The sequence below is a fragment of the Xenopus tropicalis genome, chromosome 2, assembly GCF_000004195.4.
Source record: "Xenopus tropicalis strain Nigerian chromosome 2, UCB_Xtro_10.0, whole genome shotgun sequence".
Classification (NCBI taxonomy): Eukaryota; Metazoa; Chordata; class Amphibia; order Anura; family Pipidae; genus Xenopus; species Xenopus tropicalis.
This window is the reverse complement of record NC_030678.2, coordinates 77,481,479-77,553,567: the sequence shown is the minus strand read 5'-3', so window position 1 is coordinate 77,553,567 and position 72,089 is coordinate 77,481,479. Positions and strand designations below refer to the sequence as shown.

The 72,089-nt window shown below is 42.6% G+C and overlaps 2 protein-coding genes across 3 annotated transcripts; both read right to left on the bottom strand.

Moving 5' to 3' along the window:
• Window positions 1-40,223: 40,223 nt before the first annotated feature.
• hmgn2 (high mobility group nucleosomal binding domain 2) lies at window positions 40,224-44,106 on the bottom strand. The gene is given in 6 exon segments (NM_001011031.2): window positions 40,224-40,917; window positions 40,999-41,094; window positions 42,274-42,330; window positions 42,434-42,463; window positions 42,548-42,592; window positions 44,062-44,106. Coding segments are annotated over 6 exon segments (279 nt in total). The 5' UTR covers window positions 44,077-44,106; the 3' UTR covers window positions 40,224-40,881.
• Window positions 44,107-53,593: 9,487 nt separating this feature from the next.
• On the bottom strand, window positions 53,594-67,443 carry dhdds (dehydrodolichyl diphosphate synthase subunit). Of its 2 annotated transcripts, none has more exons than XM_012956398.3 (9): window positions 67,215-67,365; window positions 66,797-66,871; window positions 65,162-65,278; window positions 64,937-65,079; window positions 60,366-60,482; window positions 58,553-58,654; window positions 57,899-58,013; window positions 57,698-57,805; window positions 53,594-54,937 (listed from the first exon to the last, which is right to left on the bottom strand). In XM_012956398.3, exons 2-9 carry the CDS (start codon window positions 66,857-66,859, stop codon window positions 54,704-54,706), a joined length of 999 nt encoding a protein of 332 aa, XP_012811852.1. In that variant the 5' UTR covers window positions 66,860-66,871; window positions 67,215-67,365; the 3' UTR covers window positions 53,594-54,703. The 2 variants fall into 2 exon arrangements, with proteins under 2 accessions (XP_012811852.1, NP_001107380.1); NM_001113908.1 differs by lacking the exon at window positions 67,215-67,365 and adding an exon at window positions 67,384-67,443 and having other exon boundaries at window positions 54,280-54,937.
• Window positions 67,444-72,089: the final 4,646 nt, after the last annotated feature.

Here is a 72,089-nt window from a genome sequence, read left to right as displayed (position 1 = left end):
TAACCTAGGACTCAGGGCCAAAGCCTTTCCATTGGATGAGGTACTGTAACAAGCCCCTGAAGTACCTTGAGTCAAGTATTTTTTTAACCTCATATTCTTGCTGGCCATCGACAATAACAGGAGTAGGAAAAGAATGTTCAGAATGGTTAGATATTACAGGCTTGATAATGGATACATGGGTCACATTAAGAATTTACAACCCAGGAGGAAGCTGGAGTCAGTGGGCCACTGGATTTATAATCTAGGAGCGGAAAAGGGACAATAAACTTAGAACCCAACTTTGGAGAGGGGATTTTAAAGGAGAAAGAAAGGTAAAAAGTAAGTAAGCTTTATCAGAAAGGTCTATGTAAATACAGCCATAAGCAATCACAGAAATGCTGCACTGACTTCTCTGTCAAAAGATTTCTTGTGTCTGTAATTCATGTGCCAGAGACATGCAGCTCTCTGCATTCTCCCCTCTTCTGCTCCCCCCCTTAGGAATGTGGATCTGAGCCAAGCAGCAGGAAGCTGAATCTTAGGGGCACATTTACTAATCCACGAACGCTCCGAATGCGTCCGAACGCGTTTTTTTCGTTATAAGTGTATTTAGGATCACCAATACATATGCACGTATTTCGTAAACATATTCGTGATATTTTCAATCTTCAGAAATTTTCATATCCAATCCGAATTTATCCCATTCAGGATTCGAACTCGCGTTTTCATGAATGTGCCCCATAGTCTAACAAACTGAGCATGTACACTTGGTCTCGGTCTCAGTGCAGGAGTGAGGCATTATGGGAACTTTCCTTACAGAGCTCAGCTTTTTTTCTTCCTGTTTGGCTTCTGATCATCTGAACAGGTGAAATATGGGGAGACTTAAGGGCACTTTTGAGACAACTGAAGGTATGCCTGCAGCTTGAGATTATCTCTTTATTAGCCTTTCCTTCTCCTTTAAGATGGATGTTCCTGGTGGATAACCAAACTTTGTCCCCAATTGGCATAGTTCTTTTGAGCCAAGGGGCTCTTCACCAGACTTGACTAGTGACATAAAATGCATCAAGCAAGTTTTAACTAAGTTCAAATAAATGAGAAGTTTTATCTGATATTTGGATGGTTGTTGGTTTGGTGATTGCACGCTCACAAGGAATGCCAGAATTTGAAGATGAATAGGGAACACAATCTCTGCTGGAAATCCATGGAGGTGAAAAATGTGATGAATAAAAAGCTGAGACATATCCACAGCAAATGGAAGTTTACGTAGAGGCATGAAATGTGCCATCTTGCTGAAGCAGTCAATTACCACCCATATAACTGTGTTGCCCTTGGAAGGTGGTAATTCAACAATAAAATCCATGGTGAATAAAATCCTGATGAGAGGGAACAGGAAGAGGCTGAATTAACCCACAGACAGAGCAGGAAGCAACAAGTCTTTGACATCTTCTCTCATAGAAGGCCACCAAACTAGACGATTTAATACCTCCAAAGTCTTTTCTACCCCAGGATGACCGGCTTGTTTGGGTCTGCTGTAATATAGAATGCCAAAGCTCAGGAGGAACATAAGCCATGCCAATAGGAGTGTCAGGAGGTGCAAGTACTGAGCTAATTGAAACTAGGTTTGTACGATTTTATCCGTACGTGTATGGGCATCTTAATTCTGTAATAGAATGGAGAGATGTAAGTTAGCAGCAGAAGATTAAGGTATTTACATTTGAGAAGGAATTTGAGGAAAAAGTTACATATTATGGAAGGGGGAGAGTTACATATTATGGAAGGATCCTCATGAGTGAAACTTCGATATGAAACTTTTCATTTTTTGGGGCCTGGATTATATGTTAACATATGTTAACATTTAATCTAGTATAGAAGAGTGTCCATTAAGCCTGACTGTATTCCAGAGTAGTGAGAAAGGTAATGGAATGAGGTCCTCCTCCAGAAAGTGCCACCACTCCTGGAGAGCTAACTTGATGGGCAGTAATTCACTGTTGCCATTGCCATAGTTCTGCTGAGATGGTGAGAGATTAGAAAAGAAATCAATCTATGATTAAGTGCTGGGTAAGCATAAAATGCATTTGGCTTTGTATATGGGGTTTAAGTAGTTTTTTTTTTTTTTTTAAACTGTTTTTATTGTTTGTTTTATAACAAAGTAAATTACATATAAAACATGTAAAGGAGAAAGTAAAGAAAGAGTGAATATGGGATCAGGTAGGGGGTGGGGGGGGGTTGGACTCTGGCCTAGTCATTATTAAAATGTGTTTTTCCTTTTGTTCTGCCTCTGATGCCTGGGTTTATTTTCTGGGGTTGTCCATTTTTAAGTCTAGTTGGGTTCTTGAATGTGGTCCATGGGGACCATATCTTTTTGTATGTTTCTATTTTGTGGTGGATCAGTGCAGTCAGTTTTTTCCATCGTGGATATCCACCAGATTTTGGTTATTATTTCAGGGAGTTGTGGTGGTGCAGCTTTCCATTTTTTAGCTATTCCGCATCTGGTTGTTAGGCAAATTTAAGAGCATAATTTAATTTCATTCTTGGTTAAATTTTCCGGTTTGCGAAGTAGTAGGGCGAGCTGGGGGTCTGGTTGGATTTTGTTCTGTAGTAATTGGCTTATGAGTCTAAAGATATCTTTCCAAAGTGTTGAGATTTGGGGACATGTCCACCAGGTGTGTAGTTCATCGCCTACTTCTCCGCATCCCCTGTAGCAAGTGGGGTCTGATTTGTAAATTTTGTTTAGTTTCAGAGGTGTGAGGTACCAGTCGTAGAGTAGTTTATAGGCATTTTCTTTGATTACGGTATGGTGTTGATAGATGCCTTTCTGATTTTTTTCTAGGATTGTTTGCCATTGGTCATCCTCTGCAGTCATATGTAGCCTTTGTTCCCAGCGTTCCATATATTTAGTTTTGTCTGGTATTTTGTAGTTGTTTAGTTTGGTGTAGAGCCATGTTATTTGTTGTTTATTATGTGGGTGGCGGCTTAGATGTTCAAAGATTGTATTTTGTCTGTTCGTCTACCCCAGTTTTAATTGGATGAAATGTTTAATTAATCTGTGTGTATCGGAAGAATTCCCTGTTGGGAATTACTGATTTTTGCTTTAAATCGTCCCATGTCAGAAGTCCACCTAGTGGGGTTAGGCTGCCAATGTCTATATATTGATTCGCTGTCCACCATTGGAATTCCCGAGAATCTGTACCTGGGGGGAAATCAAGGTTATTTACAATTGGGACAAAGGGAGAGGGGTCTGAGCTGATCCAAGTTTTGTGTTTTACCATTAGTTTATCCCAGAACCGCCTTCCATTTTTTAGCTATTCCACATCTGGTTGCCAAGCAAATTTGGGTACATAGTTTGAATTCAGTTTTGCTTAAGCTTTCCGGGTTACGGAAAAGTAGGGCAAGCTGGGGATCTGGCTGGATTTCTTTCTGCAGTAGTTGTCTTATGAGTCTGAAGATGTCTTTCCAAAGTACCGATAATTGGGGGCATGTCCACAAGGTGTGTAGTTCATCTCCTACTTCTCAGCATCCTCTGTAGCAGGTAGGGTTTGAGTTGTAGATTTTTGTTTAGTTTCAGTGGTGTAAGGTACCAGTCATAGAGTACTTTGTAGGCGTTTTCTTTGATTATGGTGTTAATAGATGCCTTTCTGATGTTTTCTAGGATTGAATGCCATTGGTCATCATCTGCAGTTATATGCAGCCTTTGTTCCCAGCATTCCATGTGTTTAGTTTTGTCTGGTATTTTGAGGGAGTTTAGTTTGCTGTAAAGCCATGTTATTTTTTGTTTATTGTATGGGTGGCGGATCAGATGTTCGAAGATTGTATTTTGTTTATTTTTCTTTCCCAGTTTCGATTGGATGAAATGTTTGATCTGTGTGTATCGGAAGAATTCCCTGTTGGGGATTTCTGATCTTTGCTTTAAATCGTCCCATGTTAAAAGTCCACCTACTGGGGTCAGGCTGCCAATGTCCATGCATTGATTTACAATAGTTGCGTTTCTAGTGCCACCTATCTGACAGCTGTAGGCATACAGTGCATTTTAACCATCTGGGCTAATTGGGCTGCCTTCCAATAGTTAAGTAAGGTGGGAAAATTTAGCCCCCCTTGTGATACTGATCTCATGATTACTTTTTTATTTGCTCTATGGGGTTTATTGTCCCAGAAAAACACAAGCATCTCTTTTTGTAGCTTCTCTAGATCTACTACGTTGATTGGAATAGGGAGGGTACAGAAAAGATATGGGGGCCGATTCACTAAAGGTGGATAACGCTTATCGCATGCTTTTTTGCATTAAAAAGTGCGCGATAATGAAGTACCGATTCATCAAAGTAATTTTGCATGCGTTAAGACGCATATCGCATGCGCAAAAATCACATTGTTTTAATTAGCGAATAGAAATAATACTAACGCATGATTCAAAAACACATATAAAGCATTGAACGCACAAAATATCGCTTTATTCTGTGCGAATATTTACACCTACTTAGGGTAGGCAGTACATTGCAGTTTGTGAGCGTTTGGAAACACAACATGGAGTTTGCAGTCGGATTTTTTTAAGTATGTGATCGTCCTAGAGTGATGCATCCTCCAGTTTTCAGGGAAATGGTAATTTTCAGAACAGTAGTTTTCCGAAAGTAATGGGTACATGCATAATATCAGTCATCGCCAGAACGCAAAGAACATCGCTTCTTAATTATGTCAAGTGTCCTTTTAGTGAATCGATCGTTAAGTCGCAAAAAATAAGAAGTGATAACACTTTTAACGCATGCTATAAATAGCACTCGTTTTATCAACCTATAGTGAATCGGCCCCATAGTATTTTAGGAACTATCATCATCTTCAAGGTGTGCAGTCTACCTAGCCAAGAAATGTGTTACTTCCCCCATGAGTGTATTAGAGAGATCAGGGGAAATTTCATTGGGGATCATTTGGGGGTAATTTCTATTGCACAGTTCTTTAAATTTTGGGGTCAAGTTGATACCTAGGTATTTCATAGTATCTTTACGCCATTTAAATCTGAAGTTCATCTCCAAGAGTTTTTGGTTGTGGGTTTGGAGGGACATTGCTAAGTAAGGTAAGGAGTGTGTCATCTGCAAATAGGGCTATTTTAAATGTGTCTTTCCCAATGTTTATGCCTGTGATGTTTGCATTTTATCTGATCCTCTGTGCTAGTGGTTCAATGCATAATGCGAATAGGAGGGGTGACAATGGGCACCCCTGCCTCGTCCCATTATAGATGTTGAATGGCTCTGAATAGTAACCTGATGAGCAGACTCTGGCTGTTGGTCAGTTATATAGGGCCATGATTGCATTGCTGAATTTAAAGCTACAACCTCTATTCTCCAGTGTGTTTTTTAAGAATTGCCAGTCCACCATTTTGAAAGCCTTTTCTGCATCTAAAGAGAGGAAGATACTGGGTATAGAGAAGCAATACTTCTGATATTGCCAGTGGCATCTCTGCCGGTGATGAATCCCACTTGATCTGGGTGTAGCACATAGTGGCACGATTCTGGCTAACCTGTCTGCTAAGATTTTCACGTAGATTTTAACATCGTTGTTGATTAGTGATATGGGGTGGTAGTTTTGGCAGTACATGGGGTCTTTTGGTGGTTAAGGTATAACTGTTATGTTTGCTCTCAGCATATCTGGGGGTATCTTACACTTATTTTGGAGGAGATTATTGAATAAGGATTGCATATGTGGGAGTAGTTCTTAAATTTCTTATAGTACAGCATAGTAACCCATCTGGGCCTGGGGCTTTTTTGGGTTTCGAGTTTTTGATAACTGCTGTAATTTCTTCTGTGATCTCAGCTTGTAATTTCTGGAACTCTGTTTGTGAAATTTTTGGCAGTGTACAGCTTTCTAGAAATCTTTTCAGTATTGTAAGATTTGCCGGGGTGGGAGGTGTTTTATTTCTGTGGGTGTTTTAATTGTTTGGATCATTGTTTTTTTTTTTAAGATTTTCTTTATTATAGATTTTCAAAAAACAACAATTTGCTGGAAAAAGAGGAAAGAAGGAAGAAAGAAGACAGAAGGTTGGGGCTGTGTGACAATGCCCCTGGGTGTTAGTGGGGGGGGGGTAGGGGGGTGCGGTGGGCTTCCTTGCATGTCTTGTATGTTTGTATTTATTCAGGTTCGCGCCATGGTCCGTTCAGGTGTCCCCAAATAAAGAAAGTTGTGATTAAAGCATCACGTCTCGTGTCTTTTCCTTGCTTCCTTGTTTTGCCATTATCCATCTGGTATGGCGGTTTAATGTTCCCTTTTGTTGTGTCCTGCTTGGGGAGTGTGTCAGTCCTGGTGTTCAATGAGCGTCTGCCAGCCATTTATCACAAATGAATTTGTTTGGGCATCCTCTGGCCAGGTATGTTAGTTTTTGACTGGGGAGCGTGTCATTGACCAGTTTTTTTCAAAATCCCAGGGTGGGTGGTGCCGTTGCTTTCCAGGTCATTAGGATGGCCTTTTTGGCAAAATGCAGAATTTGGAGAAGGCATAGTTCCTCATACTTGTTTAGTGACAGTCCTTCTGTGTGTCCAAGCAGACACAGGGTGGAGGAGTGAACGTTTGGGAGTCCCAGGACTGTAGCGCAGTAGGTCCATATTTCTGACCAAAATCGCTGTATCTCAGAGCATTCCCAGAATATGTGCATATAGTTACCTTGTCCTGTGTTGCATTTGGGACAAACATCTGGGTGTCCCGGGTATATCTGAGCCAGCCTGTGAGGTGTAAGGTACACCCGGTTAAGAAACTTGGTGTGTATGTATCTGTCCCTAGAGGAGATATTGGTTTCTGGTATTTGGTTTAGGATATCCTTCCAGGTACCTTCCTCTATCTGGGGGAGGTCCTGCTGCCATTTTTGGGCAAAATGTTTAAGTGGGTCAAAGTCCTCTTGGAGAAGAATGGTATAGAACCAGCTGACTGGTTTACTAAGGTCTGGGCATCTCAGGTATCGTTCTAGTGATGATACTGTTATATCCGGGGCACTGTCTGGGAATTGGGTGTTTAGTGCATGTCTGAGCTGGAGGAATCTAAACAGCATGCGGTTATGCAGTCTGTAATTGTGCAAACTGTTTGAATCTCCCAGCCGTGGTGACGTCCCCAAGATGCTTCACTCCCGCAACTGCCCAGGTGTTTACATCTGGCATGGTACAGAGATGAGGGAGGGCGTCATTACCCCATAGCATAGTAACATAGTAAGTTGGGTTGAAAAAAGACATACGTCCATCAAGTTCAACCATAATGCCTATACCTAACCTGCCTAACTACAAGTTGATCCAGAGGAAGGCAAAAAACCCCATCTGAAACCTCTCTAATTTGCCTCAGAGGGGAAAAAAGAGCTATCTCCCATAACCGTGTATTCCCTCACTTGCTAAGAATCCATCCAGCCCCTTCTTAAAGCTATATAATGTATCAGCCAGTACGACTGATTCGGGGAGGGAATTCCACAACTTCACAGCTCTCACTGTAAAAAATCCTTTCCGAATATTTAAATGGAACCTCCCTTCTTCTAAACGGAGTGGGTGCCCTCGTGTCCGTTGGAAGGACCTACTGGTAAATAAAACATTAGAGAGGTTATTATATGATCCCCTTATATATTTATACATAGTTATCATGTCACCTCTTAAGCGCCTCTTCTCCAGTGTAAACAGACCCAACTTGGCCAGTCTTTCTTCATAACTGAGGCTTTCCATACCCTTTACCAGCTTAGTTGCCCTTCTCTGGACCCTCTCTAACTCAATAATGTCCCGTTTGAGCACTGGAGACCAAAACTGAACAGCATATTCTAGATGGGGCCTTACCAGTGCTCTGTAAAGGGGAAGAATAACCCCCTCCTCCCGTGAATCTATACCCCTTTTAATACAGCTCAAAACCTTGTTTGCCCTTGCAGCTGCTGCCTGGCATTGCTTGCTACAGCCAAGTTTATTATCTACAAGGACTCCAAGATCCTTCTCCATTATGGATTTGCCTAGTGCAGTCCCATTAAGGGTATACGGGGCTTGCATATTTTTACATCCCAGGTGCATGACCTTACATTTATCCACATTAAATCTCATCTGCCACTTAGCTGCCCAGATTGCCAGTTGGTCAAGATCCTGCTGCAGGGATGTCACATCCTGGATAGAATTGACTGGTCTGCAGAGTTTTGTGTCATCTGCAAACACTGATACATTACTCATAATACCCTCCCCTAAGTCATTTATGAACAAATGAAACAAAAGTGGACCCAGTACAGAACCCTGAGGGACCCCACTGAGAACCTTACTCCAAGTAGAGAATGTGCCATTAACAACCACCCTCTGTACCCGATCCTGTAGCCAGTTTTCAATCCATGTGCAAACGACTTCACTAAGACCAATAGACCTTAGCTTAGAAAGCAGTCGTTTGTGGGGAACGGTATCAAATGCTTTGGCAAAATCCAAATAGATTATATCTACTGCATCCCCACTGTCCAGCTTCTTACTTACCTCATCATAAAAAGCAATTAAATTGGTCTGACATGACCTGTCCTTCATAAAGCCATGCTGATTACTGCTCATAATGCCATTCTCCACTACATAATTTTGAATGTGATCCCTTAACAAGCCTTCAAATAACTTGCCCACCACGGATGTCAAACTTACAGGCCTATAATTGCCAGGCTGAGATCTTACTCCCTTTTTAAATATGGGAGTGACATTCGCCTTCTTCCAATCCCTAGGTACCATACCTGATGAGAGCGAGTCTGAGAATATCAGAAACAAGGGCCACTGCAATTCTGCCCCTAGCTCTCTCAGTACCCGAGGGTGTATTCCATCTGGCCCCGGTGCCTTGTTTACATTTATCGTGTGTAACCCTTTAAGCACCATATCCTGTGCCAACCACTGTATAGTTGGAGCTGAGGCAACAGTGAAGCTATTGGGTGGGACTTGGCCCACTGGCTCCTCTACTGTATACACAGAAGAAAAGAACTGGTTAAGCACATCTGCCTTTTCTGTATCCGCTGTAACCATATTGTTATTATAACTCAATGGGGCCACACCCTCAACCTGCATCTTTTTACTATTAATATACTTAAAAAACTTTTTGGGGTTAGTCTTGGCCTCGGCCGCGATGCGCTCCTCATTTTCTATCTTTGCCTTCCGGATTGCTGTTTTACAACACTTGTTATAGTGTTTATATTCATTAAACGCAGCACTGTCCACTTGGACCATTTAGAGAGTTTACAGTATGAGTTTACCACTGTTCTCTGAAACACTGTGACCACGGTTTTCATGGGCGGTGTGAGAGGGTATATGGGAGTAGGACCCCTGTGTAGTTGGTTGGCTAACGCCTCATAGGAGGAGATCGCCCCTGCCTCTAATACTAATGCTTGGTTTTTTGGGTTGGGGTTTAGCCACCACCAGGCGAAGACAAGTTGACTAGTAGTAGTACAGTTGGAAATTGGGTAATGCTAGTCCCCCTTTGTTTTGTGGAGCCTGTAAAGTTTGCCATTTTATTCTTGGGTGTTCCCCGGCCCAAACAAATCCCCTGACAATTGTATCCAGATTCCTAAACCATTTTTTGGGTATTATTTTTGTGGAAGGCATACAGGAATTTGGGTAAGAAGATCATTTTCACATTGTTTATGCGCCCTGGTAGGGAGAGCGGTAGTGTAGCCCAGTTTTGAGTTTTGAGTTTCAGGGTCCGTATAATGGGGGTCAGGTTCAGATCTACATATTTTGAGAGATCCTTATGGATTTCTATTCCTAAGTATCTGAACCTGTCCACCCATTGTAGGGATGGGCCATGCGTGGGGTCTCTAGTCCCTTCTGGGTCAATTGGAAAGATTAGTGACTTTTCCCAGTTCACCTTTAGTCTGGAAAATTCCCCAAACTGAGCTATTTCTCTTGGATAGGGATTCTTTTGGGTCTGCCAAGTACACCAGCATGTCGTCTGCGTATAATGATAGTTTTTCTTCAAGGTTTTGCAGTTGCAGCCCCTTGATTTTGGGGTTTGCTCTAATTTGTATCGCCATGGGCTCAATGGCAAGGGCGAACAGAAGGGGCGATAGTGGGCAGCCTTGTTTGGTCCCCCTTGTAAGGCTGAGTTCCCTTGACAAACCCGAGTTCACCCTTATTCTGGCCCTTGGAGTGTCGTACAGGGCTTTTATCCATGTTATGAATTTGTCTCCCAGGGAGTATCGGGCTAGTATTTGCCATAGGTAGGGCCACTCAACCGTATCGAAGGCCTTCTCTGTGTCCAGGGACACCACTATTCTCTCCCCTGAATTCCGGGGTCTAGTAGTTAGATTTGTATATAGTCGCCTGATGTTAATATCCGTGCCTTTATTGGGCATGAAGCCTGTCTGGTCCGGGTGGATTAGATGATCTATTATCTGTTTAAGGCGTTTAGTTAGAACTTTCGCTAGGATTTTGACATCGGAATTCAGGAGAGATCGGCCTATAGGATCCACACCTCTCTGGGGGCTTGCCTTCTTTTGGAATTAGTGTAATCGTGGCCAATTTGGAGGAGTCTGGGAGTGAGGTCCCAAGGGTGATTTTATTGAATAGAGTGGTCAACTGGGGGTTTATGATGTCTCCGTGTGCCTTGTACCACTCCATGGGCAGGCTATCTGGGCCTGGTGCCTTGCCTGGGGGGAAGGATTTTATTGCCTCTGCAACTTCATCTAGGGTGATGTCTTGGTTAAGAAACCCTGTATTTTCTCTGGTGAGTTTAGGGAGTGGGACACCGTCTAGAAATTTGGTCACGGCGACCTGTACAGTTCAGAGTAGAATGTCGTAAATTCTTCCTGAATTTGGTCTAACTCATGTACCTCTGTTCCTGCCGAATTCAGTATCCTGGGTATGGCGGTTAACTGGGAGGGTTCTCTAGAGAGTATGGCAAGAAGGCGGCCACATTTTTCATACCAGGTGGCCATTCGTTTAACTTCTCCTTGTGAGTACTTTTTGGTATAGAGTATATTGACATTCCTCTGCGCTAATGAGAAGGCTTCCCCTAGGTGCTCGGTAGGGTCTCTGGTGTACTCCCTTTCCGCTACTTCTAAGGCCTCACGCGCCACCTTGAGTGTGTTATCTAGCTTCCTCCTTGCCTCTTTGATCAGGGAGATATATGTTCCCCGCGCAAAGGCTTTTCCTGCGTCCCAAACTATTGGTTCCGCCGCTGAGCCCAGGTTGGTTTCCCAGTATATTTTGAATTGCCTTGCAAACTCCTCCTGTACAAATTTATTCTGGATCCACCTAGGTGGTAGTTTCCACTGGCTCTCTCCCACTCCTCCCGGGACTCTCAGGTCCATCTGTAGTGGTGCGTGGTCTGAACAGACTCTAGTGGTGTAGGAGATTGAGTCCACTAGTTGTAGGATTGAGGCGGAGGCTAGTGCTAGGTCTATTCGTGAGAGTCAGTGGAGGCTGAGTGGCAGGAGAATTGTCGGGCATTGGGGTGTGACCATCTCCAGACCTCCGTGAGATTGGATGCCCGGAGCCAGTCCCTCAAGGTTTGGGTCAGGTACCGCGTTAAAGTCTCCCATGCATACTGTCTCCTATGGAGGCTATTTTTCCCATGATTAGTTGTAGGAGGGCTATTTCGCCTGGTGGTGGGGAGTAGACATTCACTATAATAAGGGGAACTGAGGCTATGGTAAGCTTTAGTATTAGGAATCTGCCGTATCTGTCTGATATGGTTTTTTCTATTAAGGCGAGACTAGCTTTCCTGAAGAGGATTGCAACTCCCCTTGAGTAAGTGGAGTATTCTGCATGGAGTGTAGGGTGGATCCAATGCCTCCTGAGAGCCCTGACCCTTTGGCCTAATAGGTGTGTCTCCTGCAGCAGCATCACATCTGCTCCTAATTTCTTGAGGTGATCTAGGACTATTGATCGCTTAATTTTGTCATTAAGGCCTCTGACATTCCAAGAGATTAGCCTAATCTTAGTCCCTGCCATAGTGTGTGCCTGTTTGTGTGGTGCGGTTGTGGGTTACCTGCTAGATGCTCACAGGCTGGCTGCAGATCCATGGTGCTGTTGATTGGGAAGCCCGTGGGGTGGGGGGGGTGGGATAGAAGAGAAAGAGCAAAGGCAAAGATAAGTAAAACAACATAAAACCCCCAAATTTCCCGCCTCCCGGTATCCCCTCCCGAACATGGAGATACATTATTCCCGAACTGTAGTTCTTATTGGGTGTGAAGCTTGAAAACAGTCCTACCGAGTCGGTTCTCGTAGGGTTATAAACAGTTAACTGTGAACCAGTGTCTCGTCTCAGTCCTGCTGTAGAGACACCCTCTCTTTATATATAAATAACTTGTTAATTTTAACTGGCCTCGTTAGACAGGCTTATCCGCTCTGGGTATCAGTCCCACCAATATATGTGGTGCGTTGGTGCCCCTCTACCTTTGGTAGAGATAGGAGGATTACTTGCCAGGGGTTTATTTGGGGGTGCTACACATTTTCCTGCGTGGATAGACTTAGTGTTAGTTCCCCACCCTTTACCAGCTTTGGTGCTGCTTACCCAGTCCACGTAGCTACTTAGCCTTGTGGAGAGTAGGGGGACCTTATACTCACGGCTGCGATCCCCTTGCTCAGTTGTGTGGGGATTTAGGTGGAGAGCGCGGTGGGCTTGCCCGTGCTGGTTGTTGGTTCAGGGTTCTAGGCCGTGTTTCCAACCAGTAAGTGGCCCCGTCCAGGTGCTCAAAGATCTAGGCCCTATCTCCGTCCACTACTCTCAGTTTAGCTGGAAAAATCATACTGTAGGTAATGCCCATATCGCGGAGGCGCCTCTTAATTCCCATGAATGAGCTCCGTTGTCATTGTAGGGCAGCTGAGTAGTCTGGGTATAGTGAAATTCTCGTTCCTTGGTACAGGAGGTTGCCTTTTCGCCGGGCCATTTGCAGGGCTGCATCTCTGTCCCTGTAGTTCAGCAACTTTACCAGGAAAGGGCGAGGAGGTGCGCCTGCTGGAAGCAGCCTTGTGGGTAGGGATGTAGCGAACTGTTCGCCGGCGAACTAATTCGCGCGAACATCAGGTGTTCGCGAACGCGGAAGTTCGCGAACTTTCGGCGTATGTTCGCCATTTGGGTTTGCCTTAGCTGGCGTGAAATTTTGACCTCTCACCCCAAACCAGCAGATACATGGCAGCCAATCAGGCAGCTCTCCCTCCTGGGCCACCCCCCCCCTTGGACCACTCCCTTCCATATATAAACCGAAGCCCAGCAGCCATTTTACATTCTGCCTGTGTGTGCTTGAAGAGATAGTGTAGGGAGAGAGCTGTGATTGATTTGAGGGATAGTTTAAGTAGGTTTTCTGGCTAGTAATCTACTACTGCTCTGTATTTGTGTGGGTAGAGGAGCTGTGTATTCATTTGAGGGAGAGTTTAAGTAGTTTTTCTGGCTAGTAATCTACTTTCTACCGCTCTGTATTTGTGTGGGGAGAGGACTGAGGAGCTGTGTATTTATTTTGAGGCAGAGTTTAAGTAGTTTTTCTGGCTAGTAATCTACTTTCTACTGCTCTGTATTTGTGTGGGGAGAGGACTGAGGAGCTGTGTATTTATTTTGAGGCAGAGTTTAAGTAGTTTTTCTGGCTAGTAATCTACTTTCTACTGCTCTGTATTTGTGTGGGGAGAGGACTGAGGAGCTGTGTATTTATTTTGAGGCAGAGTTTAAGTAGTTTTTCTGGCTAGTAATCTACTTTCTACTGCTCTGTATTTGTGTGGGGAGAGGACTGAGGAGCTGTGTATTTATTTTGAGGCAGAGTTTAAGTAGTTTTTCTGGCTAGTAATCTACTTTCTACTGCTCTGTATTTGTGTGGGGAGAGGACTGAGGAGCTGTGTATTTATTTTGAGGTAGAGTTTAAGTAGTTTTTCTGGCTAGTAATCTACTTTCTACTGCTCTGTATTTGTGTGGGGAGAGGACTGAGGAGCTGTGTATTTATTTTGAGGCAGAGTTTAAGTAGTTTTTCTGGCTAGTAATCTACTTTCTACTGCTCTGTATATTTTGTCTAAATAACAATTTGTCTAAATAACAATAATAATTCCGTGTCCAGAAACACAACCTGAGTGACGGTTTTCCACCAGCAATAATATATTCCGTATCCACTACTGTATACGTTGCCCTTGCAGGCCTTGTTGCCCGGTGTCTGCAACCAAGTGCCACCTAGCTGTGTGAGCTTTTTCACAATCTGTCTAAATTACAATAATAATTCCGTGTCCAGAAACACAACCTGAGTGACGGTTTTCCACCAGCAATAATATATTCCGTATCCACTACTGTATACGTTGCCCTTGCAGGCCTTGTTGCCCGGTGTCTGCAACCAAGTGCCACCTAGCTGTGTGAGCTTTTTCACAATCTGTCTAAATTACAATAATAATTCCGTGTCCAGAAACACAACCTGAGTGACGGTTTTCCACCAGCAATAATATATTCCGTATCCACTACTGTATACGTTGCCCTTGCAGGCCTTGTTGCCCGGTGTCTGCAACCAAGTGCCACCTAGCTGTGTGAGCTTTTTCACAATCTGTCTAAATTACAATAATAATTCCGTGTCCAGAAACACAACCTGAGTGACGGTTTTCCACCAGCAATAATATATTCCGTATCCACTACTGTATACGTTGCCCTTGCAGGCCTTGTTGCCCGGTGTCTGCAACCAAGTGCCACCTAGCTGTGTGAGCTTTTTCACAATCTGTCTAAATTACAATAATAATTCCGTGTCCAGAAACACAACCTGAGTGACGGTTTTCCACCAGCAATAATATATTCCGTATCCACTACTGTATACGTTGCCCTTGCAGGCCTTGTTGCCCGGTGTCTGCAACCAAGTGCCACCTAGCTGTGTGAGCTTTTTCACAATCTGTCTAAATTACAATAATAATTCCGTGTCCAGAAACACAACCTGAGTGACGGTTTTCCACCAGCAATAATATATTCCGTATCCACTACTGTATACGTTGCCCTTGCAGGCCTTGTTGCCCGGTGTCTGCAACCAAGTGCCACCTAGCTGTGTGAGCTTTTTCACAATCTGTCTAAATTACAATAATAATTCCGTGTCCAGAAACACAACCTGAGTGACGGTTTTCCACCAGCAATAATATTGTCACGGTCGGCACCCAATACCAGAGCTAGTGCCAAGCACCCTGGTCTCAGCTCGTGCTTCACCAGTAGCGTGACCGCCTTTGGCTTCGGGAGGAGCCCTCAGCTACTCGGATGCCACCTGGACTTATACGAGAGGTGCAAAGCAGGAGCTCTGGCTAGCAATGGGGCACGACTGTAAAAAGTCAGTTAGGCCAAAGATCACGGTACGAATTGGGTTAAACAAGGTCGTCGTCAGGCAGGCTGGGTCGGGGCGGGCAGCAATCAAGGGTAGTCAGACAGGCAAGGGTCAAAACCGGGTAATCAATACAGCAGGAGGAGACGAAATCGTAGTCAAAGTACAAGCCGGGGTCAGATATGGATAATCAGAATAGTCAGGAGCAAGCCGGGTCAAAACACAGGAAGGCAACAAGGCAGGATACAGAAACGAAGTGTACAAGGCTCAGAAAAGCACCAGGATCAAATCCTATCACGGACAACAAAATGTAAACAACCGTCCCTTTAAATACCTTTGAATTTCGCGCCATTGCGCGCTGACGTCATCACGCCAGCGCGCATGCGCCTTTAAATGCGGAAGCGCGCACGCGCGCGCCCACTATAAGGAAGCCGGCGCATGAAGAGGACGGCGCGGCGGGCGTCCCCGCTGACGGCGGCGGGCGTCCCCGCCGTGCCGGTAAGGCACCTTTTGTTACATTACCCCCCTCTCTAGGGGGGGGCCACTGGACCCCCAGGCTTCTCAGGAAACCTTGAATGGAATTGCTTCCTGAGGCGATCAGCCTTGATGTCATCAACTGAAACCCAGGAGTTCTCCTCAGGACCGAAGCCCTTCCACCTGGTGAGATATTGTAACCTACCTCTCACCAGGCGGGAGTCGAGGAACTCCTGGATCTCGTACTCAGGCTGACCTTCAACCAACACTGGGGGAGGAACAGGCATACCACGAGTATTAGAAGCAGGTTTTAGGAGAGAAACGTGAAAGGTATTAGTAATCTTGAAATTAGGAGGTAACTGAAGACGGACAGAAGATGAGTTAATTATTGCAATGATGGGATATGGACCAATGAACCTGGGACCCAGTTTGGGAGAGGGGACCTTCAACTTAATATTTTTGGTAGATAACCATACCAAATCCCCCACCTTGTACTGGGGAGCCTCCCTACGGGATTTGTCAGCAGCTTTTTTCTGGGCTAGGGAAGCTGCCGACAATGAATCATGAACTGACGACCATATTTCAGAACATTTTAAGACAGAGGAATTGGCAGAGGGTACCGGGGAATTAGAGCCAGAAAAAGAAAATGCTTTGGGGTGCAACCCATAAACGACAAAAAAAGGAGACCTCCCTGAGGAGGAATGGGTAGCATTATTGTAAGCAAATTCTGCCCAAGGAAGCAGTTCAGACCATGTGGACTGGTTATCGGATACATAGCACCTGAGATACTGCTCAAGGGACTGATTCACCCTTTCGGTTTGACCATTCGTTTGGGGGTGATAGGCAGAGGAAAAAGACAATTCTGTACCAACCAAAGAACAGAAAGCACGCCAAAATTTAGAAACAAACTGAACCCCCCTGTCAGAAATAATATTTTCAGGAAACCCATGAAACTTAAAAATGTGTGTGATGAATAAGTCAGCCAGGACCTTAGCAGAAGGGAGTTGTGGTAAAGACATAAAGTGAGCCATCTTACTGAACCTATCGACCACCACCCAAATCACTGTCTTACCCTGGGAAGGAGGCAATTCCACAATAAAATCCATAGAAATGTGAGACCATGGTTTCACTGGGATGGGTAAGGGATTTAAGAGACCCTGGGACAGATGATGAGATGGCTTAGAGCGTTGGCAGACTGCACAGGAATTGACAAAAGTTTTAGCGTCCTGTTTAAAGGAAGGCCACCAAACATGACGGGACAATAAAGAAACAGTTTTTGCAATACCTGGATGGCCTGCTATTTTAGAATCATGGACCTCTCTTAAAACTTGTTCCCTAAGTTTTTCAGGAACAAACCATTTACCTGATGGGGTTTCAACAGGGGCAGAAGATTGTAAAGGAGATAATAAGGAAGAGAGATCGGACTCCAAGGTTGCAACAACAATCTCCCTGGGAATGATGGGAGTACATTCACTAGAGTCGGAGGAAACAGAATTGAAACTCCTAGAGAGTGCATCTGCCTTGGTATTTTTTGAACCAGGCCTAAAAGTTAAAACAAAATTGAACCTTGAAAAAAATAAAGCCCATCTGGCTTGTCTTGGGTTCAAGCGCTTAGCGGACTCAATGTAAAGTAAATTTTTATGGTCCGTATAGACCGTCACCGGATGCTTAGCCCCCTCTAAGAGATGACGCCATTCCTCAAAGGCCAATTTGACCGCCAACAACTCCCTGTTCCCTATATCGTAATTTACCTCCGCGGGTAAAAACTTCTTGGAAAAAAAAGCACAGGGATGCAATTTGTTGGTCATCGGGTGTCTTTGAGAAAGGACTGCCCCAGCTCCTACCTCAGATGCATCTACTTCTACAATGAAAGGGAGTGCAGAATCGGGGTATTTAAGGAAAGAGGCAGAACTGAACTCTTTCTTAAGAGTTTCAAAAGCTTGAACAGCCTCAGGGGACCACATACTGGGATCAGCGCCCTTCTTAGTTAGATTCGTGATGGGGGCTACAATAAGGGAAAAATTCTTAATAAATTGACGATAATAATTGGCAAACCCAAGAAACCTTTGTACAGCACGTAAAGAAAGAGGTTGTGCCCAGTCCAGGACCGCTTTCACCTTACCAGGATCCATCTCTAGACCTTTGCTGGTAATAATAAACCCCAAAAACTGGACCGAAGAGACCTCAAAGATACATTTTTCAAGTTTCGCATACAGGTTATTCTCCCTTAGCCTTTTTAAGACTTCACAAACATGGATACGATGTTCATTGAGATTAGACGAGAAAATAAGAATATCGTCTAGGTAGACCACTACAAATACCCCTAGTAAATCACGGAAAATGTCATTGACAAATTCCTGAAAAACTGCGGGGGCGTTACAGAGCCCGAAGGGCATTACTAAATATTCGTAGTGGCCGTCTCGGGTGTTAAAAGCAGTTTTCCACTCATCCCCTTCTCTAATACGAATGAGATTGTATGCCCCTCTCAGATCGAGCCTGGTATAGATTTTAGCCCCCTTGACCTGGTCGAACAAGTCTGAAATTAGAGGAAGGGGGTAGCGGTTTTTAACTGTGACCTTATTTAAACCTCTGTAGTCAATACAAGGGCGAAGACTACCATCCTTCTTACCCACAAAGAAAAAGCCCGCACCTGCAGGGGAACTAGAGGGCCGAATAAAACCCCTTTCGAGGTTTTCCTGGATATATTCCCTCATAGACCGAGATTCAGGTAGGGAAAGAGGATATGTGCGACCCCGAGGAAGTGAGGCGCCTGAAACCAGGTCAATGGGACAGTCATACTGTCTGTGCGGAGGTAAGGTCTCGGCAGCCCTTTTGGAAAAAACATCAGCGAAAGCCGAATAGGCTGCAGGTAAACCCTCTAGTAAGGTGTTCGCAAAAACAGGAGGAATACAAACACCCCTACAACCATCACCCCATTGAGTGACCTCCCCCGTAACCCAGTTAATCAGGGGATTATGAGCCTGGAGCCAGGGTAACCCCAAAATGAGAGGAGAAGAAGCACCTTCGATGAGGAAAAAGGCTATCTCCTCACTATGAACATCATTCGTACTTAATGATAAGAAGATGGTTTTCTTATTTACCACCCCTGAGCCTAGGGGTCTTCTGTCCACCGCTAAAATTCTCATGGGAACATCTAGAGGAACCACAGGAATGCCGTGTCTGGCTGCAAACGTGGCATCTAAAAAGTTACCCTCGGCCCCAGAGTCCACAAAAGCGGACAAGTTAATAGAGCCCGAAGGCCAGGTCAGTTTGACTGGTAGCTGAACCTTGGAGGCAAATTGGGGAGAGGAAACGCCTGCACCCAAATGAAGCTCCCCTTCTTCATTTAGGCTGGGGCGTTTCCCGGCCTCTTAGTGCATTGCTTCAGAAAATGACCCTTGTCCCCGCAATATATACATAACCCAAGGGTCCGCCTGCGTGTCTTTTCCTCAGGAGAGAGATGGAATAGGCCTAGTTGCATAGGCTCCTCCTGAGGTGGAGACACAGGGGAAACCAAAGACTTGACATTGGGCACCAAGTCAGGTCCCATATAAGAAACCCCAGAAAAATTAGCATGACCCCTCTCACTCCTTCTCTCCCTCTGTCTCCTATCGATCTGGATGACTAGGGACATGAGATCATCTAGACTGGACGACAAGGGGTAATTCACCAGACTATCTTTAATAGAGTCAGATAACCCGACACGGAACTGACTGCGCAGGGCCGCATCGTTCCACTCAGTTTCTCCTGCCCACCGGCGGAACTCTGTGCAGTATACCTCTACCTCCCGCCTCCCTTGGCGCAGTTTACGAATTGCTGAATCGGCTGATGATGCACGATCTGGGTCATCGTAAAGAACTGCCATAGTATCAAAGAATACATCAAGGGAAAAACGGGCAGGATCAGAGGGAAGCAGTCTAAGGGCCCAAACTTGGGGATCCCCCACTAGAAGGGTCATAACAAATTTTACTTTTTCCACACCAGAAGGGAAAGAATGAGGGAAAAAGCTAAGATATAGTTTACATGCCTCTTTGAAGACGAAAAATTTGGACCTGTCCCCAGAGAATTTCTCAGGAAATGCAATTTTGGGCTCCTGGGGCCTATAGGTGTTACCTCCCATAGCAGATGCCCCCACAGAAGGAGAAAAACTAGGAACAGGTTGCTGCTGCGGAGATTGCGTAGTCTCCAGCTGGCGGGTTAGGTTGTGAAAACCCTGCAGGAGATAATTCTGTTTTTGCTCCTGATCCTCCAAGCGCTGTAGCAGGGTAGTAAGAAGCGCTTCAGTAGTAGCAGATGGAGTGGGAGGAGCAGCAGCGGACTCAACGTGATCTTGGTCCTCCATGGCCCGTGATAATGTCACGGTCGGCACCCAATACCAGAGCTAGTGCCAAGCACCCTGGTCTCAGCTCGTGCTTCACCAGTAGCGTGACCGCCTTTGGCTTCGGGAGGAGCCCTCAGCTACTCGGATGCCACCTGGACTTATACGAGAGGTGCAAAGCAGGAGCTCTGGCTAGCAATGGGGCACGACTGTAAAAAGTCAGTTAGGCCAAAGATCACGGTACGAATTGGGTTAAACAAGGTCGTCGTCAGGCAGGCTGGGTCGGGGCGGGCAGCAATCAAGGGTAGTCAGACAGGCAAGGGTCAAAACCGGGTAATCAATACAGCAGGAGGAGACGAAATCGTAGTCAAAGTACAAGCCGGGGTCAGATATGGATAATCAGAATAGTCAGGAGCAAGCCGGGTCAAAACACAGGAAGGCAACAAGGCAGGATACAGAAACGAAGTGTACAAGGCTCAGAAAAGCACCAGGATCAAATCCTATCACGGGCAACAAAATGTAAACAACCGTCCCTTTAAATACCTTTGAATTTCGCGCCATTGCGCGCTGACGTCATCACGCCAGCGCGCATGCGCCTTTAAATGCGGAAGCGCGCACGCGCGCGCCCACTATAAGGAAGCCGGCGCATGAAGAGGACGGCGCGGCGGGCGTCCCCGCCGTGCCGGTAAGGCACCTTTTGTTACAAATATATTCCGTATCCACTACTGTATACGTTGCCCTTGCAGGCCTTGTTGCCCGGTGTCTGCAACCAAGTGCCACCTAGCTGTGTGAGCTTTTTCACAATCTGTCTAAATTACAATAATAATTCCGTGTCCAGAAACACAACCTGAGTGACGGTTTTCCACCAGCAATAATATATTCCGTATCCACTACTGTATACGTTGCCCTTGCAGGCCTTGTTGCCCGGTGTCTGCAACCAAGTGCCACCTAGCTGTGTGAGCTTTTTCACAATCTGTCTAAATTACAATAATAATTCCGTGTCCAGAAACACAACCTGAGTGACGGTTTTCCACCAGCAATAATATATTCCGTATCCACTACTGTATACGTTGCCCTTGCAGGCCTTGTTGCCCGGTGTCTGCAACCAAGTGCCACCTAGCTGTGTGAGCTTTTTCACAATCTGTCTAAATTACAATAATAATTCCGTGTCCAGAAACACAACCTGAGTGACGGTTTTCCACCAGCAATAATATATTCCGTATCCACTACTGTATACGTTGCCCTTGCAGGCCTTGTTGCCCGGTGTCTGCAACCAAGTGCCACCTAGCTGTGTGAGCTTTTTCACAATCTGTCTAAATTACAATAATAATTCCGTGTCCAGAAACACAACCTGAGTGACGGTTTTCCACCAGCAATAATATATTCCGTATCCACTACTGTATACGTTGCCCTTGCAGGCCTTGTTGCCCAGTGTCTGCAACCAAGTGCCACCTAGCTGTGTGAGCTTTTTCACAATCTGTCTAAATAACAATAATAATTCCGTGTCCAGAAACATCACCCAAGTTGTTGTTGTTTTGTAAAAATAAAAAAAATGCCAGGCAAAGGCAGGCCGCCACGCAGAGGCACTAGGGGCCGTGCTGCTATGATATCCTGTGGCCCTAGGAAATTGCCCAGTTTTCCAAAGGCACTTACCCTGAACTCCCAAAATGCTGAAGAGGTAGTTGACTGGCTTACACAGCACACCCCATCCTCTACTGTTTCTAACTTTGCCACAACATCCTCATCCTCCTCTGCTATGGGCACCCCACGTACCACTTCCTCCACCACCGCCGCCCCTTCTTCACTGGAGTCAGAGGAGTTATTTACTCATGAGTTTGTTGAACTGAGTGATGCGCAACCATTATTGCCAGAAGAAGATGAAGTAGATGCGGACGTTACACCAGATATCATAATTCAGGCAGGCAACACAACAGAGATGGACATAAGGTGTGATGAGGTCCCCGCTGCTGCTGTCTTCTGTGAGCTGTCAGAAGAAATTGATGCATCTGAGGAGAATGATGATGAGGAGAGTGATATTTTGTGGGTGCCCACAAGAAAAGAGCAAGAGGAGGATAGTTCAGATGGAGAGACGGAGAGTCAGAGAGGCAGGAGGAGATTAAGACTTAGAAGAAGCAGGGACAGCTCCCAGGGAACAGTAGGGCAACAACATGAATCGGCACCTGTGGTCAGCCAGCCAACGCACCCGCCAACTTCTACTGTTACTGCTAGAAAGCCCACATCAAAAGGCTCAGCAGTGTGGCATTTTTTTAATGTGTGTGCCTCTGACAAAAGCGCTGTAATTTGCAATGAGTGCAGTCAGAAACTGAGTCTTGGGAAGCCCAACACCCACTTAGGTACAACTGCTATGCGAAGGCACATGAACGCCAAACACAAAGCACTATGGGAGCAACACCTCAAAGGCAGCAGCCAAACGCTAAGCCACCCTCCTTCTGCTGCAGCATCTTACTGCTCTACCTCTGCTGTCCTTGACCCGTTTCAACCACCCTCCACTCCGCCTTCCAGTTCCTGCTCATCTGCCCCCAGCCAAGTTTCTGTGAGGGCCATGTTTGAGCGTAAGAAACCAATGCCTCCGAGTCATCCCCTTGCCCGGCGTCTGACAGCTGGATTGTCTGCACTCTTAGCCCGCCAGCTTTTACCATACCAGCTGGTGGACTCTGAGGCTTTCCACCAATTTGTAGCAATTGGGACACCGCAGTGGAAGGTACCCAGCCGCAATTTTTTTTCACAGAAGGGAATACCACACCTGTACCAGCATGTGCAGAGCCAAATCACTGCATCTCTGTCATTTAGTGTTGGGGCAAAGGTCCATATGACTACTGACACATGGTCCTCCAAGCATGGTCAGGGCAGGTATGTCACCTACACTGCCCACTGGGTGAACCTGGTGATGGCTGGGAAGCAGGGAATGCGTGGTTCAACAACAGTGGAGTTGGTGTCACCGCCACGGGTTGCATGCGGGTCTGCCACCACCTCTACTCCTCCTTTGCTCTCTAACTCGTCTTCTAAGTCGTCTTCTAACTTGGCTTCTTCCTCGGCTTCTTCCTCCTTTGCTGCTGTGTCCTCCTCCACACCTGTGCACCCCCAGCTCCACATAGGCTATTCGACGTGCCAGGTACGGCGTTGTCATGCTGTCTTGGGCATGACGTGCCTGGAAAGTAGAAACCATACCGGATCTGTACTCCTGTCATCTCTGCACTCACAGGCCGATCGGTGGCTGACCCCACACCAACTGAAAATTGGAAAAGTGGTGTGTGACAACGGAAGCAATCTGTTGGCAGCACTGAGACTGGGCAATTTAACACATGTACCCTGCATGGCACATGTTTTAAATTTGATAGTCCAACGGTTTGTCTCGAAGTACCCAGGATTGCAGGACATTCTCAGGCAGTCCAGGAAGGTGTCTGGCCATTTCAGACGTTCCTACACAGCCATGGCACGCCTTGCTGACATTCAGCGGCGGCACAACTTGTCAGTCAGGCGTTTAATTTGCGACAGCCAGACTCGCTGGAATTCCACCCTAATGATGTTTGAACGTCTGCTGCAACGTCTGCTGCAGAGCTGGGGATTTTTTTCCCCCGTTACTGGGTGCTTATGCGCGACGCCTGCAGGCTGATGCGCCCTTTTGACGAGGTCACAAATATGGTTAGTCGCACTGAAGGCACCATCAGCGACCTAATACCCTTTGCTTTTTTTCTTGAGCGTGCCGTGCGACGAGTGACAGATGACGCTGTAGACCAGCGTGACCAAGAGCCTGATTTCTGGGCGGAATCACCAGAACGTTCCCAGGCACCTGCTGCAACACAGGGAGAGGTGTCAGAAGCGGAGTCAGAGGAGGAAGGTGGCTTTGTGGAGGCAGAAGACCAACAGGAGCAGGCTTCCCAGGGGGCTTGTGGTCACCTTTTGTGGAGCCCTGGTCTTGTACGTGGCTGGGGGGAGGAGACGGTGGTGGATGAGGACGTAGTCCTTGATAACGAGGAAGGGGAGATGGATACCTCTGCATCCAACCTTGTGAGAATGGGGTCTTTCATGCTGTCATGCCTGTTGAAGGACCCCCGTATCAAGAGGCTTAAGGAGAAGGACCTGTACTGGGTGGCAACGCTACTAGACCCTCCTTACAAGCATAAAGTGGCAGAAATGTTACCAACGTACCACAAGTCCGAAAGGATGCTGCATTTCCAAACCAGCCTGCAAAACATGTTGTACAATTCTTTTAAGGGTGATGTCACTCCACATTCCAGGGGCAGAGGTGCCGGTAATCCTCCCACGAGCACACCTGCAAGGACAATGCACTTTGGCCACTCTGTAACGTCAGACATGCAAAGTTTTTTCAGTCCAAGGCAGCGCCAGGACCCTTCTGGATCCACCCTCAGAGAACGCCTCGACCGGCAGGTAGCGGACTACCTGGCATTAACTGCAGATATTGACACTCTGAGGAGCGATGAACCCCTGGACTACTGGGTGCGAAGGCTTGATCTGTGGCCAGAGCTGTCACAATTTGCCATAAATCTGTTGTCTTGCCCTGCCTCAAGTGTCCTCTCAGAAAGGACCTTTAGTGCAGCAGGAGGGATTGTAACTGAGAAGAGAACTCGCCTAGGTCACAAAAGTGTTGATTACCTGACCTTTATTAAAATGAATGAGGCATGGATCTCGGAGGGTTACTGCACGCCGGAAGACTTGTTCTGACTGCCCATGCAGCTGTCCTTCTCTGCACGCCGCTTGACACCACACACAGCTGTCCTTTAGCGTCCTCCTCCACCACCGTACAAACTAGGGTGCAAATCCTACTGGCTTAATTGTAAGCCAAACTTTTTGGACAGGTAAATCCTGAATTTTTCTCTCTTCTACTCTTCTGTGCTTGTCACCCTATCTGAGTTCTTTGAAAGGGTTTGGCTGGGGCATGGTTATGATACCATCTAGCTTTGATGTTTTTAATGTCTTCTGTGCTTGTTGTCACCCTATCTTAGTTCTTTGAAAGGGTTTGGCTGGGGCATGGTTATTATACCATCTAGCTTTGATGTTTTTAATGTCTTCTGTGCTTGTCACCTTATCTGAGTTCTTTGAAAGGGTTTGGCTGGGGCATGGTTATGATACCATCTAGCTTTGATGTTTGTAATGTCTTCTGTGCTTGTTGTCACCCTATCTTAGTTCTTTGAAAGGGTTTGGCTGGGGCATGGTTATTATACCATCTAGCTTTGATGTTTTTAATGTCTTCTGTGCTTGTTGTCACCCTATCTGAGTTCTTTGAAAGGGTTTGGCTGGGGCATGGTTATTATACCATCTAGCTTTGATGTTTTTAATGTCTTCTGTGCTTGTCACCCTATCTGAGTTCTTTGAAAGGGTTTGGCTGGGGCATGGTTATGATACCATCTAGCTTTGATGTTTTTAATGTCTTCTGTGCTTGTTGTCACCCTATCTTAGTTCTTTGAAAGGGTTTGGCTGGGGCATGGTTATTATACCATCTAGCTTTGATGTTTTTAATGTCTTCTGTGCTTGTTATCACCCTATCTGAGTTCTTTGAAAGGGTTTGGCTGGGGCATGGTTATTATACCATCTAGCTTTGATGTTTTTAATGTCTTCTGTGCTTGTCACCCTATCTGAGTTCTTTGAAAGGGTTTGGCTGGGGCATGGTTATGATACCATCTAGCTTTGATGTTTTTAATGTCTTCTGTGCTTGTTGTCACCCTATCTTAGTTCTTTGAAAGGGTTTGGCTGGGGCATGGTTATTATACCATCTAGCTTTGATGTTTTTAATGTCTTCTGTGCTTGTTGTCACCCTATCTGAGTTCTTTGAAAGGGTTTGGCTGGGGCATGGTTATTATACCATCTAGCTTTGATGTTTTTAATGTCTTCTGTGCTTGTCACCCTATCTGAGTTCTTTGAAAGGGTTTGGCTGGGGCATGGTTATGATACCATCTAGCTTTGATGTTTTTAATGTCTTCTGTGCTTGTTGTCACCCTATCTTAGTTCTTTGAAAGGGTTTGGCTGGGGCATGGTTATTATACCATCTAGCTTTGATGTTTTTAATGTCTTCTGTGCTTGTTGTCACCCTATCTGAGTTCTTTGAAAGGGTTTGGCTGGGGCATGGTTATTATACCATCTAGCTTTGATGTTTTTAATGTCTTCTGTGCTTGTCACCCTATCTGAGTTCTTTGAAAGGGTTTGGCTGGGGCATGGTTATGATACCATCTAGCTTTGATGTTTTTAATGTCTTCTGTGCTTGTTGTCACCCTATCTTAGTTCTTTGAAAGGGTTTGGCTGGGGCATGGTTATTATACCATCTAGCTTTGATGTTTTTAATGTCTTCTGTGCTTGTTGTCACCCTATCTGAGTTCTTTGAAAGGGTTTGGCTGGGGCATGGTTATTATACCATCTAGCTTTGATGTTTTTAATGTCTTCTGTGCTTGTCACCCTATCTGAGTTCTTTGAAAGGGTTTGGCTGGGGCATGGTTATTATACCATCTAGCTTTGATGTTTTTAATGTCTTCTGTGCTTGTTGTCACCCTATCTTAGTTCTTTGAAAGGGTTTGCCTGGGGCATGGTTATGATACCATCTATCTAAGATATTTTTTCTGTCTTCTGTGCTTGGTACGCTATCTTCGATTTTTTAAAGGTTCTGCCTCAGGATTGGTTATGATACCATCTATCTAACATATTTTTTCTGTCCTCTGTGCTTCAGTGGCTGCAACAAAAAAACCATAATTTTTTAGGAATGTACACATTCCTGATTTTTCAGGGTTCTGCAACGGCGGCAAAATCGTATCTTTTATGGTCACCACAGGTGATCGAAAAGGTAGGACAAACCTGGGCCCACACTGCAGAATCAGTGTTTTTTGGTTCACGTTACTGTACATTGAATTACCTCTGCCTGACCATGCACGTGCGCACAAGCACGGTGACTGCTAAACACACCACTACAGAAATATTCCCACCGACGGGACGAACGTCCTGGAGGTGACAAGCAACTAGTAAAAACTAATATTCGCACACTTGACAGTATCATTAAAGCTTTTTGCGTTTTTTTTCGTTGCAGTAAACGCGGCGTTTTGTCTTTGCGTGTGAACCGGCCGTAACCTTTACACGACTTGATTGGAATGTAGATGCCGGACTTTTTAAAGCAGTTTATTACATAAGTTTAGGAATGTAGTGTGTTTTCTCCCCTTAACAGCACAAAACGCAACGCTGTGTCAACAACGTATTTTTCAGAGAAATTTTTGCCCTTGATGCCCCTCCTGCATGCCACTGTCCAGGTCGTGGCACCCTTTAAACAACTTTAAAATCAGTTTTCTGGCCAGAGATGGCTTTTCTAGGTTTTAAAGTTCGCCTTCCCATTGAAGTCTATGGGGTTCGCAAAGTTCGCGAACGTTCGCACTTTCCGGCGAAAGTTCGCGAACGGGTTCGCGAACATTTTTTTTTAGGTTCGCTACATCCCTACTTGTGGGGACTCTGTGAGCCCGTTCCACCACAGTTGCGGTGAGAATGTATCTGCTCCTAGTAAGTCCTTGAGCCATTGTTCAGCAAAGGTTTCAGGGTTTGGCCCTTCACTTCTCTCAGGCAGGCCGACTACCCTTATATTGGACCTTCTCTGCCTGTTTTCCATGTCCTCCAGCTTATCGGTGGTCTGTTTAATTAACTTCTGTATTTGGGAAAGCTAGTGTGGGACAGGGGCTGTGCGGTCCTCTAGTGTGCTAATACGCTCCTCTAGGGCCCCAGTGCGTTCCCTTATAGCCTGCACATCTTGTTTAAGAAGAGAAATTTCAACTCTCACCTCTTCTATTTTCGTTGTCAGTGTGGCTGTTATGGAGGACTGGCAGGTAGCGATGGCTGCCAGGATGTCTTGTGTGGAGGTCGGTGGGTTTTCCTGGTTGTCTGCTATGTCGGCGGGTGCTGGTTGCTCTATATGTGGCGCAGGGCTGCTGGCGCCATCTTGGTGCGCTCTGCGCACATACTGGCCCAGCCTAGCCGCCATCTCTGGGCGCACCTTTTGTGTGCTTTTCCCCATTTCCACAGTCGCGGTGGTCTACAGAGCAGGGGGCACCTCGGAGGTACAATTTACTTAGAGTGGGGTGGGTAGGATGGGCCGCACAGGATTAGAGTCAGTGGAGCTGCTGTATAGTGCGACCTAACCGCTCGGCATCCAGCTCCGCCCCCTCGTTTGGATCATTGTTGAATGTTTTTTATGTGTCTGTAGTTTTGCTAATAGGGTATCTGCTTTATTTCCTTTCCCATGGAAGAGTCAGTTTGTGTTTCGGAGGGATTTTTCTGCTTTTTCTATTAAGATGTTTGATTAAGTGTTTTTGATTAATATACCTTGGCTCGTGGGCCGCCCATACTATTTCTTCTGAGACTTTGCCATTTTGGTTGTCTGAGAAGTATTGGGGAATGCTTTGAGTTACTTCCTAGACCACTGGGTTAAAATTTAATAGGTATTCATTCAATTTTCATTCTCCTCTGGGTTTGATGGTGTTTAGTAAAAAGGCAGACATCATTACTTCATGGTTCGACCAGGAGTATGGGATAACTTTGGTGTCAGATCACCAGTTCGACCAGGAGTATGGGATAACTTTTGGTGTCAGAGTTCTATCAGGGAGATAGAGGTTAAGATAAGATCGATTCTGCTATATGAGTCATGAGGAGTGGAGTAGAATGTGTAATCTTTGCTATCCTCCATGTGTCTAAAAGGTTGTTATGAGTTTGTCTAATTGGCGAAAGAATTCTGTTTGTTTTTCATTGGGTGCGTATATTGCTGTTAGGGTTATTTCTGTTTCTATGGATGAGGACACCTACCCCTTTGGTTTTTTTGTTTTTGGCTGAGGAAATAATTTTCTATCTAAATTTTTGTGCCAGTAGTTTAGTTCTTTCTGTTGGATCAGGTGGGTGCTGGAGGAAGCAGGAGGGTGCTGGGGGTGCCCTGGGGGAAGCAGGAGGATGCTTGGGGGCCCTGGGGGAAGCAGGAGGATGCTGGGGGTGCCCTGGGGGAAGCAGGAGGATACTGGGGGGAGCTGAAGGGTGCTTGCGGGGCCCTGGGGGAAGCAGGAAGATGCTGGGGGGAGCTGAAGGATTCTTTGGGGGGGCCCTGGGGGAAGCAGGCGGATGCTTTGGGTGCCCTGGGGGGAGCAGGAGGATACTGGGGGTGAGCGGGAGGATACTTGGGGGGGCCCTGGGAGCAGAAGGATGCTGGGGGGAGCTGGAGAGTGCTGGGGGGGACTTGAGGAAGCAGAAGGATGCTGGGGGGGCGGAGGATGGTTGAGGGGCCCGGGAGGAAGCAGGAGGATGCTGGGAGGGAGCCGGAGGGTGCTGGGGGGGAGCAAAAGGATGCGAGAGGAAGCAGTAAGGAAGTAGCAGGGAGTAAGCCATAGTTTGAGTAATTTGGGGGAGTACCAGCAATGTTTTAGGGGGCCCTGGGCTGGTTAGCAATGTTTTAGGGGGTACCTGCCCTGGCACCAATGCAAAACATAACCCCTGGCCACCAATGTTTTAGGGGGGCCCTGGCTACCAATTTTTTAGGTGGCCCTGGCTACCGATGTCTGTGTGTCCTTTGTATTGATGGGAGGGTTCACTGGGGGGGACCATTGGGGGCATGGGAGGAGGGGGGGGCCCTGAAAATTTTGTTGTAAGGGGCCCCGTGATTTCTGATGGTGGCCCTGTAGAAGTGCATACGTACAATGACATTTCTCGGTTTTTCCTCCTGGCCTGGTTTGGGCCTTAAGGGTCTGTGGGCTCTGTCCATCTCAAGTCTCTCTGGGGAATATCTGGTAGCAACTCTTGGAACACATCTGTTAATAGGGACTTTAGATCTGTGGCTGTCTCCAGAATGCCTCGTAGTCTGATGTTGTTCCTACGAGACTGGTTCTCAGCATCGTCTTGAGCATATTGGATCTGTTCCACTTGTGAGTAGAGTGCTGTTATGTCTTTATCTACCTGGTATGTGTAGTCGGTGATGTCGTCAAGGCGTTTCTCGAGGTCTCCGACTCTAGTTCCCAATGAAGTGATTTCTGTAGTTAGTTCTTAAGTGGTTTTTTGTGTGGTCAGCCTTTACCGTTTTCTCTATATTAGAAAACAGTAGTCGGAGGTCTTGTTTTGTGATAGGATCAGCGTCTTCACCTTCCATTTGTTCCCCGGGTTGGGCGCTATCTTGGTCTCTCTGACTCTGCTGAAAGATATAGCGAAGATCAGCTGACGCACATTTTTTTGGTTTTGGTGGCATTATTAGGGGCTGATTTACTAATCCACGAATTCGAATGGGAAAAATTCGGATTGGAAACGAACATTTTGCGACTTTTTCGTATTTTTTGCAATTTTTTCGTTGGCGTTACGACTTTATCGTAAATTGTCGCGACTTTTCCGTAGCTGTTACGACTTGCGCGAAAAGTCGCAAATTTTTCATAGCCGTTATGATTTGCTCGTACATTGTCGCGACTTTTTCGTATTGAGCGCTAGTAAACGGCGGGCAAAATTTTCAGACTTTGCATGATTTTGGAAGCCTCCCATAGGACTCAATGGCACTCTGCAGCTCCAACCGGGCCCAAGAGAAGTCACGATACTGAAGCTTGAATGAATCCGAAACTTTCGTACTTGGCGCGAAGGCTACAAAAAAGTCCCGACAATTCGCGCAAGGCGTAACGCTACGAAAAAGTCGCAACATTTTGCGAAACAGTCGTAACGGCTACGAAAAAGTCGCAACAATTTACGAAAAAATCGCAAAATACCGATCATTACGAAAAAAATGCATTCGGACGCCTTCGGATCGTTCGTGGATTAGTAAATCAGCCCCTTAGTGTCTTTGTTTCCACCAGTGTCGTTGGGACACGTTTCACGAGGATTCACTGCTGTGTGGTATGTTTAGAAGCTGATGGGCTCCCCTGTGTCTTGGAGCTTATTCACTTTGCCTCCATCTTTGTTTGCAGCTTGCTCCGCCCCCTTGGGTTCAAGTAGTTTTTAATGGATTGAAATAAATTTACATTTTTTTTTAACTTAACTATTATTTGTGCAAGAATATATATTTAAAGGCTCAAAACAGGTACACAATCCCTTAATGATTTCTTGTTAATTATTAGCAAAGCAAATAAATTGCTGAATGGCTTAGCACTGGTGGGCATTGACCAGAATGGTAGAAACTTTATTTGGATCCATTTCAAAACCACAGTAAAAATTATGTAGCCCAAGAAGCATTTTTCCAGCTGCTTTTGAGTTGAGAAAGAACTTATATTACATGGAGAAAATGTATTTTCAAGTCTTAAAAAGTTAAAAATAGAAAAGATTTAATGTCAAGGTAGATGACCACAAAACAGGGCTGCCATCAGAAATCCTGGGGCTCTGTACAATAGGGAGCCTAGTGGTTAAAAAACAAAACACACATTGGTGGCCAGGGGCCATAATAGTTCCAGGTTCTCCACCGAAAAAGAAACCTATTTAATTTTTTTATTTACATTTTTATTTGTTGAGAATTACTTGAGATTTTACTTGAGTACAAGTAAAAGACAGAATTATAAAAAAAAGGATCACACAAAATACCATTGGATTATTAAACAATAACTGTATCTATAACCGAGTTTAGTGAAAAAGAAACCTATTACTAATATTCTTTATAAAAAAATTCCAGACTGTTTTTATAAAAAATGCAGTCCCTTGCCTGTGCTTACCCCCTTCACCCAACTAATTCTGATTACTGATTGTACACATCTCTGGATGCCGCTGGCTGCATTCAACACCATCATCACTACCCTAGTTCTGAATGGCAGGAAAGCAGCGTACAGAGTTGTTTCTGACCGAGGTTAGCTTTAATGATAAGCAAAGGCATGAAACAACTCTGTGCGAGGCAGTGCCGACAGGTTCACCGTAGTCCCGCCAGCAGCAACCTAAATATTTGGGCAATGATTAACCGAAGCTAGTTGAATGAAGGGGGAAATTGCATAAAATATATATATATATATAAGGGATAATAAGATATATAAATATATATATAAATATATAAATAAATACATCAATGTTTTTCTCTAAAAATTTTTCTAATGGGGCTGTTGACATGAAATTTACACCGGATGTCGGTAACAATCCAAATAATCCACAAATACAAAGAAATCAAAACAAGTCTTTAAATTAATTCAAATGTAATTAAGTGGAATGACACAGGGAATAAGTATTGAACACGTGAAGAGAAGGAGGTGCAAAAAGACATGGAAAGCCAAGAAACCTGTTGAAATCTGTCAGTATTTAGAAAGCAACCCTGCCCCCTATCAGTGCACATTAATATCAGCTGGTTTAGTTCTAATTGATGGCCTATAAAAAGGTTTCTCATTACCACGGTATCACACAAGAAGCATCTCATGATGGGTAAAAGCAAAGCTTTTCCAAGACCGTTGCAACCCTATGGCTGATGTCAGACATGGCGTATTCTCGGCAAGCCGAACAAACGCTTGCCAAGAATACACTCCACTACTGTAAATCGCATTTACAGTAGCGGGGTGTATTCTCGGCAAGCGTTTTTCAGCTACTAGAAAAAACGTCTTCAATGTTAACAACCATAGCGGAATTTCTTCAAGAGGCTCAAAAGACTTAGCAGAGAGAAACTCCAAAACTAGTGGAAGATCCCATGTCGGCTGAACAGGCTTGACAGGAGGTCGAATTCTGAGGACTGCCTTGAAGAATCTTTCTATCAAAGGATCTCTGGACCATCTTACCTCCAGAATAGCTGACAAGGCAGACACTTGACCCTTCAGGGTGCTTAAACTTAAACCCTTCTGAAGTCCCTCCTGAAGGAACTCTAAAATGTCCACCACAGAAGGAGATAAAGGATTAATAAGGCTTTCGGATGCCCAGGAACAAAAACCTCTCCAAACCTTATGGTATTTCGACATGGTGTTATTCCCTCTAGCTGAATCTGAACATCCATATTTCTTCAGGATCCACCTCTCAGCCTCCAGGCCGCTAGCTAGAGGCTCACTGGATTCGGATGCCTCCATCTGCCATGAAGAAGAAGGTCCCTGACATTTGGAAGTGGCAAAGGATCCGCCACCAGCAAACGCCTCAGGAACGGATACCAAGGTCTCCTCGGCCAATCTGGGAGAACGGCGATGACCTTCATCCTGGTCACTAGGATTTTCCACAGAACTCTCAGGATAATCGGGACTGGAGGAAAGATATACGCGAATAGGCCCGCCCAATCCTGAGAGAAGGCATCCACCGCTGCTGCACCCGGACAGGGGGCTCTGGAGAAGAAGATCGGAAGTTTGCAGTTCAGATCTGTTGCCATCAGGTCCACCTGTGGGCAGCCCCAAACAGACACTAGCCAGCTGAATATCTTCTGGTCCAACTCCCACTCCCCATTGGGTAGAAGATATCTGCTCAGATAGTCTGCTTCTATATTCTGAGCTCCCGGGATATGGTGAGCAGTCAGGTCTAAAAGGTGATTCTGTGCCCATTCCATAATTGGGGCTGTTTCCCTGAATAAGGTCTTGCTCCTTGTTCCCCCTTGGCCTCTGATATATGCTACAGTCGCAGCATTGTCCATTCTGACTCACAGCAGAACCCAGAAGGACCTCCCTGAAGGACAGGAGTGCTTGGAAAATCGCTCTGAGCTCCAGAACATTGGAAGGAGTCTCTGACAGATCTTCTGACCAACTTCCCTGAGCATAGAGATCTAGGAGATGAGCTCCCCAGCCTGTACCCAGGCATCTGTGAACACCTCTATCCAAGGCGGCTCCTCTAGGGGAAAGCCCCTCCGAAGATTGCTGGATACTTTCCACCATTCTAGATGCTTCCTGCAATCCCTGGTAATTTGGATATTCTGTGACCAATTCTGAGCCACTGAGTTCCACTGCCTCAGGAAGGATAGTTGAATAGGTCTCATCCTCCGTTTGGCCCATGTTAGGAGGCCCAAAAGACTCATAAATTTCTTGTCCAGTGTGGATTGAATTTTCTGAAACTGAGAGACCTTGTGAGCAATATGATGGATTTTCTGTAATGGGAGCGAAACCAAGCCTAGAAGAGTGTCGATCTGGGCTCTGAGGTATATAATTCTCTGCGAAGGAGAGACCTGACTTTTGCCATATTTATAATCCAACAAAATCTTTCCAACATCTCCTTGGTTCTCTCGAGGTTGGCTTGCAATGTCATCGGATCTCTCGCTACCAAGAGTAAATCGTCCAAGTAATGATAAATTTCTATGTTCTCCCGTCTTAGTTTGGCTATCAAAACAACAAGAACTTTGGTAAAAGTTCTAGGCGAGGAGGTGAGGCCGAAAAGAAGACAACGAAATTGGTAGTGTTGATTTTGAAGCGAGAAACGTAGAAACTTTTGATGCTGCAAGGCTATGGGAATGTGAAAATAAGCATCTTTTAAGTCTAGTGACGCTAGCCAGTCTCCTGGACGAATAACCGCCTTTATGGTGGATATAGTCTCCATTTTGAAAGTTTGCTGCTTCAAAAATGTGTTTATCTTCCTGAGGTCCAGAATGGGATGTAGGTCGCCTGTAGCTTTTGTAACAAGGAAAAGAGAAGAATAAAAACCTCTTCCTTCCTCCTGAGATGGCACTATAGAAACTGCTTGTTTTAACAGGAGTTGTTGAACATACTGAAAAAGAACTTGTCTTTTTCCTGAATCTCGAGGTATGGTAGTGGAAACGAAATGGTCTATAGTAGGTTTTTGCCGAAACTCTAAACGGTAGTCCCTTTGGATTGTTGCGACAACCCAGGAATCGTGAATCTCTTTTGCCCAATCCTCTCGAAAGGAAAACAATCTCGCTCCTACTGGAGGATGGACGGAGTGACTGTCATTGAGGTTTAGGAGAGGGTTTGGGAGATCTAGGCACTTTAACTCTAGGCTTAAAGGAGCTTTGTCCTGAACGGCAGGTAGAGGTTCTGTACTCTCTTCCGAATCTGAAAGTTCTCGGTTCATCTCTTCTTCTGGAGGTGGCATCTCCCCCCGTCTTCTGGAATTGTCACAAAATCGTTTTGCCTGAGGAAGGAAAGTACTTTTTCCCCCAGAAGACTTGGAAATATGTCATATAATGCCTTCCCAAACAATATTTTGCCTTCATAAGTAATCTTACAGAGAGAATTCTAGGAGGCTGTATCGGTGAACCAGGATCTCAGCCAAAGGGCTCAACGGGCCGCGACTCCAAAGGACATAGAATGAGCAGATAGTTGAACAAGGTCTAAGGAGGCTTGGAGATAAAAATTTGATGCTAACTTGAAGTCCTCCAATCCCTCTAGGATTTCTTCTCTAGACACTCTATCCTTAATGGCTTGTTCCAGGTTTTCTGCCCATTAAGAAAGAGCCTTAGTAATTGAAACCAAAGCAACCGCAGGCTTACAGGCTGCACCAGATGACATATAACATTTTTTCAACTCTGTCTCTATGCGGCGATCCATAGGATGCTTCAAAGCCGAGACGTCGTCTATTGGCAGAGCTGTCTTCTTAGACAGCCTGGCTACTGGAGCATCCACTGAAGGGGGGGTATTCCAGATCTCCTGCATATCATCTGAGAAGGGATATAACTTCTCTACACTGGAATCCTCTTAGAGACCTTGGTCCACTCCTCCCGGACCAAATCTTGCACCTCCTTGTGAATAGGAAACACTGTTTTCTTCTTTTTAGAAAAGAGAATAGAAGTGGTTGGTTGCTCAGTATCCTCCACATTAAGGGTGCGCTTAATAGCTCTAATCAGAAAATGTAGATGCTTCTGATCAAACACTGAGACTTCCTCCCCTGTCTCCTCATCATCAGATGAAGAAAGATCTTCTGAAGAAATCTCCTGAATAGAGGATTCTTTATTAGAAACTGACAAACCTGCAGTGGAAAGTACTGTCTCTTTAAGAGTTTGCGATCCTGCAATCTTAATCCAAAGCATCAAGGACTGCTGGTCTGGAAATGCAACAGAGGTAGATGGAGTAGCTGACTCCTGCAGGGGTTCCTTAGAGGTAGAGGCATCCAGCTCTTTAGACAGGTACTCAGTTAAACAATCCCCACAGATTCTTTTATCTTTCATAGCTGGCTTATGGCAAGCCTTACAGCGCTTCTCTGTCTCCAATCTATCCTTCTTCCTGCCGGGTTCTTTAGAAGGGGCAGACACACTAAAATAGCATATAAGAGATAACCTAAAGTCAGCAAAGGAAGCGCTTGAAAAATTCTTAAGGTGCTGTGCTGTGCTGTGCCCAGGCTGAGAAAGAGAAAAAGACTGTGGTGAATTGAAAGGGGGTGGGCTTTATAGCCATTGAAAATTAACTGTTGCCTCTGTCCAGGCTGGGAACAGCAGGGGAATACCCATCAGTTTTTCATGTTGACCCTATATTAATCATTTAATTTATGCACTTATTTGTTTTGATTTCATTGTATTTGTGGATTACTTGGGTTGTTACCAACATCGGGTGTAAATTTCATGTCAATAGCCCCATTAGAAATATATTTACTGCTTATTTTCCCTGCTGTATGTATATATATATATTAGAAATAGTTTTCTTTTTTTATTAGAGAACCTGGGGCTCTTCATTTATTACTTTACTTCCCCTTAACAGAATGTGCTGCAACTCCCACTCTTATCACTTAAGGAAGTGATCCCCAACCAGTGGCTCGTGAGCAACATATTGCTTACCAACCCCTTGGATGTTGCTCTCAGTGCCCCCAAACCAGGTAGTTAATTTTGAATTCCTGACTTGGTGGCAAGTTTTAGTTGAGTAAAAATAAGATTTAGTACCAAATAAAGCTTCCTGTAAGCCGATAGTGTGCATAGAGGCTACCTAATAGCCAAGCTTAGTCCTTATTTGGCACCCCCATTAACTTTTATAATGCATGTGTTGCTCTTCAAGTCTTTTTACATTTGACTGTGGCTCACGAGAAAGAAAGGTTGGTTATCCCTGACTTAAGGGGTGGGGAGCTGCAGTGCTGCACTTTAGCTGGGTCCCCTTGCTGTCATCGAGCTGCAGACTTGAGTAGGGAGGGCAGGTCAGGTGCCTGTATGTTCTTTTCCCCTACACGGCTTTCTGTACTATACATAAATCAGAAAAATGTGGTGCAACTGTGGTAATGAATAAAGAAATGTACACGAATAAAGCATATAGGCAGTTGGAAATACCAGGCCATTATGAAGAAATATATTTAGTAATATATATATATATATATATATACACAACCCGGATTTGGAGTGCGGTGCTGTCGTGTGGACTGTTTTATATATATATATAATATCACTAGTGCTATTAAAAAAGAAATTGAGCTGTTGGTTACCAAGGCTTTTGAGAAAGGAATTATACCAACTCATGCAAAAGAATTTCTTTGTAATGAACACCCACATACCCCAGTGCTCTACCTATTACCTAAAATGTATAAGTCATTTGGTGAATTCTCAAGGTAGAGCAATTTTGTTGGGGATAGAACCACTTTCTTAACTGGTTTATGGCTTTTTGCAACCACAGGTTAATGATATGAAAACCTATTGAAAGATACCATTGATCGCTTGTGAAGGCTTAAAGAATTTGGAAGGTTAAGTTTCACTGTAATACTTTGAGTCTTTACACCTCTATCTGGCAGGAGGAAAGGATTTGCTATACAAGAGACTGACACACCACACCAGCGGCTCTTTTTTTTTTGTCTAAACCTTGTTTTAGAGTAAAACTTTTCTTAAGTTTTCAGGAGCATTTTACTGGCAGAGACAAGGGACATCTATTGGGTGCAACTGTCACTCCTTCATTTGCAAATATTTTTGTTCACGAACTTGAAAAACAGGTCTTTTAAACTGACCCTTATACTGTATGCATCATATAGTTGTACACTATAGGTTTCTGGATATTAGTACTATGGGAAGGCTCTATGGCACATTTTAATTATATAATACAATCTGCTAATGAAGCACACCCAACTATTAAATTTACTACTGAAGTTGGAATGCATAACATCAATTTTTAAGATGTGGTAATAAGACTGAAGGATGGGCACAATAGCACTAGTCTGTATAGGAAAAATACTGTTAAAGAACAATGTCAAGCATGCCTCTAGTTTCCATGTGCTTAATTTAATTAAAGCTATACCGAAACGCCAATTTATCACGGCTCATAGGATTTCCTGAGGAAGAGGATTATGCAGACAGATAAAACATTAAAAAAAAATAAAAATATAGCTATTCATCAAATGGGGGTATAAGCTCAGAGAGATTGAGAAATGTGCCAAGGATGTGGGTGAAATGGTAAGCGAAGAGTTGACATACGAGGTAAAGAATGATCGCAAGTGTTACCTTTTGTAAGCCAATACAGCAATCACAGCAAAGAAACTAAGAACATTTTAGACAGATATTGGTCAGTATTATTATAAAATAAGGATCAAACCACTGTTGTTTGTAATAGTAAAGGTAGGAGTCTTCATGGCACACTCTTACAATCACAGATTCATTCTTAAAAAGGTGCTCAAGGGATCCTAAGTATGGTCTTTTGCATGTTCAAATTGTATTTGCTGTTCCTTGATTATTAAAGGGAAAGTCATACAGCGCCCTACCCTAGGCACCCCAGTAAGAATCAAGCATTTTGCTACATAACATGTAAATTACCTACGTAAATGTCCATGTGGCATGGCCTATGCAGGCCGAACAGCAAGGGCCATTAAAAAATGTATTAAACACAGAACAGAGGCAATATACCAAACTATAAACGGGACAGCCAAGGACGCCACAGTGTCACAACTATCTTGAGGTGATATGAAATGACTGCTGCAAAGGGAAGCTTTTTGGATTAAGACACATAATACACTACAGCCTAAAGGTTTGAATGATAGCTGGAGTTTAAAATGTTTCCTCTAATAATGTATGCATGAATAAGTTTATGTATAACGTGCTACAAGAATATGCAGCACTGTACAATCTAACAATGTACAACGGTACACACAGGGAAGATGTTATAATATATACAATGAATAAGTAGAAAATGCCATGTGAGGTCCCTACCCCCTAGAGCTTACAATCTGTGGATAAGTTGTTTATTTCACTGAATACTTTGTTGATTTAAAATACAGGCACAACCTGAATGGTAAAAGTGCACAATGGTTGGCCCTTAAGTGCAGGACTAAATTTCAATAATAAAACCTAAAATAATTCCAATAATGCTTATCTATGTTACTGATATATTGTTACCCATGTAAGAAAATTTGAACTGTCTGCATTGTATTACATTAGTTTCAGATTGGCTAACGGTAAGATATTTTGGGCATTCCCACAGCGCTGCGTACATAAGTAGCGCTTTATAAATAAAGCTATACATACATACCCGTTCTGTTTAACTCATGCTTTTGTTACCAGGTGTCTGTGGTAGGCCTAGAAGCGGGCAGCTTCCTTGTTATATATTGCTTTGTAAAATTTGTGGACTTAATATGGAGATACACTTACATGAAAATGTATGGACTCACAGTGACATCATAAACTTAATTACACTAACACACCCAGTGGGTGTTTGGTTACTTTCTTGTGCACCTATAAAGCTTTGATCTTTGTTACCTGTGATTACACTTGATAAAGGGCATATTGGCTGAAACATTGTTCTTTCCGAACATACAGTGCAAGATGTTGCTGCAGCCAACGTGTCAGCCACATGTAGGAAGTGTCATGTACCTATATTCTGCATATTTGTGTAAACCTAGGCATATTGGACATCAAACTGTTCAGAATACAACAAAGTTTCCAGGCAACTACTGTTGGCATACTTGCTAAGCGATTTCAATTTTATGGAGGATGCTCTTGGGGTACTTAAAAATGCAACACTTACATAAAGGAATACAGGCATGATTTTTATTTCTAAATTACACCTTTTACACAGCAAATAATTCAGTAGGCAGCCAATGCTTCATATACTTATTTTTTTCAGCTTTCCTTATCTACCTTTGAAGAAACAAACCACTACCTTCCTGAAGTGAAATTGGTTCCATTTTTTTAGTGCCAGAAACAAAATATACCTATTTTCTAATACAAATAAACAAAACAAAAAGTTTGTTCAAATATTTACCCATTCATTGAACTCATGTTGAAAAAGGATGTATACTGTCCCTTTAATGCAAAAAGAGAATAGATATGCTTTTATTCAGCTTGGGGTACCAAAAATTTTGCAGATTAGTTGCCCGTGGTTGCCCATGACTGCTACCACGGGCAACTAATCTCTCTGAAATGCCTTTCCAACAACAAAAGGAATAGCTTGTGGATTCTGAAAGAATGTCCTATAAAATATGAGAAATGGCAACAAGACCACAAATTTATTTTTTGTTTTTATTTTGCCCCATGGCAGGAGTTCACAATGCAAAGCTTAAGGCGGTATCAAAGAATACTACAGAGCAGTTAAGTGAGCCAAACATATTCCAGCTTTATTTAAGATCCACCCCCCCCCCCCCCCCCCAAACATCATTGCAAATCAGGCAGGACAAGGTACAACATAGTAAAACAACTTCATAACTCATTAGTCTGTAAGTCACTAAAAGAATTCATAAAACCGTTTTGAATTAGGGTTGGCTCTTCACAGTTGAAGTACCCCCAAAATAGAAAAAAATAAAAATTCAGCCACACCCTTTTTGATAGCTTAGAACTTGGTAAAAACTGTTTCCCCCTCTTTCTGCCCAGAGACTGTAATCTCAGGAAAAATGGGCTGTAATAGCTGCCGATCTTATTTAGAAGCAAAAAAAAAAATTCAGATAAGATGCCAAAACAGGAGGTGAGAAAGCAGCTATTACTCCAGGTGGTTAAGAGACCATTTACATTTCCACTATCTCCCCCCTCTCCAAATTACACAAAAGCATTATATGCCAACATAGCTTAAAAATAAAAAGTAAAACAAATTCTGCATTGTTATAAAACTTGATAAAAAATAGTATTTCAAACTGTACAGTCACCAGAAGTACACAGTTATCAAAAATTCACGCTTCACTTTGTATCCCCAGTTGCCTCTGCCTTTTGTGCCTGTAAAAAAAAAAACCAAAAAGTTAATAAGTTGTTTGAGGAGGTTGAAGTAACATCCTACACAGTTCTAGATAGACGCACCTGATCTGATTTGGCATCTCCATTCTCAGCTGCATTACTGCTATCTTTACCAGAGTCTGCCTTCCCTTTCTTGCCTTTGGGTGCCTTTTCAGCTTTCTACAGATTAAGACAAAAAAGAGAAGGTCACTAAATACATGAAGCCATAAAAAGTGCACAACATGTACACAAAAAAATAAATAAAATGGTTAGGTGTATCAAGGAACCATAGAATATTTTAAAAAGTTGGATGAAAAACTTTACTGTCCTATTTAGCAACTACACTGATGTCACAGCATTCACCCCTAAAAGCTTCAACACATTAAAAGGCCATATTATAGCTACAAGAGCTAAAAAAACTGCAACTTTCCCATTATTAAAGGATGCACTTAAACCAGTTTTGGTATTTTACCAATTACAAAACCAAAATGATATTTTTATGCTCAACAAAAATTAGCTAAAGTCAAATATTCTCAAAAATATGGGGGTAAATTAAAGCATGTCTTTTACATCCAAGTAAGAAAAGAGAAAATTGGCAAGCTGCCAGTAACAAGGTAAAATAAAATTTAAGGGTGGGCATGAAAATTGCAAGACTAATTATCTGTATCATCTTAAATGGTGCAGCAAAAAAAAAAAAAAAAAAAAAGCCTTCATTTAAATAAGCTTTTCGGTCTTTGATTTTATGATAGTCCCCCTTTAAAATAACTTCATAGTGTAATCACTACAAATTGCATTCTCATGGCAACCCTGTCATACTGTGATGTCCGTTTAAGGGTACTAAAGCACAGGGCTAATATTTTTGTCACCCCACATTTCTAACACTGTTCAAAATAGTCACTTATATGTACCGGGTCAATTGCAAAATTTTGCCACCTGTACGTTTTTCAGTGACAGTTATCACCGTCACTGAAAAATGCCAAACACTTGCATATGTACACCCAAGGAGGGGTAATTTGAATTGCTGGCTAGGCAATCCTCATTCATAAACACCGTATTTATTATTTCTGAGCAATAATAATGGGTCCTTATTAACTCTTATCTGACCCATTATTATTGTTCAGAAATGTTCACTATAGTGTTTATGAGTGAGGATCGCCTAGACAACAATTGCACATGTACACCTAAGGAGATGTTATTTACAAGTGTTTGGCTACCACTGAAAAAGGTACAGGTGGTAAAATGTTTGCAATTCGCCCAATACATATAGGCAACTTGGTTTTAACTGATAAGTCATTGAAGCTTTACAATGCATTACAAATAAATATTCACTAGACAAGAATATGCTATAGACTTCCCAACCTTTGGAGGAACAGCAGCCTTCTTGGGTTTGGGCTCTGGTTTCGGTGGGGCAGGCTTCTGCAAAATTAAAGACAATATTATAGTAAAGCCTGGTGCCTGGTGATGAGGCGGCAAAGAGGGCCAGGGGAGAACACTGGGTGTTAGGAAATAGAATACTTACAGCCGATAACCGGGCAGATCGCCTCTGTGGCTGCAAGACAAGATCAGAAGTATTAGCTCATGCAACATATTTTTCTGTCAATTAACAAACAAATAAAAAAAACTCTTGTATCACCTCGTCCTTAGCCTTTGACTTCTCGACCTTGGAGTCTCCATCAGCCTAAAAAGAAAAAAAAGGGACAAATTCTTAGATTTATAAGCCACCAATAAAAAAAAAAAAAAAACAATACCTATACCCAAATAATGAGACTTTTTTTTTTTTAATATATCATCCTAAAATAAAATGCAAGAGCAACAAACTAAAATGGTGCTTTGCTGTGTACCTTGCAGTAAAATTGACTAAAATATATAATATGAACACACATTCCAACCTGTTGCAAATTAAGTACATTTGAACCCACCTAGATCTTCTGTGACCTGATAAAATATATTAGTAGCTCTTATATAAACTCCTTCATAATGTCCAGTATGCTTATTTTTTACAGCATAAAGGAGAGCCATTATACTAAAAAAACCCAAAGGCTTTATGTGAACCAGTGTTGAATGTAAAGGGAAGAAAATAGGATGTGTGCAGATCATATAAATGACATGATCATGATGTATGGTAACCAAAAAAAGTCCTACAGAAGGCAAACGCAGGCCACTACCAGTAAAAAGATTTTAAAAAATGTATGACTAACAAGACGTCCTGTACATGGATTTCAAGTTATGCACCAGTGCCTTAGAGGATAAATACATTAACAGTCTTGATTCACTTTGCATTATAGGGCTACTTAAATGACAGGTATGGGAATTTATCCAAAAGCTCCAGATTATGGGCAAAACCATAATTTCAAGCAAATCTTTACGACGTACCAATTGTGTTCAATAAAACAGTTCGTTGTGCCCATGTATATGGGGCTGATTTCATGGTTACATGTGACCGCACGCCTATACAACACATAATGGAGCCAAGTGACGTCGGCACAGAAGGGAAATGAACCTGTGAGTAGTTTATTTGCACACGACACTGAAAGGTGGGCGATGGGAACCACAAAACCACCTCTACATTGTTGCCATGATTTTTAATGTATTGGCTACTCGGACCTGCAAGAAGATGAATGGCAGACGAGTACAAAATGTGCTCTATAAACCTCTATCGCTGCATTTGTCTCTGCGTATGTACCAAATGACATTCCTTTCATGGTAACAGACGCGAGCTTTTAGTGAACTGTAAAATAGGAAGAGGGTGTTGGGGGAGGAACAAGAGCCAGCCCATTGCTGAATGAGCAGAGGCACACAGTAAGGGGTGTTATTTCTGTACCTAAAGGTCCCGCCCACAATGCGGGTTCGCGCCCTTGTTTTGGCGGTAGACCCGCCTCCCTCAATCCCGGACTTTCCCGCGCTTTACAGTTTAAATAATCCGCTTTATTAACGCAGACTTGTATTACTTGCACAACAGGCCTATGCAAATGTTGTGAAATTAAGGAAAATATATTTAGCCAGACTGCTTTTTTCTCATCGCCAAAATTCACCGCCCCTATTCTTGCCGCCATAATGGTGTCGGCTTCTTTACCCTCTTCTGCTTCCCTAATAAAAGCATCTCGAACAACCTGTAATTGTAAACGCAAGACAGCTGATTCTTCTTACCTTTCTCTTGGGCATTGTTGCTTGCCTGTGTTTGGACGGATTAATAACCTTTAAACCGCGCTTTCAAAGCAAATGAAGCCAAACCCGGCTCCGCTCGCTCTTTTTATACCCGGTCCGGAATACGACCGGTCAGATCCGGATCTCGATCTAAACCAACGTTCATTGGCTGCTGGCTTGCACGTGACGCTGCAATTCTGGGCGGGAAGAGCTCATAGTTTGGAGGCGCGCGGGGCGGTTAAAAAAAAAAAAGTCTGCGCGCACTTGGACGGGAGGGAAACGGATGCGCGCACCTGAATGAGAGCGAAAGGGCGCGCATCAACGACATGTAGTCATTGGCATTGACTGTGAAAGGAATTTTTATAACTAAGTTGTAGAGCACTGCAGAAATGGCTTAGACTAAGTTAGCCTAATGTCACATTCATTTATTTACTAAATAAATAAAAATACATACATTTACTGTTTGTAACATAAAGAAAGGAGCTACCTTTAATACACGCATTTCGGGAGCTTTAAAATGTCAAGTCACTCTTTTAAAACTCAACATCCTGCAGTGTTCCTCTGAAAATACGAATGGTGTCTAACACAGACAGCCTTGAATCGTCTTTTATAAAAACGCTTACCCGCGCTAGTGTGCAGGTAATCGCTTCAAGGATTGGAAATGGTAACTACGATGTCAGGATACATACGAAGAGTATAAATACGTTTATGGGGCGTGGATAAACACTGAAAAACATTTCACTAATAAAGGGTTGGATTTCTTATACGGCAGGGTTTTTGAGAGATGTATATATTTATACATTGGTAAAAGCACGTAGTGCTGTACATTGTTACTAAGTGCAACATTGCCTGAGGGATGGGAGGGCAAACACACAGTGCTTACACACAGGCGGGTGCTAAGCTCACTTTATTTCAGTTTTTGGATAAAACCAGCAATGGCAACATATAATAGAAGACGTTTCTGAGGTACATAAAAGCAGGACGTGTTGCACTTCAGAGCTTCCAATTTTCAGAAAGCAACCCCACACATTTGACTGACAAAGCTTTGACTGCCTCACCATTCATTCTTTTAAACATTTCAACGGATTTTTTTTTTTTTGTTTAAAGTTACAGCAGCACATTCAGAGATGTAAAAGGCTCAGCTACTATGGATTGATTCACATTTTTTAAAACAGCAAAAGCTTAGCATTATGCTCATTAATAATCTCATTACAAGAAGGGGTTGTCAACAAACGTGGATAAAATATACTAGCCTTTTTTCTCCTTTTTAACCTATTCATAACATTGCAACAAAGCATTTTTACCAAACAGATGGTAATCCTAATTGCCTTTAAACTAAGATATTGTTATAGCCAACTAAAGCTGGCCATACACGTGGCGATCTGACGATGGTCGCACGAAACATCGGCAGATCCGCCACACACCATTCAGGGCTGAATCGGCAGGTAAGGAGGTAGAAACAATAGGATTTCTACCTCCTTCTGCCGATTCAGCGCTGAAGGGAGATTTTGGTCAGGCGCCTTCTATGGCGCCCGATCAAAACTTTCAAACTGGTCCGATCGGCGAGTCGACCGATATCAGCAGCTTTCTGCGATATCGGTGACTCGCCGACATACCATACACGCACCAAATATCGAACGAAACGAGGCATAACAATTTAGCCAGTTATCACATGAAAAACAAAAACTAAACAATATCAGCTATAGGGACACCTGTAACAAAATATTTGGTACTTAGCTGCATACTTTGAGAGGAGGCAAGTCAGAAGACATTAAGGGCATATTTATTCTAGTGTGTAAGCCAACATCTACAGTGATGTTGCCCATAGCAACCAGTCAATTAGCTTTGGACGGTCACCTACGAGTTAGAAAACAAAAGCAAAGACATGATTGGTTGCTATGGGCATCATCACCAGTGGTGTTGGCTTATACACTATAATTATGGCCCTAAATATTTCCATGGTACTATGAAAGGCAGCACATTACTGTGTTTGATCAACAAGTAAATGCAGGGCTTCTGACAAAAATTAGGGCAATGCACAACTGGGCACACAAGTTCCAAGTTTCATATACATTAAAATGTAATGATATGCACCCCGGGCTGAAAAAGGGGGCATTGTCCCATTTTGCATACCTTTATAGTTGCATACAAATCAAGTAAGCATACATTTTCATGTGGATGTTTAGATTTGAATTTCACTGAAAAATATCTTTTCATTTATAAATCATCTCTATGGGTTGCAAGAAATATTACACAATTTATGTTACAGTGAAATTGCTAAACATTATATGAGTTATGCAAGGGCTTTAGACCATACTACCTGACCAAGAAAACTCTAGTCTGACAAGTTAAATTGTCACGCTACAATGCATTCTTGCTGGCAGTACAAGGTAATTATGACGGCATAGACCACTCAACAAACAGAAGGCAAAGTTGTTTTTGGGCCTCTACATGCCCTAAGGCTATACCATATGGTGTGTTTTCTCATCCAGTGTATAACCACTCCAATTTGCTTTATGGTTTGTCTGCACTCACACTGCATTGGCCTGCACTTGTATGCAGGCTGAAAAAATACCCAGAGTGTCAATAGCCTAAAGTTATTAGGGATCAGACCTCTGGTGTGGCAGGTTGGATTCAAGCTGCTGCAACTGAAACCCATAATAAATCAACTATTCATAGTAGACTTTCTTGATTTAAGGCGTGTTTGAATTACTTTGTTGGTTTAGCCCTGTGCCTCTTGGCTCTGCCGCTCAACCTCCATGCCATAAGGGCCTGAAGACCCGAGTCCAGCTGAATGAAGGGGCCCTTGAACCAGCAACCGACCCTTCTTTGAGAGTGGCTCAGAAGACGTTTCTTCTGAGCCACTCTCAAAATCAGAGGTAAAGGAGGGAAGATCTGGTTCTTTTGAGAAGAAACAATGGCACTTCGATTTACTGAAGGTCACCATCAAGTTCATATCTGGCTTCCCAAGTGCTGAACAATTTTCCTGATGATTCGTGAATGCAGTACCCATTCACATCTTTCCTCTCTCCTGCTTAGGAGAGAAGAGAAAAAACAGAAGACCTTCTTGCCAGTCCGAAGTCATCCCCAGGTAAACAATCTACCTGCGTTGAGACTAAATACAGGTTATGGCCTGATCTTGGTAATGGATCGCTTGACCCTTGGAGGATGTTAAGACAATGAGACTGTCAAGATAATGTACAAGATAATTTATTGACAGCGCCAACTAACTCCATCTGAAAATACTGAATGTTGAGGCATCTGGTCACCCAGCTGGAGCCTGGGTGCCACCACTTTCAGGGGCAGGAACTAGGTGCTTTTCCTCTTGACTGAGAAAAATATCTAGACCTACCCCCTCTCCATGCTGTCTTAGAGCTTTTGGCCTTGTTATAAAAGTAATGAAACTCTGAAGTGTTGGATCTAAAATTGACTGAAGCCTTTTCCATAGAAGGCTGCCTGTCTTGAGACATACATTTTCTCTTCTGAGGAAGAGCCAAGCTCTTACCTTCTGATGCCTTAGAAATCAGTTCCTTCAGCCTCTTCCCAAAAGAATGCCCCTGGAATGGCAATGCACACAAAGCCAGCTTTGCAGCTGTATCTGCTTCATGGCACCTTAGGCTCTAAATGGCCAGAGACCTAGAGGCTTATTGGTCTAAATCAACTTTGGCATTCACCAAGAATCTTCTCCGTGAGCTGAATCAACCTTGGATAACCAAACTTTCCTTGCATTGGCAATGGAAATGCTAGCCACTGGCTTCAAAGTCCTTCCTGTACTCAGAAAGTACCTCTTCAAATCAGACTGTAGCTTTATCCATGGGATACCATAAGGAAGCAGTGTTCTTTGAAACATTTTATACTGAAGCATGCACCACTCGAATTGAAGAAAAGTCCTTAAAGGACAACTATACCCCCCAGCTATAAAAGCCCCCTTAATCCCTTTTCGGATACACTGTAACTTAAAAACTGCCCGTCGCAAACCTCAACCTAAAAATGCAGAGCTGCGTACCTGGGAATAGTAGAAGCTTCGAGTCTCACCACAACACAAACCCTGCTTGAGAATGTGCAGTTGCAGCTGATTTCCTGATTGCCCCAACTGTGCATGCTCAAGCAGGGTCCGTGTCGGCGGCAAGACCCAAAGTTTCTGCGATTGAACAGAAGATTGCACCCAGGTACACCGCTGCGCTGCTCTGCATTTAAAGGTTGGGGTTTTGAGTATGTGAGAAGGTGGGGGGGGGGGGGGGGGGTTGAGGCAGGTCAGTTAAAAAGGCTTTTATAGCTAGGAGGTGTAGCTCTCCTTTAAATGTCCTTGTTCCGAAAATAGTAGAGCTTGCCAAATCTCCCACTCTACTTTGATCAGGACTTGGCCTTTCTTCTTGAGCCCAAAGAAAAAAAGAACTTGTGACCCCAGACTCAACTGAAAACTGAAGATTCATTTGACTGCCCTTTATGACTCTGTGACTACATCTTTATTTTTCAGCGCAAACTGATGATAGTACTACAAAACAAATAAAACTCATTAAAAGTATTATCTCCTCATCTCCCCCAAGCCATACTACCATGTATTCAGATAATGGCATAACATAGCCTAGAGCCACATGTTCTAGAATACCACCTGTTTTTATTTTGTCATTTTACCTCAACAAGGGAAATAACTTAGGGGGTACAGCTAGGACAATGCATCCGGGATATTAACCTGCAAAATTAAAAATAAAATAAATCAGAGCCCATAAAAGGACCAAACAATAAAAGCAAGGTAATCCCAGTTCCCACTAAATAAAGCCCTACCAGCATCTAAAAGCTGAATCCCAGCGGATGCACAAATCTACATGGCTGAACACCAGACTCCTTAGCCATGCGATCTGTGCAACGAAAATATGTGGAAGGTATTTCCAGTCCTGTCTGACATTACCTCCACCAATAACATGGCGCTGACCACTGGACAACTACTTTCCATACTCCCCGCTCCGTTTCTAAAAATGAAAACTACACAGATTTTTTGTACTAGGGAGACACAGCACAGCTGCTTTTTGTGCAGGCCGGTTGGGTACGAAGCAGGGATAGCCATACTAGATTGGAGCAACTTTCAAAATTGAGGTAATGGCTGGGATAAAAACCTCTATGGACAACAAACCACATGAGAGGGGAAAAATCCCATTTACTGGCCTTTTAGTCAGGCCCTTGTCATTGCCCTTTGTTTAAATAAAACTGAGCTCTCAAAATGAGCAGAGTGAAGAAAGCAGAATCAAATCGATTCTAAGGGGGAGGCTGGGAGGGGTTTAATAACTTTATTGGTGGGAGGGTTCTACTCATATAGAGTAAGGGGAGGGGTCTTCCCAAATAGAACTGACTGAGGGAATGCCTTATTTAAAGGACAAGGAAAGCCTCACCATAAATGTTGCCCATCTGACAGAATGCATAAGAAGCATGCAAAAGCACTTACCCAGCATCAATATCCCCTGAAGCTCTCCAAGGAACTGGGCACTTTAACAGTATAGGAGGGTGTCACATTTAGTGAGTAGTGCGATCTTGACTAAGACAAAGGGGTATATTTATCATGCTGTGTAAAAAGTGGAGTAAAACATTACCGGTGATGTTGCCCAGGGAAACCAATTAGCAATTAAATTTCAACAGTTAGAAAATCAAAGCAAAGCACCTGATTGGATGCTATTAGCAATATCACCGGTAATGTTTTACTCCACTTTTTACACAGCATGATAAATATACCCCCAAGACTGTGGTGCATACGCAGAACATCCAGTTTCAGTACACAGGAACATACTACAACAAACAAGACCTGCAGGTTCACCACTAGGTTCACATTTTCTATCTGTTTTCTAGAACAGGCAGCCATCTTTAAAAAGGTATTCTCCCTTCCTTTCCCTCCTTGCTTCATACTGCTCATGTGTTTGATCCCCCCCCCAGCAGATCCGCTTCTGATTGGCTGGTGGGCATGTGTAGCTCAGAACAGTTAACAGGATCAAGTTACACAACATGTGCATTGCTACTGAAGCCTACAGGAAGGGGAGAGAGACTTCAGTGATGTCACTGTAGTCTTCTAACTGCTGTAGGCTGCCAGCACCATATCTCAGAGAAGCAAGCAGGGATCTGGGAATTTAGATATGCAGTAAGTACTTAAAAAGAAAGTAATTTAGACTTACTTTTAATTTATATTAACCTTTCCTTGTCCTTTAAGGACAAATGAGGTAGCGATTTGCAAGAAGCAGGGGTGGAACTATTAGTGCAGGTTTGGGGGCTTTCCTTGTTTTTTAAAGCTTAGACATTTAGTTTGCTTTGCTCTTTGTTGATGAAGTGTGAGGTGTTACAATACCTACAATTGAAAGACCTCCCAGACACCTTAAGAAAGAAGGTTATACATGTCTGTAAGTCTGGGAAAAGATTGTTCCACTATCCAGAATAGGAAAACATTTCAAACAACTCCCAACTTACCTAGGCCATCCCAGCAAATTCAGTCCAAGAGTAGAACATAATATGCTAAAAAATAGTCTACAAACTCCAAAATTTCATCATGGGCCTACAGATAGCTCTAGCCACTATTCATGTCAAATGGAAAAAAAGGCTGCACAAATTAGTTTTATATTGGAGGCATGCCAAGTGGAAACCTTTGCTTTCTAGAATGAACACCATGCAAGACTTAAGTTTGCCCATGAAGACATATTTGACAAAAACCAAAGATCGAATTTCATCAAAAAAAACAAAAGCTGTCAGGATCATGTAGATGTCAACGGCAGGTGTTCTTTTTACAAATGGTTTTAGAGTTTTATTTGTGTGACAATACGAAAGATTTTTCACGTTTTTTTCCATGTCTTTTTTAATTTGTCATTTTTCACTTAAGATCTTTTAATAAATGACTAGACATTTGTGTTTTTTGTGTAAATGAGTTTAGTCATGGTTTAAAAAAACAAACAAACAAAAAACAGTGAAAATCCAAATGTTGATAAATCTGCATCTTAAAGTGATACTGACATAAAAAAATGTAGTCTTCAAAATAATGGTGTACGTCAAAAGTTATCTACCTATTATTGCCCTGATGACTGCTTTAGTAATTGTTACCTTAATGTCTGAAACCCAACTGTATTGCAAACCCGACTGGCACTTCTCAACCTGTCTGTTAGTATTTCTCTTCACTGACGTCAGTAGTAGCTGGGCGGATCTATGCTTTTTTTTCCCCCTTACTTCCTGCCAGTCTGTGTATCTTACACTGCTCACATCAAAAAGCTTTCACTAAGCGCTGCCAATACATGACAAAACCATTCTAACTAGTGCTCAAATGAGTGATCATTTTAAAGAAACACTTGCTTCGTTGCAGAGAAAAGGCACATTCGCTGCCTACTCTCATGCTGACAAATATGGGTCAGTTTATAATCACCTCGCATAAAATACCACCCTTGATCTTTAAGACTTCAAAGACAATAAGAGCAAATATGTTCAGGGAACACAAATGACTCATTCCTAAACAGTTCACTGTCCATAGCTGTTTACTACAGCATTCAGCATTCAAAGGTTTAATTAGAACTCCAGATTCCGATTGGCTAAGATCTTCAAGCTAAAATCATGGGCGGTGTTTTCAAGCAACACACAGACTACTGCATCTTAAACATGGCAGCCCCCTCAGCAAGAGACATATGAGATCAGATAGGTAGCCTGAAACTATATGGCTGTTGCTTTTATGTTAACATTAGACAGAGGATACAAAAATAAAGCAATGAAAGGTTTTTAAAAAACAGCATAATTTCTGGTGTCAGTATCACTTTAAAGTCAATGTTGCTGTTATTTCTCCTGCCTTACATAAATAAAGACTTAAACAAGCACTTTATTAAAAAGTTCCTTGGCAAAGGCAATTATAAAACTGAGGCCTTAAACACTGGTTGCACCATGGGATCTCAACCTGGTACAATCAGTCTTGTGCAACAATCCTTTTGGGCTTCTGCAGAATATTAATTTAAAAACTTCTGGCATAAAAAACAGCCTTTCTGGTGGCTATAAACACTGGTCAGAAGGGTAGGAGAATTACAAGATATGCCAGCTAGTCCTTCATATACACTTCTGTTTTTCAGACTAAAGGCAAGAATATCAGTTCACAAATGATTATTCCTTCTTTTTTAATCTCTCTCCATCCAACAAGAAAGAAGCAGGAATAAATAATCCAGATGCCAGACGATATCTGTCAATTTACATTGAAAGAACTAAAGATTTCAGAAAAACTTCTTTCTCCATTTCTGCCACTTTCTCCATTTTTTGCCACTCAAGCAACAAAAAGTGTACCGTGTTGCACACCTAGGCCACGGCACTCACTCATTATGCGCATACGTGTGCCCAAAAATGGCTGCCCACACTGGGGGCTCCCTCCCGGTGCGGGTAGCCCATCGCTGGCAGGGAGAGTTTTCATTTTAAAAAATATTGTTTCCCCTATCTGGAGTGGGGGCTCTATTAGGTGTGATAGGTGCCCTTTAGTCAGTAAGGGTATAGAAACCGTTATCCAGAATGCTCGGGACCAAGGGTATACCGGATAAGGGGTCTTTTTGTAATTTGGATCTCCATAACTTAAGTCTACTAAAAAATCAATAAAACATTAATTAAACCCAATAGGATTGTTTTGCATCCAATAAGGATTATTTATATCTTAGCTGGGATCAATTACATTGTACTGTTTTATTATTACAGAGAAAAAGGAAATCAGTTTTAAAATTCTGAATTATTTGATTAAAATGGAGTCTATGGGAGACGGGCTTTCCGTAATTCGGGGCTTTCAGGATACCGGGTTTCCTGATTAGGGATCCCATACCTGTACATTTAATTCACATATTCACGTTATCCAATTCCCCAAAAATGTCACTCAAGAAAAAAAAAAAAAAAAGTTGCCTTTGGCTGTCAAGTTACATAAATTTTAGGACTCAGATTTGATTCAGCTGAATACTAAGAATTTGGCCAAATCCATATCCTACAAAAAGTGCTCAGAGCCTGAAACAAATCCTGCATTTGGCCCATTCCTATTATGAAGAAATTAAATTAAAAAGAAAAATTGTTTGGCTTGTCTGCAGACTACTACATATTTGGCTTGTGGACTACAAAAGCAGCATCCTTGCAACCAAACAACTGCACAAGAGAACAGCAAATGCTTGGTCTTCTTTTGTAGATTTATGTAAGCCAAAAATGTGAATAATTTATTTTTTTTCTTAGATTCATTATGCCATCAAAGGTCTGCTTCACTATGAAAGCGAGTCTGTAAGAACCCAGCTGCAGTACAACTAGCAGAGAATGCATGTGTTATAACAATAGGCGACATAGTTGGTGATTCTGTCAACCCTATATAATACTAAAAACTTTTTTCTAGACCCACAGTCTAGTTTTAGTTGCCCTTTATGAGTATATAGAAAAATATAATAGGTATAGACAGCCTCCAAATTTTAGCAGAGCTATAACTTCACACCTATTGCTCTAATCAGTTGGCCTCAACAGATGGTAATTGTAAATCTGACAACATATAATATACAAAATGCTAAACTGTAGACCAGACTTAAAACCTGTGCCCTTTATTTTTCTATGGAAGTATATAGGATGGACTAAACATCTTACTAATACAGGCGATGCAATTCTAAATGATATGTGCTGCTGACTTAGCTTCATGCTTAACTGTCCTAAAAAATGTAATTTTAAGAAGAGTATGCAAATGTTGTGAAAAAAAAAGAGATCTAAGTAAATTATTCTCTTTGACAAGGATGCCAGCAATGCACAATTCAAAATATCTACATGACAGCCAAGTTGTCAGTCAGAATTACCTATCAACTTATTGTCTAGGGCAGTTGTCCCCAAACTGTGGGACTTGCCCCTGTGAGGTCATGACCTGCAGCACTGGCAGGGGGGGCTCAGTCTAAAGGCCAGTTACGGTGAGAATGTTCATTTGCTGTTATAGATACACTTGAAAGCCCAGCCTGGAGGTAAATTAAGGTGAGATTTTAAGTGATATGCATTTGATTTCTTGCTTACTCTTAAAACTATGACTAAAAACAATACTTTTATTTTCCTATATCTGTACTCATTTCATGGTCTTAGGGGGCTGTTGGAATTTGTAGTGGGGTTTGATCTTAAAAAGTTTGACACCCAGTGGTTTGGGACAGGTTTAAGAACAGGTATAGAGCATGTGGCTATTAAAGATATTTGGCCACTTCCAAATAACAACAATAAGGAAATTAGCAAACAGGATAAAGGTTGAAGACTTAACTCAGCATAAATGCTGAATGTCATTTAATTGGACATATGTACTAAAACATACCCACTATATAGGTCCCTTAAGAGCAGACTGTGTTGGTTAAAACTGAACATGGAAGAGCCAGGATTAGGGATAAGCAGCTGCCTATGGCCAGATACAAATGTTAACAGCCCCATACTAAACCCATTCTTTCACTTTCTATACCTTCAGATGGATTATCTGAGGCAAATCTGAAATGGAACAGGTATCTGGGACCATTGCTTTCCCAAATCATCCACTTTGCAGAGACGGAGTATGCTTTTCCTGCTTCTGGACTATGCACAGCAGATGTAAGATGTTAGTGGATGTCCTCGGTAGAACACAAACATATATATGACTGTAGTGTTCTAAACCCAACAATCTCTGGCCACTTCCCTGTTATGATGCACAGAGTGCTTGAAGGAGATCAGTTCTTTTCTTCTCCAGGGCACATATAAAATTCTGTGTCCTTTCTTCCCTCTCAGCTTTACATTTCTGCAGTAACTTTTGGCAGAGAATTAGGTCTTCTTCTGCAGTAGAGTACTCTTTATTACACAGATTTTCCTGCACCCAGGATTGGTCACTTTCTAGCTGTAACCTTGCACTCTGTCGATGATGCAGCTCCCTGGCTTTCTGCAAAAGAAGAAATACTTACACACAAACCAAACATTGCAGGTCCCAATATACCACCACTGTTTCATACAAATACGGAATCAGAAAAAAATATACCACTCTAATAGTGTCATTGGATAATCCCATATATTAAACTACCATGGTTTATATAAAACACTGTCCTCATACACAAATTGAAAAAAAAAAAAAAGTATTAAAGTATTTATAGATATGTGTGCGCCAATTTGATAAGACTTTAATAGGTTGCATGATATAAATTACCTTTTATAAACAATCATTCTGAACATATAAATTTTCTTTTAAGCTTTTAGTCTAAAAGCTAAACTACACAGTAAAATTTTGTAGGATGATGCAGAATATGATCCGTCAATCTGACAAGTTGGATGTAGTTGCATGGGTTCAAAAATTCTGAAACTGGTAGAAAAATCTGATGTATAAAGACCATGAAAGCTTTGGCATCCGAAGCCACATGCTGGTTGGAAGGGAACGACGCATGCTGCATCCAACAAGAGAAAATCCGATGTGTCTGAAATACTTTTTTTTCCCATTTAAATACATGGACTTGCAGATGCAGGAACATAATTGGTGAATTCTACATTATCTTATCTGACTTGCATTACAGCTGATGGGGGATCAGATTTTGCAGCATCCTACAAAATCTTGTGCTGTTGCATGGCAAGATTTTGTGGGTCAGATTTTGTTGTCCAAACTCTCCAGTTTAGTTTAGATAAGATATTTAAAGAAGCAACAACATGCCCATTTCCTCAACAGAAGTTCTGTTGTCTTTGCTGAATGTCCTGGAGTCTTAATTACTACCAAAGGAGAAGATTTCCTGCATCCAATCGCAACAAATTTTTGGGATGAACCTACTATAACATAGCATATCATACCATGTTACTTTATGACATTTAAACTTTGCTTCTGTAAAAGGTGATTTTACTGAACACATACTCATACTGAACTCTAACAAGTATCTCTATGAGTTGCATGATACTTTGGTTTATCCTATCACAGTAAGGGTGAAGACACATAAGGGACGATTAGTCGCCGCAACTTCCGCAACTTTTCAGAAAAGTTGCAGCGACAATTAGTGCAAATTGTTGCAGTGATGCTCATAATCCTTTATGGTGGAAAGTCGCTGAGATTAGTTGCAGCGACTAATCGCCCCGTGTGTCTTTGCCCTAACCCCACGGCATTCACACCTCTGTGAGAGTTTCAGATGTCATCTCTCTGAAGAGTTACAATGTGCCATTGTGGTTGGATTAGTGGAGTAGTTTTTATGCCTAGGACTTCCCATATCAGTCAGTTGAACTGAAGAAACTGCTCAGATGAGTAGTGGAACATCTTCAGATATTACTTAGGAACTCCAGTTGCTTTACATTTACTTATACTAGATGTCCTTTATAATAATGGTTACTGTTGGGAACACTCATTGATGACGGGTAAGATCTGAAAGGGGCACCTGAGTCCAGGTCTGGACTGGGATTTAAAATAGGCCTTGGTATTAGATGTACAGAGTGTTTCGAACAGCCTACACCAGTCTAATAAATAGTGACTGTTTACGGCATCTTACAGCTGCCCTCTGCTGCTAGTCTGGACTGGCCAAAGGTGAGCTACGGTTTTACATGGGTATATTAAACAATACAGAAGTACTGCATAAATGATACATACACATAAACCATTTGTGTTAAAGGTAAAAGGTATGCAAAACAAGAAAAGGCTTAATTACCCTAATATCTACCCAGCAGTTTTAGCAGCTAGCTGTCCACAAAGTAAATGCTAAGCAGAGAATCTTTGGGTTTGCTAGTTTTGACCAACTGGATTCTTTGGGTGGGTTAATCTATAGGATTTTTATTAGTAATTTTAATAAGCAGCTTATAAAAAAGCCGTGAGTTGCAAAGACGCATTTGATACCTTCTGTGATGTTCATTCTGTGTGGCTGAACGCTTCTCAAGACTTTGTATTTTTGACTTAGAATAAAGCTACCACTTATCTCAGTCTTGTTTTATAAGATACGGTTCTGGTAGGTAAACCTACCAAAATTGCAAACGGCATTAGTACCAAACTTTGACCAAAATATGTAAGCTCATGTGCCACATCAAGGCACATCATATATATACAGTCCTACACTGACTATTAGTATGCTAAATATGTAGTGCATTTTAGATCATCAGTCCCCTAGCAAATAGTGTTACTTAGTAAGTAGATCTTCTTGTACTTTCAGTTAACTCAGGAGCTCTAGTCAAAGGCAGGGCCCTTTAAATCCCTAGCTAATGAAGAAGCCCCTGTAAGGTGTTCCTTGTTCTAAAGGCTGATTTGTAGCTAAAAGCAATTTCAGGCTACAATGTATACACAAAGCAAAGAGAAAAATTCACCAGCGCTCTGTCTAATTCTCACTGCAACCCTGAACAGCTGCCAAAAACAACTATATGCCAGCACTAGGTCCAACCTACATTCTGGAGTTGACCAACTGCTAAAAATGATAAAAAAAACTATTTGTCCACAAAAAGTAGGAAAATGATTGCCAGTCTAAAAAGCATTGTCTAAACATAGTAAGTAGAATAGAAAAAAAAAAAAAAAAAAGACATGTTCCAGTTTAACCTTTTATGTCAACTTAAAACCTGCCTAACTGCTAGTTGATCCAGAAAAAAAGCAACCCCACCCAATTTGGCTCAGAGGGGTAAAATATTTCTTCCTAACACCAAGATGGCAAAAGAAAACTTTATAATTGGAGTCGGGGGGTATTTAATATCCACTTACTTGGATGTTACTGTAGTTGTATTGGTAACGCAAAATAGCTTCACAGAGGTTCCAAAAGGTATACTCTGGCCACAGTACAGATTGAAATACCAAGCAGGAATGGGACGTCTATAGTGATGATTAAAAAAAAAGTTAACTTCTGCAAAAGGTTTCAAAGATGGTAGATGAGTGGCATTAAAAAAGGTAGCGGTATTTACTTGCCTGCCACAGAAGAAAGTCACTCAGGCGAACCTCTCCAGAAGTACGGATGAGAAGGTCAGGTTCTAGAGATTTAGCAGTATAGAGACACTGGTCCAAAAGAGACTCTGATACATCCCTGGGTAATGTATCAAAGGTGAAGTTCATGTGATAAGAGTGTACTGAGTGAGACTGTGAGTAACACATATTATGTACATATCATGAAACACACAGTAAAAGATACTAAGAAGTTCAGGAACATGACACGGAGGTTATAGACATATACACCTGCAAACAGCAATAACAAAATAACTGGATATAACTTGATTTTATATTTTTCCCATTTATTGCAAGAAATAACAAAACCCATACAAATTCCTACTTAAAGCAATATGCAAACAAAAGTATGTTCAGCACAAGCCCTATTTAAAGAAGAAAGAGAGAGAAAGAAAAGAGAAGAAAAGGCTAAGTCACTTGGGGGTGCCAAAATGTTAGGCACCCCCAAGTGACTTTAATCGCTTACCTTGTACCCCGGGCTGGTGCCCCTGTTAAGAGAGAACTGCACCAGCCTAACATTTTGGCACCCCCAAGTGACTTAGCCTTTCCTTCTTCTTTAATGAACTAATGCAGAAAAAGCAAGTACTCTGCCCCTTTAATTCACAACTATAATCCAGATACCTTGGATCTAGCAGTCCTTCCTGCACTCCCCAGGCTGCCTCTCGTATGGCATTACTGATCTCATGTCTTGATGTATAAGCAAAGCAAACGTTTAGGAAACACCTGGAGATAGCAGAAAAAAGTAGTAACATAATTAGCATGACAGGATATACGTAACTGATTAGTTTTGCTGACTTGAAACTGTACATTATGGTATATTGGCCGAACAGATCTGCCTGTTTGGCAAGGCTTTGGACATCGACATGGAGGGACTAGACATCTGTTCCAAATGTCATCTTTTTGCCATATATACCCATTCTTCAAGTGAACAAAATGGCTCCATTTAAAAGGAGAAGGAAAGCTACTGAGGCATTATATTGCAAATACATTAGAAACAAATAGTTTAAGCTAGAATGCTATATTTATTCTGCAGAATGCTTTACCATCCCTGGGTAAACAGCCCTAGAAGCTCTCTCTGTTTAAGATAGCAGCTGCCATTGTAGCTTTGTTTGACATCACTTCCCTGCCAGCTCTCAGCTCAGAGGGATGGAGGGGGAGAAGGGAGGGAGAGAGAGGAGCTGCACAGGCTACTGCTCTGCCCTTAAGGATTTTGCTGGAGAAGGAAATCTGACACAAGATGCGAGTACAGAATAAGTAAGAAAAAGTAAGATATGTGTTTCTTTTCACAAAGGACACAGAGCTGCAGTTCTGTAAGCATTTTTTTAACTTTGGTTCTCCTTTAACCACATTGCTCTTCACTAACATATATATGGGCAAAAATAATGAACACAGATAGAAAGGTTTTTTTTGTGCAAACTACAAATTTTAGAATTCTAAAACTTTAAAATGCAAAAAATTTCCTCTACGTGAAAGTAAAAGCTGTCCTTCTCTTCTCTCCACTGTAAAAAATGAAAATAAAATTCTAAACAATTTTAAAAGCTTTGATGAATGTATAGCCTGGATCCCACCTGTATGATGGGGCTATATATGTATTTTAGCAGCTATCTGTAATTATATTGTTGAAACACTTTAAATGTTTGTTTGCATTTGACTAAATGGCCATTCTACTACTTGATTATTGCTGTTAAAATGTAACCACTGATCAGTAAATGACTGAATTTTTATTTTTGTGATGTTTACTGATGTAGTTTTTATTATACAGAATCCTGTTAAAAAAAAAAGTCATACAAACCGCATCAATTAATTTGCAAAACCTTTTTGATTTGTAGAGAGTGGTGTCTCTCTTTAAATGGAAATTACTTAAATGATTGGTGGGGTTATTTTATGCTTAAATATGTGCTTTAAAACCCATGGGGCCACAACTGCCTATCACTAAGTACTGGTAGGGTACAAAATGTGTCAGGCGGCATTTTGAGGGGTTTGTATGCTTTGAATAATGATTTTTGAATAAAATGTGATTTTTGATTCTTTTAACTTTTGCGTTTGGCTTGCCCTTTAAATCTGGGGGCGGTGTCCAATTCGATTTGGTTCATTTTGACTGGCCATTGAGGATCCCTTATTTTGATATAGTATAAATGCTATTTAATAGAACCTAAATGTTCAAAGATGCTTTAGAAAATTTTGAGCTTACTACTGTTTTTCATAAAATACTTTTTGGTGCCAGTCTAGGGTGTCAAAAGTTAAGGTGTAATTGAAAAGAAGTAGATGCTTATAGATTCTTATTTATATCAATAACTGTGCTTATGCATACTGTGGGAGCTATGGTAAGAAAAAAAAAAAAACATTAACAGCATGAAAAGAAACTCTTTTGCAGTAAACTTTCACGAAGAAAATCATGCATGTAATTTGTTTGACAAATAGCATAGGTACTCACGTAGAGTAGTCCTTGGTTTCCAGCACAGCTTGTGCTATTAATTTCTGAATGTCCAGTGGCAGTAAAGTCATATCACCCAGTACTCTGATACATACACCATGTTTCTTCAATTTATCCCTGTGTGCAGATATATATGCATCAATGTGCCACTTCCAAACTCACATTTTATTATTTTACTGAAATTATATCATTTATAATGACAAATCCCAGAACAACAAAGTGCTATTAGTTTACCTCAAGGAGCATTAGGACTTTCATGGCTATTCCTAATACTAATGGGGTATATTACTTTTTTGAATACACCCTTTGTGAGAAGCTCCACATTTTTCTGTACAGCACTCTACTAATGGAGAAATTACACAGTCTAAACAGTTTTTTTTTCAGATGAATTCAATATATCAGCTTTACATGATTGTTCAGGCCAACACAAACTACAGCAGCAAACAGTTCAAGTAGCTTCAATTCTCCTTGGACAAAACACAGAGAACCAGGGAGTCAACATCTGTAATTGTAATTTTATTATGGCAGCCTGCTTACTGGCCTTTTCCTTCACGAACAGTAATAAACCCTGGCCTAAGTTTATGCCCCGAACACTAAGCTGTGGTGGTGGTGAAGGCAACTTTAACACAACACTTAGGGGCAGATTTACTAATCCACGAACAGTCCGAAGGCGTCCAAATGCGTTTTTTTTTTCGTAATGATCGGTATTTTTGTGACTTTTCCGTTGCCATCGCGACTTTTCCGTATGTTCCGCAACTCTTTCGTCTCTGTCACGACTTTTTCGTCTCCGTTGTGAAAAAATCGGATTGGTTTTTCCGCCATTTACAATCGCTCAATACGAAAAAATCGCGACGGCGACGAAATAGTCACGCAAAATACGATAAAGTCGGGACAAATACGAAAAAGTTGCGACGGCGACGAAAAAACGGCGAAATTTTCATTTCCAATCCAAATTTTTGCCATTTGGGTTTTGGATTTATGGATTAGTAAATCTCCCCCTTAACCTAGGGAACACAAAGCTATAACCAATGCAATAACCAATTATATGCATAGAGATGCATCTTCTTGGTAGAGGTTATACTTTCTACACAGGAGCACATTGATCCTATTATGGCGCTGACTATTTTTGTATTTCACAAATACAACTATGGCTAGTACAGTATTATGTGTAGAAACATCACCGGCATGCACTCAACGGACTCCAGGACAGGACAGGTTGTAAAACTTCAAAAACGCTTTATTCAAGGATCTGACGCGTTTCGTGTGTTGCCACACGTATTCAAAGGTAGGTACCTATGAATACTTGTGGCAACTAGGGCTGGGCGATATACCGTTTAATACTGAATACCGGTGTTTTTTTTTTTTTTTAAAACTATATTCATTTTTCAGATACCGCAATACCGGGTGTCAGGCTACTCACCCGTGCGGCCCGGTCTCGCGCACCTCCTTGCGTGCGCGCGTGTCCCGTTGTTCGCGGGACGTTGCGCACGCGCGTCCAGGTGCACGTGCGTCAAAGCGCTCGTACATGTCAAAGCATGCACGTCCGCGACGCGCTGATGGCGCCGGTTCTGCGCATGCGTGGGGGGTATTTAAAGCTATCAAACGCCTCCTCCTGTGCTATGTTGTCTGCGGCCTTGCCTGGGAAACTAAGCCTGCCTGATTTACCTTATGACTTTCTGTTGCTGATCCTTCGCTTGCCTAACTCTGATTTTCAATACTGCAGTAATTATTCTCTAATTTATTAGAAAATGGGGTTAACACCTAATCATGCATAGAAAAAAAAATACCGTCAAATACTGTGACACCGATATAATTTTGAAAAATACCGTGATATAAATTTTTGGTCATACCGCCCAGCAATGTGTCTAGTGGCAACACACGAAACGCATCAGGTCTGGATCCTTGAATAAAGCTTTTTGAAGTTTACAACCGCTGTCCTGGAGTCCGTTGAGTGCATGCCGGTGATGTTTCTACACCTGATTTGAGGTCATGTTTTCCCTTGCTGCGGGTCTGGGGCCACTGAGAGGAAGCGGTGAGTGTATATTTAACCGTTCACAACTGCACGTAGTATATTAATTGCACTAACATGAAGACTGAATACCTTCAGAGCAGGAGGTTCGGGGCATAAGCACCCGGACCTGTAGTCTAATTTGGTGAGCGTTTGGCTTGTTATAAGAAACCATTAAATTTAAGCTTAAGTTTATAGTTCACCACTACACAAGTATATAAGTGAATAGGAACGACTGGGAGCCTCCAGACAAACAGAGTGAAGTGTAGTACAGTATTAACACATCTTCAGCACCACCCAAGCTAACAGAGCACTGTAAAGTCTTTGGATTTTTGTAGGAAAACGTGCTGGGAATTGTAACACCTTAAGCAACCTAAACCAACCAATCAAGCCTGTCAAATACATTTTCCGCATCCATCGAGAGGAAGCAGGCAGAGACTTGCGGTCTGAAGGCACAGGTGTTTAAGGCTAATGCCCCACAGAGAGATTAGTACAGGGCTCCTCAAACTACGGCCCCTCATTTACCCGGCCCCCACCTCCGCTGCGTCCTCACCCCTGGCTACTACCTGTCTGCCTCAGCGCATCATATGTGCCAGCCGGTGTGACTCTGTGACGTGACACACTGGGCCCAAAGACCACAATGAGGCAGACAGGTAGTAGTCGGGGGGTGAGGATGCAGTGGGGCCGTAGTTTGAGGACTGGCCCCCCAACAGTCTGAGGGACCATGAAGTGGCCCCCCTGTTTAAAAAGTTGGAGGACCCCTGGATTAGTAACTTGTGATAAAACTCTGCTACCATGGGCGACTAATCTCTCCAAAATGCCTTTCCACTGGCAACAAAGTGAATTGCTGGAGGAAAAGCATACACGTTGGTCCATTCTTCTGAAGGATTGCCAAGTTTCCAACTTTACGTGATTTCGGAAAATGAAGTGATGTGTATGCCTTTCCACCGGTGATTCACTTTGTTGCCAGTGGAAAGGTATTTTGGAGAGATTAGTCTTCAGAGCAGAGCTGTGGGTGACTAATCTCACTGTGGGGCATTAGCCTAAATGAATAGCTTTTTGTTGATCACACTGAGAAAGACTTGATTTAACCTTTTTCCCCCCCCCAAAAGCTGCAGGTAGCTTTATCAGTGTTGATTTGAGCACTGTTTGTTTGGTGTTTTAGAAGATGCAAGAATAAAGGCCTCTATTTTTATGAAACCAAGGGACATTGTTATGTAGCCAGTAGACTAAAAGCTATTGTCACCTTATGCACCTTATAACTATGCCCTTGCTTGACAGAGATAATCATTTTACGGAATCCACTAAAGTAATACATCTATTCTGGGTCTCTAAACAGCACAGGATCAAACCCAATTTTATCTAACCAACATCTCAACAAGTACCAAACGTTTGGGACACATATGCCAAGAAAACTTAAAATTAACATCATATGGTTCAATAAAATTTGATGACTTGCTGCAAACTAGTTACACATGTTGTCACTGTAGCCAGATCACGTCTTCCAACTGGTGGAAAAAACAAACCTTGCAGGAAAAGATCACATGGTAGCTAAGGTGAAATGGATCAGAGCAGAGATAAGGGACTATTTGATGACAGTTGCAGGATAATCCCCATATGTGTGCCACATGCAAAATAACTCAAGCAGCTTTGTCTGCATTTAGCACAGACAGGCACAGGATTCTTCATCTCACTGCTCATTCCTACTTACAGCATGAAGATAGCAGCAGATCGATTTTTCTCCACTGGTTAAAATGGACAATTTGACACTAGACTAAAGTTAGCCATACACGGGCAGATTTTAGTTGCCGATTCAGGTCCTTTAGACCACTCCAGCAGCTTATCTGCCCATGTATGGGCACCCCCAACGGGCCTACCTGACCATGATCTGGCCTAAAAAAAAAAAAAACACACAACAGACACTATCTTTATACAGTAATGACAGATGGGACATTTTGAAATAAGAAGTCAAAACACTCACCACTTCTTGCTGGTGCAATCCCTTATCCATTAGGCCAGTTTTACCACACCAAACAACACTTCGAGGGTCTACACCTCCCTTTATGAGGTCCTTCCACAGGCTGAGAATCAGCCCTGTGTGGCACTAGGCTTAGGCTAAGGGCATGGGGGACTGTGCCTCGGGATCTCGCCGTCTGCATTCTCCACAGGTGGGGATAAGCTAATGGACTCCCATACACTTCTCTGTGCATATACACTGACTGGCACGGCATTGGTCTGCGTGCACAAAAATGCAGAGGATTTCAGCACAAAGATGCTTACTTTCATGTTTTTTTGCAACAAAATGTGCACTGTGTCACTGCACACAGGCTGACTCAGTGCAGCTACACAGATGAGTGTATGGGAGTGCATGGGAGTGCACTGGCTTCTCCCTGCCTCTGGAGAAAATGCAGGTAGAGAGAAGCCAAGGCACAAACTCACATGCCCTTAGCCTTACCCTAACAGAGTATTCAATCCACAGATGCTGTTGACAATCCTGTCATAAAGCCATTGTTAAGATCATTAAAGAACTTAACATGATTAAGTTGCATAGCAAGTATCTTACTTCTCCTCCAGTAGACGGGCAAATTTTTGCCGAGCCAGCTCCATCAGACCTTCCACTTCCTCTGCTGAACGCTTAAAGTTCTCAATGCTGAATGCATACACGGTCACTTCGCATATCCCCAAGTTTAAACACCAGCGCAGGGTCTGTAGAAAGAGATGTGGAAGTAAAAATCTATTTGTGTCTTGTCTTGTACATCCCTAATGTCAATTCATCCTCTTTTATTACCTCAGCAAGTTTTTCAAAGCCTTGTGAGTGACCCTCCTGTCTTTCCACATGGCACTTCTTGGCATAGCGTCTGTTCCCATCCATAATGAAAGCAACATGCTTAGGTATTGGACCTGCCTATTGTAAAAGAACCAAGATCAGAGGTAGGTTAACCTGTAGGACATAGTGGTACACTGAAATGGTGCAAACATAGATCTCTGTTGGTGGCTATCAGGATGGCAAAAGAGAAGAGAAGAGAAAAGCCAGTAGCTTAGTAGGGCTCATTTAACAACAATGGGCAAGTTGGCACCTGGACAATAACCCATAGCACCTAATTAGTGATTAGCTTTATAATGGCAGCTGCTGGCAACGTTGTCCATCCAAATCAAGTCTGTAGCTTATTTGTCTGTGTATGGGGCCCACCATCAGGCCTGTTCGACCAATATCGGAGCAAAAGTCAGATCTGAGGACAGGTTTGACAATCCCATTAGACAAGGAACGCATCAGTGCAGTTCTCATCTGATGGGCCTTCATAGGCCCCAATATATAATTTAATAAGATTAAACCCAATTTGGCAGCACATGCAGTTGGCTAAATCAGGCCACAACCTGCTCATTTGGCAAACTCAAACAAGCAAATTTGAAAGTGTATGGCCATGTTCAGGTAACATTTGCTATTGTGTGTTTTAACCCATTATACCAGAAGTTTTCAAATTTTTTTTTAGTATTACTCCCATCATTACATTTCATATATGGTACACTTATGAGAAAGGAGCGCAGTGCTGAAATCTGCAGTCCCGTGTTAGGCACCCTAACAGTAAATCATAAGAAACAAGACTAAAACCTAAGTTCAATATTAGGTAAACCTAAAAAAAAAAGTCCTCTGGCATAGTAATGCATATATAGCCAGCCCTAGCACACTTGTTTGTCAACATTAGCAGCGCCAAAATGCCACAGCAAATCAGAAAAACTTGAAAATGCACAGCCAATACCAATTGATGGTTCTCTGCAGACACCATTAGCACCTCAGCTAATCAAGAGGCAGGGAAGCAGAGAAACTGGAAGCCTATAAAGAAAGCACTTGAACTGGCAGCACTTCTGGAGGACCTGAAAAGTTAGCTTAGAAAGAGATCTCCTGCAAGAGTGCTTGCTGCATTTGTAATATGTATCAGTTTCTGGGATATCTGCAGTTTTAGACAGGTAATACCAGACTTTTTAGCTCTCTCTAATTGTCAGAGTAACCTCAACCCTAGGGTTATCTGACTATGCAGGCAAAGTATTGTCAGTGAGGCTTTCAGAAACCTCTAAAAATAGAAAATGAATGTAAACTACAAAAGTGCTCACCGAGTTAGAGTTTAAACACTTTTAAAGATACAGTAACACAAAAAATGAAAATGGTTTAAATTAATTAAAATATAATGTACTATAGTTAATATAAATAAGCTGCTGTGTAGCCACTGGGGCAGACATTCAAAAGGAGAAAAGGCAAAGGTTACATAGCAGATAACAGATACCACTGTAGAATATGATGGGAATCTATACTTTAATACACTTTCATTTTTTGGTGTTACTGTTTCTTTAAACAGAATGAAAATAAATCAAATGAAGTAATAGTAATGGAAAATATGAACATGGAAAAAATTCCCAGGGTACAGACCTTCAGTACATTCGCGCACAGACGTTCAATTAAAGACAATTCTTTATCTCGAATCCATGACATGGTGATAATTTGCTAAAAAAAAAATGATATACAAATATATTAGAATTGGATTGCCATGTTCCACACAACTGCTAATTTCCATGACCTTAACAACAAGAAGTCTGTAAATACATCTGTTACATTATGTTTTCTTCGAGTAAATTGTATTTGCATTTAAAAAATACAAAAACATTTACTCTGTACATGTAAATCTAGATATTTAGGCCAGTCATAACAAAAAGCTGTCTTTATAAAAAGTTTCCTAAAACAGATTTTCCAATATCCCTGCTTTCTTCCTCACCAAAGAATAAAATAACCCAACTATAATACTTCAGCATCCTTCTACCAAGCTCTCAGCTAACGCATTTTAATTTACCCGGCTCCCTTAGAAAGCAACGACATCAGTGGAAAGGCTATGAGAAAGCTATATGTGTTACATTGCCACAAATCTATGCGAACACTTCTTAACTATAAACTTATTGCCAAAAACAGCCCTTAATTAAGTAAAAGAGACCAACGATATCTTCAGTATCAGAAGACTTTACCTTCTGTTCACGTTTCTCTACGTAACACTGTCATACAGTAGACGCAAATATGGACTGGCTTCAAGGAAGTTGTCAGATCGCAGTCATGTGACCACAATATGGGCGTGGCCGCGTGATGTCACACGGGGGAATGTCCTGCTAAGGACGTACTGACCTCACAACGCAACGTGATACAAAAAAAAAAAAAAAAAAAAAAAAAAAGGCAGTGATGATTATCGTAAGACTTGAGGGATACATTTGGATGTGGACTGTAGTGATATAACACTACGGAAGAAATGGTTTGAAAGATGCAGTTAGAGTCAAAATGGTGGATATAAGGATTGTGTGGGGAATGCAAACGTGCGATTGAAGGGGAAGGATATTATGAATACTTCAAAACTGAAGGGGCAGTTTTTTCTACAGAGCGCCAGCGTGATCTGGTTGCTGGGTAGTGCGTGGCACAGAACTGCTAAATACACTGTTGCTGTAGGAGTGCCGTGTAATATGTAGTGGCCTTTATATAAACACTGGGTAGTTGGACCTGATTAGTGACCTCTAGCATCCAATCAGATTTGCATATTGGAGCTACACGAATAAAAAGCAAAAATAGGGTTGGCTGCCATGGTGTACAGACCAGGTGCTCATTCGCCCAGTTAGGGCTTCTGAGGACCTTCTTTAGCTTTAGAGCTGGTGTGGGGGAGGAGAGATCGATAGTGCACTCTGCAAAAGAATACAGCTGATTTTCCATTTTAGAGTTAACACCAGAAATATAGTAAAGCCGCTCCTAGTAATTAGAGTTTTAGCTCTTTGTACTCTTTCTACACAAGAGAAGAGAGAGCGGGGGAGTGATGGGGGCACAGCGGCACTGAGCCCTGAGACAGCTCTGATTAGAAGCTACAATTGACAGGTTAAGAGACACAGTCAGGGATCAGGAAAACATGGTTTAAACTCTTGCCAGGATCCTCCTGCTTTCTTCTGTGAGGGAACCTGTTCAGCCCCATGTAAACTTTTTTTTAGCATGGCTGCCTGTTAAGTAATGGATAGCATACAATAGCCTTCACCTAACATTCAAAGTCCTTCACTCCTCTGCTCCCTCACTGGTCTCCCTGTACATTTTTCTGGTCATCTTCCCCCGCTCCTCTCAGAGCCTCCAATTTTTTTTTTTACACCAGCCACACTCACTGCTCTCTCTTGTCTTAGGGCTCTGGCACACGGGGAGATTAGTCGGTCGCGGGCAACTAATCTCCCTGAAATGCCATCCCACCGGCAAGAATGTAAATCGCCGGTGGGATGGCATACGCGGTGCCACGATTTCCCCAAAATCGCGGAAGTTGCCTTGAGAGCAAACTTCCACGATTTCGGGGAAATCGCAGCGCCGCATATGCCATCCCACCGGCGATTTACATTTTTACTGGTAGGATGGCATTTCAGGGAGATTAGTCACGGGCGACTAATCTCCTTGTATGCTAGAGCCCTAAAACCTTTCTATCTTGCTGCTCCTTACCTCTAGAACTCTATCCCTGAATTCCTTCGTAGGGAACATTCTCTTTAAGAAAAAACTCAGATGCTAACTTTTTAAGCACTAAAACATTATTTTGTCTAGTTTTGTGCTTAAAGGAGAATGCAAGTTAAAATTTAAAAAGCATACTGCCCAATAGTCCTCCTATTGTTTAGTAATAACGCCACACTTTTGGCTCACCTAATCAAATATTTACTCAGTCACACTTACTTCACATTTTCTAGAACAAGCAGCCATCTCTAAAAAGGTATTCTCCCTCCCTTTCCCTCCTTGCTTCATACTGCACATGTGTTTCATTCCCTCCCCCCCTCCCCTCTGCCAGATCCGCTTCTGATTGGCTGGTGGGTATGTATAGCTCAGAACAGGAGACAGGATCAAGTTACACACATGCTCAGAGAATAGGAAGGCTGCCGCTGGCAGCCTACAGGAAGGACAGAGAGATTTCAGTGATGTCACTGTAGTCTTCACACTGCTGTAGGCTGCCAGCACCATATCTCAGAGAAGCAAGCAGGGATCTGGGAATTTAGATATGCAATAAGTACTTACTTGGATGCCTGTCTCCTGTTCTGAGCTACACATACCCACCAGCCAATCAGAAGCGGATCTGGCAGAGGGGAGGGGGGGAGGGAATGAAACACATGGGCAGTATGAAGCAAGGAGGGAAAGGAAGAGAGAATACCTTTTTAGAGATGGCTGCCTGTTCTAGAAAATGTCAAGTAAGTGTGACTGAGTAAATATTTGATTAGGTGAGCCAAAAGTGTGGCGTTTTTACTAAACAATAGGAGGACTATTGGGCAGTATGCTTTTTAAATTTTGACTTGCATTCTCCTTTAAGAAACCTATGCCTGACTCTGTGTGGCCAGCGCATGTTAACTCATTCCTCACCAGCCAGCCAACAACTCCTAACACCTGCCCAAAATACATTCACAATTCATTCAAATCATGCTCTTTTGTCCGCAAGCCCCCAAACCCCCTTGCTGCAAATTGGACCTTTGCAGCTCACAGGGCCCCTAATTGTGCTCCCCCTGCCCCACCCCAGATGGAAGCCCTAATTCCTAGATAGGACCTATTTTCGTAATCTTGGGTCTGTATAAGAATTTATAATTTGTACAACATTTGAAAAAAAAAAAAAAAAGAATATACAGTATTTTAAAGGAGAAGGAAAACTAAGTAAGTTTTACCAGAAAGGTCTATGTAAATACAGCAATAAGCACTCACAGTTCTCTGTCAAAAGAAACAGGATTTGTTGTCTCTTTGTTTTTCTGTGCCAGAGACACACAGCTCTCTCCTCTCCCCTCTCCTGCTCCCCACTACCTCAAGAATGCTAAGAACTCACTCCTCACCCTTAGGAATGTGGATCTGAGTCTTCCAGCTGGAAGCTGACTCATTGTAAGGTGCTCTGCCGGTCCAGCGCGCTCCCTTACCTTAGCTCGCGCCGGCCGGCAGACGCGCTCCTGTAATGGCCCGCACTTCCGGGTTCGCGCGGACCGCAGGAGACGTTGCGGCGTAATGGAGCATGCGCGCTGACATCATGACATGCGCAGTTGCGTGCATTGAAGCCTTGGGCGCCATCTTGGTATAGGTTTTTTGTTTACTTACGCTCCCTTACTGTTTTGGCGTCCCTCAGTCCCTCTTTGCCCAAGCTGCCTTCTGGTTGTACCGTTTCCTGCTCACGCCTGTTTTGATTGATTATTCTGGTTTTTGACTTAGGCTTGTTTCCTGACCACGTTCATCGCTGCCCGACCCGACCTCTCGCCTGTTTCCTGGCGTTATACCCACCTGATCCTTGTCTGTACCTCGATTCGGTTATCTGTTCTCTGAAGTTTGTAGAGCCCCAGCTAGGACCGCAGCAGAAAGTTCCGGGGCCCCAAAAGGGCGTCAGTGAAGACCGGGACTAGTTGGGTGTCTCTGCGTACTAAAGGAGTCAGATTTTTCTCCAGCGGTACCATCCATTGGCTCCGTTCTAACTAGTACATTATACTCATACTCTTACACACTGAGCATGTGCACCAGTCTTGGTGCAAGAGCGAGGCATTATGGGAACTTTGTTTACAGCGCTCAGTGTTTTTTTTCCCTTTGAGACTTCTGATCATCTGAACAGGAGAAATATGGGGAGAGTTAAGGGCACTATTGAGAGAACTGAAGGTATGCCTGCAGCTTGAGAACAACTCTTTATTAGCCTTTCCTTTTCCTTTAAGAAACTCTCCTAAATGGATCAATTAATTATGAAATAACATTTTAATATAATGAAGTGTGTTTCTAAAACAATTTGCAGTTGGTCTTTATTTTCTTATTATTTTGTAGGTTTTATTTTTTTTTTTGCCATGCAGCTCTGCAATTTAGAGTTTAAATTGTTGTCTGGTTACTTTGGTCTCATTTACCTTAGCAACAATAAAAAATATTTAGTTTTATGTTTATCTATTTTTTGATCTCTGGAGTCAATAATCCACATAGTATTTTAAGCTGCTTTATATAGAGAAAGCCAAAAAAGAATGGCAAAAAACAGAACAAACAGAATAAAAATAGATACCAAGCCCTAACGCTTACATCCTTTCTGCTCCAAGTTAATATTAGGTGAACTGCTTGTTTAAGGCCCTTACCCATGGCAATCTTTAGCTGATTTGCTCACGACTGGGCTTAGAATTACTGTAATTAGAAAAAAAATTAACCACCCCCTCACAAACAAGACTATATTACCCTTAAATATATGTTGCAGTGTTACAGTGAGAAGAGTACTAGGATCTACCATGGTGGGAATAATATTATCTTTCCCTTTGTTTCCCACTTCTTATGTTTTCATTCACTCTTCTTTTTTATGTCTAGGGTCTTTTTATATTTGTATGTGTATTAATTTTTAGTATAATCCAACATGACAAGCTACACAATGTATATGTCTTATGCATGTAATCCAGAAGGGGGAGCTCTTCTCTTAAACTATAGCTCTAAAGAATTACATGATTCTTGTCTCTAATGTAGAACACAAGCAGAGGAAATTACACTATGATAATTGTTTGTATTCCTTTTATATTAATGTACATTTAACCCTGTTTCTTTTTAAGCTATAGTGAACAATTATACACTGTTGGTTATTATGTTTGGTTGCAAGTTGCAGTATGCCTTGGAACGTGACCCTGGACTTCTTGGTGAAACTGCCTGCCACATAGCATGAGGGCACACTTCTACTCACATTACACAGAAGCACCATGCT

Bases quoted from the DNA above. Each gene is read 5' to 3' on its own strand.
- dhdds (NM_001113908.1), bottom strand. From the start codon at position 66,859: ATGTCATGGATTCGAGATAAAGAATTGTCTTTAATTGAACGTCTGTGC. The intron at 65,080-65,161 runs GTAATAAAAGAG...CTCTTTCTACAG, and splicing joins GCTTTGAAAAACTTGCTGAG to ACCCTGCGCTGGTGTTTAAA. The intron at 60,483-64,936 runs GTAAGATACTTG...ATCTGCACACAG, and splicing joins GCCCGTCTACTGGAGGAGAA to GGATAAATTGAAGAAACATG.